General features: G+C 35.3%; 3 protein-coding genes and 1 pseudogene across 4 annotated transcripts in view; 3 read left to right on the top strand and 1 right to left on the bottom strand.

Moving 5' to 3' along the window:
- LOC120214799 (auxin-induced protein 15A-like) overlaps positions 1 to 434 on the top strand; it is a 528-nt gene extending 94 nt beyond the window's left edge. The window contains exon 1 of the mRNA XM_039212605.1: positions 1 to 434. This exon is cut by the window's left edge and continues 94 nt beyond it. Coding sequence (XP_039068536.1) covers positions 8 to 247 — 240 coding nt within the window. The 5' untranslated portion in view covers positions 1 to 7 and the 3' untranslated portion in view covers positions 248 to 434.
- A 29,506-nt stretch (positions 435 to 29,940) lies between these two features.
- LOC120214790 lies at positions 29,941 to 31,652 on the top strand. The gene is made up of 5 exons (XM_039212598.1): positions 29,941 to 30,238; positions 30,330 to 30,629; positions 30,709 to 30,930; positions 31,014 to 31,142; positions 31,282 to 31,652. The coding sequence occupies exons 1-5, from the start codon at positions 29,978 to 29,980 to the stop codon at positions 31,486 to 31,488; spliced, it is 1,119 nt and encodes a 372-aa protein (XP_039068529.1). The 5' UTR covers positions 29,941 to 29,977; the 3' UTR covers positions 31,489 to 31,652.
- A 1,365-nt stretch (positions 31,653 to 33,017) lies between these two features.
- On the top strand, positions 33,018 to 35,329 carry LOC120214791 (5'-methylthioadenosine/S-adenosylhomocysteine nucleosidase-like). Of its 2 annotated transcripts, XM_039212600.1 has the most exons (9): positions 33,018 to 33,111; positions 33,154 to 33,200; positions 33,299 to 33,362; positions 33,541 to 33,632; positions 33,873 to 33,979; positions 34,095 to 34,169; positions 34,382 to 34,456; positions 34,735 to 34,827; positions 34,986 to 35,329. In XM_039212600.1, exons 1-9 carry the CDS (start codon positions 33,107 to 33,109, stop codon positions 35,181 to 35,183), a joined length of 756 nt encoding a protein of 251 aa, XP_039068531.1. In that variant the 5' UTR covers positions 33,018 to 33,106; the 3' UTR covers positions 35,184 to 35,329. The 2 variants fall into 2 exon arrangements, with proteins under 2 accessions (XP_039068531.1, XP_039068530.1); XM_039212599.1 differs by having other exon boundaries at positions 33,031 to 33,200; positions 34,986 to 35,323.
- A 117-nt stretch (positions 35,330 to 35,446) lies between these two features.
- On the bottom strand, positions 35,447 to 38,183 carry LOC120214793 (annotated as a pseudogene).
- Between the last annotated feature and the right edge of the window lie 23,695 nt (positions 38,184 to 61,878).

Raw genomic sequence — 61,878 nt, 5'->3', positions numbered from 1 at the left:
AACAACAATGGCTATCCGCCTGCCTCGTATTGTGAGCTCTAAGAAAGTTCCCAAGGGATACTTTGTAGTTTACGTTGGAGAGAACCAGAAGAGATTTGTAATACCAGTATCGTTCTTGAACCAGCCTTTGTTTCAAGGTTTGCTAGGCATGTCAGAAGAAGAGTTCGGATATAGTCATCCTACTGGCGGTCTCAAAATTCCTTGCAACGAAGACATCTTTCTTGAAGTCACCTCTCGCTTGAATTGACTGCGAGAGAATTAGCACAAATCGGACAATGTAATTTTGTAAAACAAACATCACTAATACCATGTAAACATTTTTTTCCATCCTTGTTACCTTGGGGAGCATATATAGGTCTCCTTAAGTGGAAAACTAGAGATGGTGGTTACTGTAACTTTTATTAATCAACAAGGAAAAATGACAGTTAGAAGCACATCATTCTTACAGAATTTCCCATCTTTAATTTAACTGTAAATGATCTACCTTGTTCTAAAGATTACTCTATTCTGCTTGCTAAGCTTTTTTTGACTTTTCATTTTCTTTCGTATTCATGTATCCAAAACATAATCAAACATGAGAAACTAATTATGATCCTTCAAATATTAACAAACTAAATTAAATACAAACCTTGAATAAAATTAAATAATAAGTTCATAGATAATTCTAAAGATCATCCTACAAAATTATAAAATATTGATATAAAAAAGAAAAAAAAATTAAAATCTACATCATAATTTTAAAATTGTTCTAATGAGTCAGTCTTTAACAGACAAAAGCATAATTAAAAATTATGGTTATTTAATGAGTCAAAGTATTGAAAAATTATATTTTATGTTAATAATTTATTTAATGTCTATATAGATGTATTTGGGTGTTTATGTTACTTATTTATATTTATATTTTTAATAATTTATTTGCCCTACTCCACTAAAGAATAATTTATATATTAATGTAAATTTATTATATTTTTATGCTCGTATTGTTTTTTACGTATTTTAATTTGTTTTTTTATTCTATTTTTTTCACTTTGTTTTTTAATAATTATAATGCTCATTCTCTTGGAGATTGAGCTTGGAAGTTCTATTTGCTGCTACAGCATCATTATTTAACTTGGTGGTATCGTGAAAATTGTGGAATGTTGTTTTTGCTATAATAAAAATCTCATTAACAAATCTTTTGATGTTGTGTAATGTCATTAAAAACTAAACTTGAAATGCATTCAATATTATATGAATCGTGTCTAAGCACACTTGTCCAGACTCGGAACACAACAATTCCAAGCCAACTTTAACAAAGTCAACAACGAAGCTTTCCCTTTCAAATGATAGCATGCCTAGTGGAGCTCTCGACTCCAATCTAAAACCCTTCTCCGCAACAGACAAATCTACAGGATTTCTTCCACACAACCTTGAAAAAGCTACACTAGAAGACCAAATGGTCCCTCGTTTCCCGCTCATTCAAAAAAAAAATCACACAACCCATTAAGAAACATACCGAACAAAATGAGCCTGCTTTTAATAAATAGTTTGTCCAGAATTGCCATCCAAGTAATAAAAGAAACCTTGGGGGTATGACCTGAATGCAACACAAGTCTATCACAAGATGTTGACGAAAACGGGTAAAGAAAACAAAAGAACACGAGAATTTTACGAGGTTCGGCAATGTGCTTACGTCCTCGGTGCCTAGGCGGCGCTAGAAGTTTTTATTCAATGATATTTTAGGTCTAGGTTACATCTCTATTTATAATAGAAAACCCTGGTACATAATTACAAAATTAACCCTGTACCGTACCACGGGGGCTGCGCCCCCGCACCCCCAACCCACATAATTCGTAACCCCACAACGAGACTTTCTTTGTAAGGACAGGAGATGGAGCGGAGTGAGCGAAGCGAACGCAGCTCCATCTCCTGTCCTCTTTACTGGTATATTTATGAGCCATACCTAACAAATCTCCACCTTGGCGAATATCCTGCCTCTTGAAAATTCAATGTGGGTTGGGTTACCTTGATTCTTTAACAACTCGAAACATTCAACAAGTCCAAGCAATGCTTGAACTTGTCTGTCGTAACTGGCTTAGTGAACATATCAGCGGCATTTTCATCAGTATGTACCTTCTGAAACAAAACCTCTCCAGATGCAACCAACTCTTTGATCTTGTGGAACCTTACATCAATATGTTTAGTTCTAGCACGATACACCTGATTCTTAGCCAAGTGAATAGCACTTTGATTATCACAAAGCAACTGAACTCCACCTTGTTGAACACCCAACTCCTTCACTAAACCAGTAAGCCATAAAGCTTATTTTGCAGCTTCAGCCGCTGCCATGTACTCAGCTTCAGTTGTAGATAGAGCCACAATAGATTGAACAGTAGACTTCCAACAAATAGGCCCTCCACCAAGAGTAAAGACATACCCTGTCGTAGATCTTCTATTATCCAAGTCACCTGCATAGTCTGAATCCACATATCCTACAACCAAAGGATTATCCCGCTGACTCCCAAAAACAATTCCATGTCCCACAGTACCCTTTAAGTACCGAAAGATCCACTTGACTGCTTCCCAATGTTGCTTACCAGGTTTAGACATGTACTTACAAACTTGACTAACAACATGAGCTAAATCAGGACGAGTACATACCATCGCATACCTCAAGCAGCCAACAGCATTAGAATACGGAACCTTTGCCATATCTTCAGCTTCCTTATCTGTCTTGGGGCACTGTTCTGATGAGAGCTTAAAGTGATTCGCCAATGGAGTGCTAACTGGTTTTGCGCTGCTCATCGCAAACCTTTCTAGCATTTTCTCAACATAACCCCGTTGAGATAGCCGCAGTTTCCTTGAGTCTCTGTCCCTGCAAATTTCCATTCCAAGAATTTTCTTTGCAGCACCTAAATCTTTCATATCAAATTCCTGACTCAATAAAGTTTTCAAACCAATAACATCATCCATGTTCTTCGCAGCAATCAATATATCATCAACATACAGTAATAGAAAAATAAAAGAACCATCATCAAGGCTCTTAACATAGACACAACAATCATACTCACATCGGTTGTAGCCAATCTTGATCATATAGGAGTCAAACCGTTTATACCACTGTCTCGGAGACTGTTTCAACCCGTACAAAGATTTCTTCAATCTGCAAACTAAATGCTCATTTCCAGGTTGAGTGAAACCTTCAGGTTGCCGCATGTAGATCTGCTCCTCTAAATCACCATGCAAAAAAGCAGTTTTAACATCCATCTGCTCTAAATGCAAATCCCAACTAGCCACCAATACAAGTACTGCTCGGATTGAAGTGTGCCTGACCACAGGAGAAAAGATTTCATCATAATCAACTCCTTTCTGCTGTGAAAAACCCTTCGCTACCAAACGAGCCTTGAACTTCTCCCCCTCTTTTTCTGTTACTACTGGTTTCTTCTTATACACCCATTTGCAACCAATCGGCTTCTTACCCTCAGGAAGGGGAACTAACTCCCATGTGCGATTGTGATTCAAAGACTCCATCTCCTCAACCATGGCTGCCATCCACTTGTCGTTTTCCTGACTAGTAACGGCATCATGAAAAGTAACCGGATCATCACTGCTAACAATAAGTGCAAAAGATACCAAGTCTTCAAAACCCAATCTGTTCGGAGGCTTTATATTCGTCCGTCTCACCCTGTCTCTGGCGAGACTATAATCCTGCAAATCATCCGTAGTGGAACCACCAGAAGTCGGTTGAGAAGTTTCTGGTTTCTTAACTGGAAACTGCTCGAAATCCACCACTGTCGTGTCTTGCTTCTGCTGCAACATGGATTGTTCATCAAAAACGACATCTCTACTAATCACAACTTTCTTCGCAACTGGATCCCAGAACTTGAATCCTTTGACACCTTTCTTGTAACCCAGAAAAATGCACTCCTTCGATTTTGCATCAAGTTTGGATCTCTCATCAGCAGGTACATGCACATAAGCAGGACAACCAAAAATCTGTAAGTTATCAAAACTAACATCATGACCAGTCCATACCTCTTCTGCAACTTTCCCAGCCAACGATGCCCTTGGCGATCTGTTGATAAGGTAACACGCCATGTTAACAGCCTCAGCCCAGAAGTGTTTGGGAAGCCCCGCATTCAACCGCAAACATCTGGCTCTTTCATTCAACGACCTGTTCATTCGTTCCGCAACACCATTCTGTTGTGGTGTCTTGCGCACTGTAAAATGCCTCTGAATCCCATGCTCCTTACAGAATTGTAGGAACTGTGAATCTGTGTACTCCGTACCATTGTCAGACCGCAAACACTTGATTTTTCGTCCTGTTTGGTTTTCTACCTCAGCTTTCCACAGCTTGAACTTCTCAAAAACTTCAGATTTCTGTTTCAAAAAATACACCCAAACTTTCCGTGAAAAATCATCAATAAAAGTAACATAGTACCTAGATCCACCCAAAGACGATGTCGTAGAAGGCCCCCATACATCAGAATGCACATAATCAAGAATCCCTTGAGTTGTGTGCTTCGCAGTCTTGAAACGGACTTTAGTCTGTTTACCAAGAACACAATACTTGCAAAAGTCGAGCTTACAGCTTTTGACACCATGCAACAAGTTTCTCTTGTGTAATTCTGCCATACCACGTTCACTAAGATGAGCAAGGCGCATATGCCACAATTTTGTCGTATCATCACAGGACTCAACAGAGTGAACTCCACCTGCAACGGTACTCCCTAACAATCTGTAGATATTCCCTGCAGTCATCTTGCCTTTCATCACAGTCAATGCTCCTTTAACAATCCGAATGGTTTCCCTATCCTCGTCAGCCTTAGGGATAAAACCATTCTTGTGCAAAGTGCCCAAGGAAATCAAATTCTTCTTCAAGTCTGGGATATGTCGAACACCACTCAACGTCCGAACGGAGCCATCGTGCATCTTAATTCTGACATCACCAATACCAACAATATTGCAACATCGATCATCACCCAAATAAACCGAACCAGAATTAACCGGCCTGTATGTCGAAAACCATTCCCTATTTGGCGTGATGTGATAAGAACATCCAGAATCAAGAATCCAAGCATCCGTCAATTGTGTCGTTGAAATAGAAAGCATATCACCCTCACTGCAATCAGAATTATCATCCTCGACCACGTTCACAGACTTGGATGAGCCATCACGCTTCTCATCAGTCTGCTTTTTCAACTTCGGACAGTCTCGCTTCATATGTCCCGCCTCCTTGCACTTGTAACAGTGAATCGTCTTCTTATCCCTGGATTTGGATCTGGAATTCCGCTTCCCGGACCCTGCCTTCTCTGGCTTCCGTCCACGATCTCGATTACCCTTGACATATAAGCTAACGGCTTGAGAGCTTTCCCCTGCATTCTGCTTCCGCTGGTTGTGAGCCAACAAGGCTGCAGTAATCTCCTCAACATTGATAGTCTCTTTCCCATATGTAAGAGTAGTCACCATGTGTTCGTAAGAGGGAGGCAACGAACACAACAGAATCATCGCTATTTCTTCATCCTCAATTTTCACATCAAGCCGAGCCAGATCAGAAACAATTTGATTGAAGACATTCACGTGTTGCGCCAAATCGTGATCGTCCTGCATCTTCAGCCCATACAGCCGCTGCTTCAGATACAGTTTTGTCGTTAAGGATTTGGACATAAACTGACTTTCCAACTTCCTCCAAATTTCGTCTGGAGACGATAGATGCATGACGTGATACATGACCTCGTCCGCCAAGCATAATCGTATGGTTCCTGCCGCTCGCTGCTGCAATTCTTCCCAATCTTCCTCATCCATCGACGCCGGCTTTGTAGATCGCAAAGCCTTCAAGATCCCTTGCTGCGCCAATAGATCATTCACCCTCGTTTGCCATAATCCGAAGTTACCCTGACCATCGAATTTCGCGACTTCGAATTTTGCTCCTGACATCTGATACCAATTGTTGACGAAAACGGGTAAAGAAAACAAAAGAACACGAGAATTTTACGAGGTTCGGCAATGTGCTTACGTCCTCGGTGCCTAGGCGGCGCTAGAAGTTTTTATTCAATGATATTTTAGGTCTAGGTTACATCTCTATTTATAATAGAAAACCCTGGTACATAATTACAAAATTAACCCTGTACCGTACCGCGGGGGCTGCGCCCCCGCACCCCCAACCCACATAATTCGTAACCCCACAACGAGACTTTCTTTGTAAGGACAGGAGATGGAGCAGAGTGAGCCATACCTAATACAAGACATTTTATCACGTCTCACCCTTAACTCATTCCAGATCCCATGTAAAGGAACAAGATGCTCCCAATAGCCCCTAGGCTAGCACGGTCTTAGGACAAAGATGAAACAAATTCCTCAAAGTCCAACTTTGGGGACAAGAAAGATGCCAAAATGAATTGTTCTTTATAATGCAAGCGTGAACCCAAGCTATCCAAATAACGTCATCCTTAATCAATAACTTCTTAATCAAACCTATTATACACGCTTGATTTCATGTTTTTAGATCCTTGAGTCCAACCCTCCCTAGAATTTAGGAGTATAAGTCTGCGACCGACTAACCTTGGCTTCTTTAGCAACATTATCATCACCCTTCCAGAAAAATTTAAAATAAACTCCGTTCAAAAATTGAAAATTCTCAATGCTATAAATGAGACACGAATAAGTTGAAGCCTTCCAAGCATACAAAAAGAGATTAGCCTGCCACCCTTGAAGCCTAGCAACTATCTTCTCAACCAGAGGAAGACAGTCCCGAATTGAGAGCCTTTTACTAATGAGGGAAATACCAAGATATCTAACAGGGAGCTTGCCGCTACGAATACCAGTAGCCTCATAGATCTCATGCAAGACATCTTCCTCAATTCCAAAAAAAAAACTTAGATTTATCAAAATTCAATTGCAGCCCCGAGAAACCATGAAAGGGTTTTAGGACCTCCAAACACCTAAGATAAATTAACAGTGCCCTTAGAGAAAATAAACAAATCCTCAACGAAACAAAGATTGGTGAGCTGGACTCAATGACACTTTCGATGGAACTGAATAATTCCATATTCAGCCACTTTTTCTGGTAATTTTGACAATATATCCATAGTAATAACAAAGAGATAAGGGGAACAGACTTGTCTAACCTCTTTAAAGAAACCAACACAACCTCTATTAAAAGAGATATTGAACGAAGGAGTGGTAACGCATTAAGTAAAATTATCCCATCAACTAAATCAAAAGCATTTTATAGGTCCAATTTTAAGGCACACATTGAAGATAGAGAGGAACGATTATAACCCTTTACTAGTTCTTGGGCCATAAGAGCATTTGTTTGGGGAGGAGTTTTGAGTGTGTATTTTTTTTAAGTAAAACATCACTAGTGATTTCTCATAAAATGTTGGCTATGGGCTCCTCACTACAACCAATTTTTTTTAAGAAAGAAAGAAGGTAGAATAGATTTGTAGAATAAGAGAAATAAGACAATTTTCCTGATTCATTGCCTCTCAGGCTTACACACGCGTTTTATTTATAGCTAAAAATTCCCTTAGTAACAAAGAAAATCTGTTAGAGCCTGTGGGACCTTTGTCGCTTTCAAGATCATAAACAATATAATTATGTATTTGATTTTAGGCAAACTCAAAAACTATACTATCAAATTCAAGCAATGTAAATAAAGCAAGTAAACAAAGTGCACTTCTTCCAGTGATGCCCACAAGAAACAAGAACGATATTCAAAGAAGTAAACCTCTCAAAATAGTTATTTTCCAAAAAAATAGTACCTTCCATAAGCTGGTCATTGTCGGTCAAATCATATAGTGGCACAAGCATTTCCTCATCTTGTTGCTGAAAAAAAAGAGTAATCAAGAAAATTTCAAGAATAACTAAATCAAAATCAGACGATTATCCATAAAGAAATCAAAATTAAAGATTACGCTTCGTACTTTTCCTCAGTGAAAGAAACTTTTCACGAGCCTGCCAGATCATACAAAGTGGAACAATATAATTATGTATTTGATTTTAGGCCAACTCAAAAACTATACTATCAAATTCAAGCAATGTAAATAAAGCAAGTAAACAAAGTACACTGGCAAAACAAATTTAGCTTCTAAAGTACCTGGTCGTAAATGAGACTAACCTTGTCAAAACGTTTACGTGCTTTCTGCACTCATAGAAGATATTTTAAAACAAAAGGCTAAACAAATAAAACAGATATGATCCAGATTAATACACTGATTATTAGAAGTTGGATGAATCTATAGCAGAGAAATAAATAAAGAAATAACCAATGTTTCTCTTAATAAGACTGTTTCATATAGCAAAAGTTAATAAGGCGACCCAACTTTCAGCTAGTTCCAAATCCTCCCAACTTTATAGGATAGCTTAAATCTCATTTGTAAGATAGGTGGTTACCTTGACCTCAAGTAAATCAATATTGACAAACTGCAGTAATTTGTCATTTAGCTCGGTTTCAACCTCGAGAGACAAGAAAGCAGTTCATAACTTCTAATACTATTGATTGTCAACAGGATTGGACAATAAACTGTAGTCAAAGTTCATTATAGTTCTAACATTTACATGCTCACAATGTTTAAAAGTTTTAAAAATTCACACGAGGACAGTTCTAAAAAAACTTAGTGCATTGAGAAAACAACCAGCAAAAGATTATTTGCTACTGAAATTTCTGAAGGATTATCATTTTCTTTCAGTTAGAATTCTTACAGAAGAAGTAGGAAAATGCCAAAAGGTTGAATTTATCCAAAATAACTATCTTTGGTCCTCACTCCTCGATAATAAAATTTGATATTATTGCTCAAACAATATTTCAGAAATTTACTTGGGACCCAAGAACTTCCTTGTATGTCCCATTTTCTCTCAATGCTATGGTAAACTTAGCTATACCAAAATATAATCTGTATATAATGTCAGAACAGAAGAACAAAATGAGAAAGGGAGAAAAAAATGCTTTTGGACATCTTATAGAGATCAATCCAATAATTATTATAATAGGAAGAACACCAAAGCAAAAAATAAAAAATAAAAATAAGCCACTACCACTGAAGACTGTCAGTCTCTTCAAGGTACATACGTACCTACCAATGTTCAAGCAAGTGCAACAAAAAAATTGGCACTAATTTAGACAAATACATACCTCCAAAAGCCACACTAATAGGGTCATATGTCCTCCACCAAACATTTCAAGGGCACTTGCAAAAGCAATGTCCCCATCATATCCCTCTCCAAGTCCTTCACTGCAATCAGATAAAAATAAATATTTCCACAACTGAAGGCTCCAATAGCAAGCATTAGACACTCAATTGTTGTGATAATCAAAAAAAATATTAATAATGAAAGAATGATATGTATTGATTTACAGAACCAAATCACGGTAGGCACTCAATTGCTGTGATAAGTAAATCAGAAGCAATAAAAATGACAAAATGATTGACAGTAGCTATATGTCCTTGTAAACATGCTAACATACAAAAGCATGTAAAAGCTAGCTAAAATATTTTCAAGACTATAAAGGCAAAAACAGTATCTTTAGTATATGAGCAACATGTATTTGATGGATTTATCATGATTTTTTCAATTTCGGATGGAATGAAGATCAATAAAGAGGCTAATAAAGGCATTAAAGTGAAAAGGAAGCACACTCATTAATCAACCCTGCAGGTGAAACTTCTAGTAGCAGTTTTCTTGTATTTAGTTTTTTTTATAGCAATCATCTACACTTTTATATGCAAAATAAGCATAATGCTCACCAAGGGGAATAAAGGATGTAAAACCCCAGTCATTTTCTCTTGCATTAAATTGATGATGTGTGTGTGCAAGATGCAAGTCAAATATGTGCAAAATTAATCAGATATGTGTCGCAACCGTCTTTCGGTTGGGCCCCGGAATTGGGCTTCGACTTGAAAATTTTGGATTGGAGTCGCCACCGATCATTTATTTAAAGATAAATGGGTTGATCGGATACCCTATTTCTTACTTGATCTGCGTCTTACCAGAAATATGTCGGGCTCGGGAGTCGGTTACGGTCAAGGAAGGATTAGCACCCTTGAACCGCCCTTTCGGTACTACGTAATTTCCAGTTGTCTTAATTAAGAAAAATAACAAGTTAAATTAAAAGATAAAATAATGATCCAAAATTACTTACCTTTGACAGATTTACAAATATACCCTTTAAAAGTCAAAATATGTGTTAGAAGAGATGAATAAATGATAAATAAAATAAAACAAATAAAATAAGGAGATTAAGAAAGAAATAAAGTAAATATAAAATGAATAGAATATATAAAATAAAAAAACAATAACACTAATATATGCATAGCAAACAACTAAATAAAAATAAAATGATAATGTAAATAAATAAATAAAACAAGTAAAAGAATATAAAAACATAAAATATAAGATAAATATAAAAATAGATAAATAAATTAGTAAAATATAAAAAAAGTAAAAGCATATATATATATAAGTAAAATAATAATAATAAAAAAAGAAAATCAAAAGTAATATACATATATATACATGTAAAATAGGAAATATATAAATATATATATATATATAACACTAATAAAAAAACATATATACATATATAATAAAATTAATAGAAAGTAATATGTATATATAACAAGAATAATAAAGTAGGAAAAAAATGATTTAGGGGGGAGAATTAAATATTTTAAAAAAATGAACACGCCTCGGGGGTGGATATAGGTTCGAAACTTCGAAATCCCACCCCTTTTTAGTCATCGGCGCAACCCACGTTTTGGGTTATTCGAACCAAATCTCAAGAAAAATAACGTGCACATGCGAGAAATGAACGAACCAATGTAAAAAAAGATGCTACCTTTTATTTCCTTTTCGAATCGTTTACAACAACTTTGCCTTTGTATTTTTCGTGCTTTCCTCTGTGTTTTGTGTGTAAATCGTGTCTTACAATGGTGAGTTATAGTGCTTGTGGATCCTATCTTTAGGAGTTTAAATCATAAAATTATATCCTATTTTTTGAATCCTAGCAAAATTCTATCATATCTTTAGGAGTTTGAATCCTAAAATTCTATCCTATTTTTAGGAGTTTGAATCCTAGTAGGACGAAAAATGTGTGTTGACAGCTGCCCCTCTTTGCCCATATTCGTGAAACGGGGATAGGGCAAAGATTAAAAGACACACTTTTCGTTCAGTGGAGTTGAAAATTAACTCTGATGTTTTAATAACTCCCTGTCGAATTGAGTTACGGATGACTCCTCCATCGTGAAGTCGAGTTCATTTTGAAATGATATGAAATTAAAGCCGTAGTTCGGAATTTGAATCAGCATGTGGCTTCCCGTTACTCTTCGGTCTTCTTCTCGGTTTAAAGACCTTTGATCGGAATAGAACTGAGAAATCTTCATTGACAGATAGCTTTTTCTTGACTTAAGCTATGCTGTTTGAAAATGTTTGCTTGTCACTAAGGCACGGCTAACCCAGGTCCTCTCCTCGACTTGAAAACCTCGACTGCAACCGGAAAGTAGTGCGATTGATGTGTCATCGAGCTGAATGGAGTCGAACTCGACAATTTTGATGGCAGATAATCCTTCTTTGAGTTGGATATCCTTCGTCGTGAAGTTGAAATCCAAGTAAGTAGCATTGTTCCAAGTCCAATATCCTCCGTCGTGAAGTTGAAATTGGCTCTGGAACCGGGAAATTGTTTGTTGACAACCAGCCGTCCCTTCGTTGTGAAGTTGAACTTGTATTGTCTCGAGTCCAATATCCTTCGTTGTGAAGTTGAAATTGAATCTGAATGAAATTTTGTTGACAAGCAGCGGTCCCTTCGTCGTGAAGTTGAACTTGCGTTGTCTGGAGTCCAATATCCTTCGTTGTGAAGTTGAAATTGGCTCTGAGATTGGGAAGTTGTTGTTGACAAGCAGCGGTCCCTTCGTCGTGAAGTTGAACTTGCATTGTCTGGAGTCCAATATCCTTCGTTGTGAAGTTGAAATTGGCTCTGAGATTGGGAAGTTGTTGTTGACAAGCAGCGGTCCCTTCGTCGTGAAGTTGAACTTGCGTTGTCTGGAGTCCAATATCCTTCGTTGTGAAGTTGAAATTGGCTCTGAAATTGAGAAGTTGTTTGTTGACAACCAGCCGTCCCTTCATTGTGAAGTTGAACTTGTGTTGTCTCGAGTGCCACGATATCCTCCGTCGTGGAGTTGAAATCGCGGATGGCCCCTTCGCTGTGAAGTTGAGCCTTGACTTGAATATCCTTTGTCGTGAAGTTGAAATCCAAGTATTGTATGTTGCGGGTGGACACAATTCCCTTCATCGTGAAATTGAAACCGTGGAGACCCCTTTATTGTGAAGTTTGGCTTCGAGCTAGATATCCTTCGTCGTGAAGTTGAAATCCACTCTCGAGCAAATCGTGTCGCTTTGAGTTCAATATCCTTCGCCGCAAAGTTGAAATTGACTCTAGCTAAAACCTGAAAAAGTTATGCATATATGTGATACTATGGATGCAATGCTCTTAGGTGTGCCTAAAATGCATATGCAACATATGTTATCTTGGGGCTTTAGAGAGAAATCTCGATCTCCAGTTTCCTGTCTGGAATCTTGATTCTTGAATCTTCAAATTTTGATCCCTGATCTTGAATTCTTCAAATGTTCAAATCTGATGTGCACATTCTATTTTTGATTTGAGAAATGCTTCTCGACCATCTCAAGTATGTGCCTGAGCTGAGTGTAACGGTTCAGATGATGCTTCAAGAGAAATTGTCTCAAAAGAGACAGAACTCGTTTCAAGGGAAACGATCTCAAAGATATTTGTTGTTTCAAGGGAAACGGTCTTAAGGGAGACAAAATTTTGTTTTAAGAAAAACTGTCTCAAGAGAGACAAAACTTAGTTCCGAAAGAAATTGTCTCACGGGGAGATGAAATTAGTTCCAAGGAAAACATATTCAAAGATGATGCTTCAAGAGAAAACTGTCTCAAGGGAGACAAAATTTTGTTTCAAGAGAAACTGTCTCAAGAGAGACGAAATTCATTTCAAGGGAAATGTTTTCAATGTTTATGCTTCAAGAGAAACTATCTCAAGAGAGACGAAATTCATTTCAAGGGAAATGTTTTCAATATTTATGTTTCAAGAGAAACTGTCTCAAGGGAGACAAAATTTTGTTTCGAGGGAAACTATCTCAAGAGAGACAAAATTCATTTCAAGGGAAATGTTTTCAATGTTTATGTTTCAAGAGAAACTGTCTCAAGGGAGACAAAATTTTGTTTCAAGGGAAACTATCTTAAGAGAGACAAAATTCATTTCAAGGGAAATGTTTCCAATGTTTATGTTTCAAGAGAAACTGTCTCAATGGAGACGGAATTTTGTTTCAAGGGAAACTATCTCAAGAGAGACAAAACTCATTTCAAGGGAAATGTTTTCAATGTTTATGTTTCAAGAGAAACTGTCTCAAGGGAGACAAAATTTTGTTTCAAGGGAAACTGTCTCAAGAGAGACAAAGTTTGTTTCAAGGGAAACTGTCTCAAGAGAGACAATAGTGAGCACGATTCCCTTTGTCGTGAAGTTGAAATCGTGGGTGGCCCCTTCGTCGTGAAGTTGAGCCAGGAATTGGATATCATTCGTCATGAAGTTGAAATCCAACTTGAAAATGCGAACTGGATCGGTTCTGAATTATCTCTCGAACTCGTCTGAAGTTGATTCTAAGATCTGTCGATCTTTCAATATGTCAAATTGGTTGAAGTGTAGCTTCTTGCTGCTGAGTTAAGCAACCAACATCAATCTTTAAAGGTGCTTTTAATTCGAGTATCATTCGTCTTGAAGTCGAAACTTGACTCTAAAAGCTGCAAAAATTATGTATGTGGGAAAATATGATGCTCTAAAATGTATGCATAAGATGCATATAACATGAATTGGTTATATTTTATCTCTTGAAAAACGCCTGATAATTCGCATTAGGATGTTGAATCCCCAAAGATGCCCAAAAAAATGCTCCAATATTTCATGTTGAATCTTCAAAGATGCCCCAAATGTTCCTCATTTCTTGCTTCAGCATTGATTCTGAGCATGAGTTTTGTGTCTAAGAGTCACATGTCATTTACCAAGATCCACTCTAGAGAGACTGTCTTGTTTGAAAAAAAATGTTTTTCTTTCTCTTTTAATATCAATTAAAAGAGTTTCGAAAAATGTTTAATCCCAAGTTTTAAAAATATTGCCCCTTTCACGGTTTTACAATTGAGACGAATCATAAAACTAGAGTTCATTGGATATCAAAGAATTAATTACAATGTTAATCCTTCAATAAATTATAGCTATTTGACAAGTGTCAAGAATAAAGCTATCTTTGAGAGATGGTCAAGTAAGTAAAGGATAAAAAGTCTCAGGTCATTGTGTTTGGTCAAAAGTTTGGCATTTTTGTTCATTTGATGCTAAATGGTTTGACATTTGATGCTCAAAGGTTTGATGGGGTAGCTTGCATGCTCATCTACTAGAAGTGTTCTCCGACTCCCAGCTTTTATGGTCACACTCGGATTGTGTGATGCCTTATCGAGGAATTTGTGTGATCGCCTCAGTTGCACAATTTTTATATTCGAGCTGCCTTTTCAGGTTTTCAACTCGAACACTCCTTTGGTTTCAAGACGTTATTCAGGATTTACGTCTTGAACCCCCCTTTGTTATTTTTCTCTACCATACATTAATTACATTGTTTTTTTACAAACAAAGATTAATCCTGATGGGCGGGATGAAATCTGAAGATAGTCTCTTCTGTTTAGAAATCCATGTATGATTAGAAGGGACTTTTAAGGCACGTAATGTAGGCCAGGGTTCGTGGTTATGAAAGAAAAGGATAAATAGGCCCAAACAAGTGTTTCAGGGTATTGAACCAAGGATCAATTCATTTTGATGCCATCGATCTTGTCTTGCTCAAAATGTCTCTTTCTCTTGATGCTCTATGATCTTCGAGTGAAGGGATTCAGTGATTCGGGAATGATTGTGCTTGATCAATCTCATTAAAGCTTGATGCACCATTTGTCTTTAGGGAATCTTTGCATGTGCTTTTTGTCCCTTTTTCTTTTTGATTTTTGCTCTTTTTTCCTTTAGTTCTTGTTTCTCTTTTTCTTTGTTTTTTTTTCTTTTTTGCTTCTTTTTTTTTGTTCTTGATTGGATCTTCGCACTTGCCATTTGGTCCACCTTTTGGTGTCTCCTTTTGATTGATGTCTTCACTCATGTGAGCAGATTTCTTCCACCTTGCCCCCCAATGTGGAGGGTAATCCTTGGTTAGGGTTGAATCAGAAGAAAAATACTGCAGGCTCAAAAGGGGACACAAGGGATATATATTTTCTCCTGTTGTAAAGGGATAAAGAAAGAAAGCCGTTCATCATTTCATACATGGAAGTCCTCACAGAAGAGGTATCCCCAGGGGGATAGATTTTCAGGATTAATTTCATTCACATGAAAACAGTGTAGTTAATGCGTGATAGAATTATTTCGAATGAATTGTTTTTTTTCTCCTTGCTCCCAACATATCTCAATGTTCAGGCTCCTGGCGAGATGCCCCAAATTGTGTCTTAGAAGAATGCTCATGTTCAAATGAACAACTCAATGCCTTGGGTATTAAAATGTCAATTTTGAGTCTAAAAAGACAATGGTGTGACTTTATTTGACTCAAAGAAAGGTATGGGTGTATCAAAAAGATAAAGACAATGTTCAAGAATTTCAAAGGGAAGTTATGTCAAAATTTGGTCTTTTTGGTAATGATCAAGGTTTTTTATTTTGGGGTTTGAGACATGATAAAAAATGTCTAATCTTGTCATATGTCAAAAATCTATAATTCTTGAAGAGTTAAAAGAATCCTTAATTCATTTAATATTTGAAAAACTAAAGATTAAAACTCGTTCAATTACTCCACCTTAGAAAGTAGCATAAATTCAATCTTTTAAATGATTAAGCAAACATGAAATATCAAAGACGTGTTCAAACAAAACAATCCTCTAAGTGCAAATGGTATATGCCATGCCCCCTTCTTCGGCAAGCGTCTTACAGTTTTCAGAGGAATGTTTGGAGCATCTTATGTGGCAACTGCAAACAACTTCAACATCGTAGCCCTCATGATATGTGGACTCTTTTCTCAGATCATCCTGGCAAGCTTAGTCATATAACCAACTGATCAAGCTCCCACTATACTGATTTCAGTTTTTTCTTTAATTGTTAAAATCTTACTTTCATGTGGTGTCCACTTCATCTAATCATCCATGAAGAAATTTGTGAAAATGCTTAAAAATGTAGATGAAGATGCAAAAAATGCAAAATGCAAGAATGCATGAAATGTTCGAGGCATTGATCCCGAAAAGTGTCCATTATTATAAATAATCTTTACTTAGACAAAAATATTTTATCTTGTAAGAGACGTAAAAGTAATCAAAGGTACATTCGGACTAAATCCTCTAGACCCCGAACAACTTCTAGTAGGTTGACAAGTCTTCTGTCTTCATCTGTCACTAGTTGTATGCCTTGTCGGACCACTCCAGCTTCCCTTGCCAGGCCCTGAAGATGACGGGCTGCCTTATGTACTTGATCCAGGAAGTCTCGGATGACCGCGTCTCTAGCCTTCACCATTTGTTGTGATTGCTCCCAACGGTAGCGCCACTGTAAACCCTCGTCGAAGGGCATTATCTGAAGCTCACTCTCTTGCTTTTTGAACCCATCTACAACAACTTCTAACTCAGCTATGGTTTTTTCATCTCGCTCATGCTGCTTTTCCAGATCAGCCATCTGGATTCTTAAGCGTTGGTTTTGATGTTGATTATCTGCTAAGCGCCTCTGGGCAGTCTTCATCTGTTCCTTCCAAGCTCTCTCATCAGGCCCCTCGAACTTTCTTTTCAAGTTGTGAGCTTCATATTTCCAGTACTCAGAAGCCACTTTCAACTTGGAGTTATCCTTGACTTTATCTTGATACCCATTTATCAAGTCTTCGAGCTCAAAACGGACTTTTTCCTGTTCTTTTTCAAGTTTGTCTGCTCTATCTTTCTGAGAGTTGGCATCTAGCTTCCATTGATAACGTTCAGCTTCGAGTTCCTTAACTCTTTCCTTCAGCTCGTTATTCACAGCTTCAAACTCTGCCTTAGCTATCTCAAGTTCAGAAGGGACATGCTTGAGATGTTCTTCCATGGTCCGTGTGTCCTCACAGTCCGACACCGGGATGTTATCATTCTTTCTCAATCTTCGCCACTCCACATAGTCCGGAGTAAGCATGTTTCTGACAGCTACCACATCCATCCGGAATACTTTCTTCCATGACCCGACTGCTTCCTTGATCATATTCTTATAGTTGTCACCATGGTACACAAACTCTGATCTAGCTAGTCCGCATGTTGCTGGGACAAACTAACGTGCCCCATACTGTCTAAGTGCTAACAATGGAGCATACCCAACTGCACCCCAAAGTCCAAGTAAGGTCATAGTGTCAGAGTCCCTACATCAGAAAAGAACGTCACTGAGGAACAACCAAGGGGCTCTCCAGACAATATCTCGGTCCTGAAGATGAGTGAACACTTTCGTCCACTTCTCTTTTGAAGCGCCTTCATGCCATTTCATGGTGATGAACTCTCCCAAAGGAGAATATGTAGTGTTAAATCGGCGGTAAGCAACCCCGTTAGTCTTCCAAAAGTGGCTGTGTATCCAGACTTGAAGGAGCTGAACACATCCAATGAATCTACCTCCGCCAGCTCTTCGGCAATGGTTGAGAGACCGAAAGGTCTCGGCTAGGATGGTCGGTGCTGGGTTGACTCGTTTCGGAAGTTGCTCAAACAATTTTACTACAGCTGCGTCAATGCATCCCAAAACCTTCGGAAAGATGATCAAGCCATACAGACATAGTGCAAAAAGGTCTATAATCTTCCATTCATCATGGTGGTCCTTCATTAGTTGCCTTATATGGATCCACTCAATTCCTTGCCCGTTACCTTTGTGTCGGAGATGTCTCGAAGTTCTTGCACATTGTTCTGTTTTAGGCTGATAGAGGCGTAACTAACCAGCTCTGACACATAGTTTCCTTGAAGATTGTCTCCCTTTTCCTTCTGAGTCTTCTCGGACCATAGTCGTACCTCGGGGTTTTTAATCTCTTGTATTACAACACCTTTGTCCATGGATTCAGATTATTCGAGTTTTAACAAACACGTTTTAGTGGATCAATACCTCTTTTAAATGATGCAAGTGATGAAAATAAAAGAAAAGAAAAAAAAGATGAAAAGAGTTAGTGAGGTGACAAATAATAAAAAACGATCATGAAAATGAAAAATCCTACCCCACATGATATCTACCCCACATGCTTATTATTCCTACCCGGACATGATCTCTATCCCGCATGCTAATCTCAAACAAATCCTAATCGCATATTTGTCTAGTTCGCATGCTTTGAACAGAAAGTAAGGCAGGAAATATAACAGCCTAGGGTTTGAAGTGAGGTTTTGGGGTGGGCTCTAATTCTCCATAGTCTCTCGGTTTAGGTTCTAAAAAAACGGTACCCGAGTTCTCCTTGCTGGTGCCCCTTTGGGCTTGCCAGACCCTTAGTCCTAAACCCATCACAGGTTTGTGTGGACTAAGTTAAACTCGAGAGGACACATTCCCTTATGTCTATGCGGAGAATAAATTCACACGAAGACATAAGGTATATGAATCCCGAAGGCTACTTGCTAGGCATATGCGGTGAATAAATTCACACGAATGCGTCGCTTTCACCCCCACTTAAAACGGGTTCGGAGCTCGGGTTTAGAGCCTTAGATGAAAAAAGACTTTAAGGGCTGAAATCATTGAGAAAACGGTTAGTACAACTAATTACTCGAAAATATAATCAAAAGTAAGTAATAAGGATCGAAATGTTACCTTAAAATTTAAACTTACCATTTTCATTAAAAAGACAACTGGAAATTACTTTAGCTTGACTCACTTACCTGTGTCCCCAGCGGAGTCGCCAAGCTGTCGTAACCATCTTTCGGTTCTGAATGAAATTTGGATTGGAGTCGCCACCGATCATTTATTTAAAGATAAATGGGTTGATCGGATACCCTATTTCTTACTTGATCTGCGTCTTACCAGAAATATGTCGGGCTCGGGAGTCGGTTACGGTCAAGGAAGGATTAGCACCCTTGAACCGCCCTTTCGGTACTACGTAATTTCCAGTTGTCTTAATTAAGAAAAATAACAAGTTAAATTAAAAGATAAAATAATGATCCAAAATTACTTACCTTTGACAGATTTACAAATATACCCTTTAAAAGTCAAAATATGTGTTAGAAGAGATGAATAAATGATAAATAAAATAAAACAAATAAAATAAGGAGATTAAGAAAGAAATAAAGTAAATATAAAATGAATAGAATATATAAAATAAAAAAACAATAACACTAATATATGCATAGCAAACAACTAAATAAAAATAAAATGATAATGTAAATAAATAAATAAAACAAGTAAAAGATAAAAACATAAATATAAGATAAATATAAAAATAGATAAATAAATGAGTAAAATATAAAAAAGTAAAAGCTATATATATATAAGTAAAATAATAATAATAAAAAGAAAATCAAAGTAATATACATATATATACATGTAAAATAGGAAAATATAAATATATATATATATAATAACACTAATAAAAAAACATATATACATATATAATAAAATTAATAGAAAGTAATATGTATATATAACAAGAATAATAAAGTAGGAAAAAAATGATTTAGGGGGGAGAATTAAATATTTTAAAAAAATGAACACGCCTCGGGGGTGGATATAGGTTCGAAACTTCGAAATCCCACCCCTTTTTAGTCATCGGCGCAACCCACGTTTTGGGTTATTCGAACCAAATCTCAAGAAAAATAACGTGCACATGCGAGAAATGAACGAACCAATGTAAAAAAAGATGCTACCTTTTATTTCCTTTTCGAATCGTTTACAACAACTTTGCCTTTGTATTTTTCGTGCTTTCCTCTGTGTTTTGTGTGTAAATCGTGTCTTACAATGGTGAGTTATAGTGCTTGTGGATCCTATCTTTAGGAGTTTAAATCATAAAATTATATCCTATTTTTTGAATCCTAGCAAAATTCTATCATATCTTTAGGAGTTTGAATCCTAAAATTCTATCCTATTTTTAGGAGTTTGAATCCTAGTAGGACGAAAAATGTGTGTTGACAATATGACCTGCCTTCAGTTGCATAAAGTCCATATTAATCTGTTCAATAGAGGGTAACAAAAGCATACTCTTTGACATGATAGAACAAGGTGAAATCGTTCTTTTTTCATCAACCATTTTATAAACTATCTAAACCCAGAAACAGACTCGGTTTGCTTTAATATCCAAAAAATTACTTAAACGGTAAGTGTATGGACAGGAAGGTAAAAGGTGATACATTTTCTTATTAAATATTTATTATGAATTTGATCAGTTACTGCCAAAGCGAACTCATATCTACTCCATCCGTAGGGTAAACTTTCTGAATCAGCAATATCTAAGTACATAGATAAATGATTCATGTTGTTACCCTTTGAAAATATCAATATTCGCCTATGAAATCCAAAACCGAGAATATGAATAATCAACTACTACCGACAAAAAAATCAAAGGGAAAAAAAGGTAAGTACTATCAACAAGGGAATAAGCAATGTACCATTTAAAACCATCAACGATAAAATCATCTGAACAGTGTTTCCTTGTGTGTAACCTAGAGAAGTTTTCAATCTTCCAAGTGAATCTTGATGAAGGATGAACATCCGGTGGTTGATTTTCTACAGTATTTACAGTCTCGGTTTGAGATACAACTAATAAATTGAGACGTAAAATCACAGCAATCGAAAAAAATCAAACACTTCTTCCAGTGATGCCCACCGCAAGAAACAAGAACAATATTTTGGGAACGTGCATTGACGTAAGGTATTCAAAGAAGTAAACCTCTCAATAACTATTTTCCAAGAAAAGAGTACCTTCCACAAGCTGTCGATTGTCGGTCAAATCATATAGTGGCACAAGTATTTCCTCATCTTTTTGTTGCTGAAAAAAAAGAGTAATCAAGAAAATTTCAAGAATAATTAAATCAGAAGCAGACGAATCCATAAAGAAATGAAAATTAAAGAGAAAGTAAAGAAACCTTAAAGAAACTCTAAATGCATCAAATTAATAAAAAAGAAAACAATTGAAAAGAAAAGAGAAAGAGAGTAGAACGACGGATGAAGGAGTAAATTGAGAAGATATGAAAATAAGAGCGAAGCTTTCTTTTTCTCGTTTTGGAGGGATTCTAATTGTATGGGATGATTTTATACTACTAGAGAGATCAGCTCCAAGTACGATTTTTTTACCGTTATAACATTAATTGAAGACTCGATATGAAGAAAGAAACGTATGGGTGGGTATTTCCGGAATTTCATTTTTTGTACTTTTCAGTTCTTTGATTCTTACTTTGCAAGTAAAATTTTGTACCGTTATAATACATTAATACTTGGATTTGAAAATATAAAATTGATCTTCTTTTAGGGGTAAAACAAAGAGATTGATTTTACTTTATTTTTTAATAATTAAATATTTTGTTTTAATTTATTAATAAATTTTATAAATATAAATAAAATAAAATATTTTTATTATTATTAGCATAAAATTTATTGATCCACTCATTTAAATTAGATATTATAAAATTTAATTTTCCATTGTAAATTAATTTATTTATATTGTTAAAAATTAAATTGTTAAATTTATTAGGAAAAATTTATATATCGATATTGGATGAATAATATCGATACTAGATGAACAAAGATAAATAAGTAACTTTTCAAGGATAGTATGAATACTTCATACGATTGGTATTTTTGAAGTCTTTCGAGGTTGTTTTCGTTATTGATACTTAGGGAGATTATTGATACTCTAAGATAGACATCGATACCTATGTAAATGTATCGATACTAATAATGTTGGTTGATTAGTGAAATTAAATATATTAAATAGACTCGATACTAAAGAGTTTAATAATGGTTGAAATCAAACATTTAGTGAGTATAGGAAATTACTAAAATATCTTTATGAGGCCAAAAATAAATTTTACAATAACTTTTGTTTTCAAGAACATGTATAAAAATAAATTATTAATAATATATATATATATATATATATATATATATCTAAATTATATAAGAGTTTAATTTTTTTTTAAAAAAAAAGTTGACCGTTCTCGCCGATCTTCCTCCAATCCATCCCTATTTACAACTATTTTCTTCGGCCATATTTCATAAAACATGAGACACAAATCGACTGAAACTTGTCCGAGCTCAACGTGAAAGCAAGTGAGGTTTTTGTTTTTTCTCGAGAACCAATAGAGCCTTATATTGATCAGGATTTAGGTATGTATAGATTCCAATAAGGGTGCGTTTGGTTCACGGAATGTAAGATTATCAGTGGAAATAAAAGATTATCAGGGAATAAGATTACTGTGAATGTTGTATTTTGTGTTTGTTTGGTTGGTTTAGCAGGAATGTAAGATTATCGTGTTTTAGTTAAAGGAATGAAAGATTATTGGAATGTATATTTGACCAAATTGTCTTTATTATATATTTGTTTTTTAACAAGTTGGAAAATATTTATATATTTTCTTTAAACAATTTAAATTCATAAAATATATATATATATTTTTTACAAAATTAAAAATATAAAAAGGTTTAATGAAAGGGTAAAATTTTATTTTAACCCCTGAACTTCATATAAAATTTTAATTATAGACTTTTTTTTTGTAAATCTAAAATAGTTTAAGAATAAATTTATAATTTAACATTCGTATAATTTTTATTATTCAATGACAGAATAAATATATTTTTTAAAGAAAAAAAAATTAAGGGCATTTTAGTCCAAAACTCCGGTAATCTAACAATACCTAAAGAAAGGGAGGTAATGACATTCCCAATAATATACCCCAAAAAATCAACTATTGGTAATGTAAGATTACCAGGAATGACATTCCCGGCCAACCAAACGAGGAAATGTGGATTCCATTCCTATGAGAATCTCACATTCCTCCAACTAAAACACACCCTAAGTGTTACCAAACACACATTGTTAGGTAGGGTTTGTTCTTAGGCTGTGACTTTCTTTGTAAGATAAAAGAAAATATCAAATTTGGCTTTGGTCCTTGAACTATGTTCATGTTAAGGATTTAATCCTTATAATTTTACATAATTTGATTCTCATATTTTATAATAACATTAGTTAATCGAATTTCATGTTGATATAGATTTTTCTAAAAAATAACCCTTCCAATTTAGTTTAATTAATTGTTAGATTTCTATTAGTTTTGAAATTCAGTAAATTAAGCTTTAGTCTCTTGATTTGTTACTGTAATAACTTCTTAAATCTTTGTCAATTTCAAAATTAAAGAAATTAAATCTTATCCTTATGTTTGTTTACGTACCTATTAATTTCGAAATTAGATAAATCATATCCTAACCTTGATTTTAAAGTTTTAAATTAATAGTTTAACAATCAGACTCTAACTCTTTATTTTATCAATGTTGACGACAACAATATTATCTCGTTGGCCCAGAACAATTCATTGCTTTTGATTTAGACAAAAAAATCATAATCAATGAGATGATGATCGTCAATCGATGTTGTGATATAGCAAAGAGTTGATCACGAAAAAAGAACATGAAGAGATTATAAAAGGTGTCAACTCGAATTTTATTCATATTGATGAGTATTTATATGGATCATTAGTGCACATGCAAGTAGTAAGGTTATTATAACTAGTAAGTTGTGAAATTATGAAATTATGATATTATAGTGTTACAAAATATATCTTCATAATTTAAGGTACATAATTAATTGTGAACATTAAATTAATATATATTTTTATATTTATAAATTTTTATTCTATAAATATATTCAAATTTTTTATTAAATTAATAATTGAGATGGATAAAGTAAATACAAAATAATTTTTCAAAATGTATAACAAATTATTAATTGAAATTATTAAATTATTAAACTTGATTTTTATACTAATTATGATTATTATATGAAAATTTAATTATAACCATTAAATTAATTTTATTAAATGATTATTAATTTTATTAAATTGAAAATTAGATTTAATTGGTGGATTTCTTATTTGTAGGTTAGAAAGGGAGGAATGAAAGGCAACCAAATTTTTTTTGGGAGGATTTCATTTTCCAGTTTAGATTTAATATATCAAAATAAATGTTTTTGGTAAACTGTATAAATGGTCATTAAAGTTTGAGTAAAATTTTGTTTTCTCTACTAAAGTTTCAAAAATAATGATTTGGTTACTAATATTATAGATTTATAACAAATTAGTCATTAACGTTATTGATTTATAATAAATCAGTTACTCATCGTTAACAACCGTTAACATGAGTGGCGAAATACTGACGTGACACGTTAAACAGATTTGTTTAGCACAGTTTCATTATGTTGGACGAAAAATCGACCAACTTTTTGACTCATTATTTATTGTCTTTTTACATTTGTCTTTTCTCTTTCTTTCTCTTTCTTTTTCCAGACGTTGGAAACTAACGATCAAATAATATAAGTGCAACTCTAATAATGATATTGAATATGAATTTGTATGAGAAATGTTAACATTTTTTCGATTATAATTTCATATTTATTTAATTTAGTCCTAAATTATATTATTTTGAATGTTATTAACTATAATTTTAATGTTTTAAAGATAAATAACGATAAATTTAGTTTTTTTAATGATTATTATTTTTATTATTTTGACTAATTTTTTTAAAAAATTAATTTGATTTTTATGTAATATATGTATGTATGTATGCATGCATGTATGTATGATATATATGTATGTATAATTTATTAATGCATGCATGCATGCATGTATGTATGGTATGTATGTATTTTCGATCTAATGTACGTATGTTAGATCTAATGTATGATATGTACTATGTATGTATGTATGCACTGTGCAGTATGTATCTATGTATGTTTGTATAATGTATTAACATATGCATATATGTATGTGTGATATTTATGCATGTATAATTTATTAATGCATGTATATGTATGTATAATTTATTAATGCATGTATGATGCATGTGCGATATGTTATATGTATGTATGTAAGTATACTTTATTAATGCATGTATCATGCATGTATGTATAATTTATTAATGCATGTATCATATATGTAGTATGCATGCATTTTTGTTTGATATATATATATATATATATAATTTATTAATGCATGTCTCATAACTCATATGATCGGTACGTATTAATGTGTGATATGTCTGTATGGTGTATGCATATATGTATGCATATATCATGTTGTATTTATATATCTATGTAATATATTAATATGTATGTATGTATGTATAAGTTATTTCTTTAATGCATGTATCATGTATTTGTTACTTATTAGTCCTTAAAATTATATTTTTATTCGAAATTGACACAAAAATATTTATATTTTTGTAATTTACTCCGAACCCTATAAATCGCATCATAAACTTTATTTCAAATCCTATAAATTATATCATAATCTCCAACCCATATAAATTATATCATAATCTCTGAACTCTATAAACTTTTGTTCACCAAATTTTTAAAAGAATGCAATTTAGTCTATTTTAATATTAATTTTAGTTTTACATTTTACAATTGTTTCAATTTGGTCCCTTCATGTTCTTTAATTTATTTAAATTTCACTTTGTAATTTCATGTTTGATCAATTTAATCCTTAAAAGTATATTTTTTATATGAAATTATCCCATAATTATTTCTATTTTTGTATTTTACTCCAAACCCCGAAAATCACATCATAAACTTCATTTCAAACCTTATAAATTATATCACAATCTCTAAACCCTATAAACATTTCTTCACCAACTTTTAAAATTAAAGCAATTTAGTCCAATTTGATATTAATTTCATCTTTACATTTAACAATTGTTTCAATTTAATCCCTGCGCGTTGTTTAATTTATTTAAATTTCAGTTTGTAATTTCATGTTTGTTCAATTATTCTTTAAAATTATATTTCTATCAAAATAAACCCATAATTATTTTTATTTTTTGTAATTTACTCTAAATCATATAAAATTACAAATTACAATTCGATATTCATGAAAGGCGAAAAATAATTAACCCAAAAATGACTCGACCTGAAGTCAATCCGTATCCGGTAAGATTCGACTTGAATTTTGTCTATCAATGATGTGACCTGATCTAAACAATATCCAACTAAAGTACATCCGAACCTGAATTAACATGGTATTTAACTGCTTCGGACCTGAACTGTTTTAACCTGAAATGACATCGATCCAAACTGCAATTAACCCGACCTGAATATGATGTCAAATCAATCTAAAAAATGACCCGAATTGATTTGACATGAATCCGACGTGATTCGAGTCAAACTAATAAATTGATATGACTAAACATATATCCGATTAGGCTTGGCTTGACTTGACCGGATTTAACTAAAACCTGAACGATTACGTGATTTTACAACCATATTCCATGTATAACTTAGACCGAAAGGCTTGTAGAGACATGTCTCCTAAAACATAATAATCACTATTTATATCTCCTAAAACATAATAATCACTATTTATATTTAATTTTTTAATGTTTCATCCTATATCCGTTTCTATTTTATTTTCTAAATAATTCCAATTCCTATAGTTTGAAAATGTATCACGATGAATTGACAACTTTTTTAACTAACTTTTTTTTGGATTTGCGAAAAATGACCAACAAATTCACAACGAGAACTCCAATTTCGCAACACAGGTTTCAAAATCAGAACGCAAATATGTAAATCGCAACGCGGGTTTCCAAAATCGCAACGCCATTTTTCAAATTCGTAACGCGATTTTCCAAATTCGTAACGCGAATATGTAAATCGCAATGCTGTTTACCGATGTAGGTAACCAGTACTATCTCAACGCGATTTTCAAATTCACAACGAGATTTTCAAATTCGTAACGCTATTTACTGATATAGGTAAACAGTACTATCGCAACGCGATTTACAAATTCGCAACGAGATTTTCAAATTCGCAACGCTACTTACCGATATAGGTAAACAGTATTATCGCAACGCGATTTACAAATTCGCAACGCGATTTTCAAATTCGCTACGCTAATTACTTATATCGCAACGCGATTTACAAATTCGCAACGCTAATTACCGATATAGGTAAACAATACTATCACAACGCGATTTACAAATTTGCAACGAGATTTTCAAATTCGCAACGCTAATTACCGATATAGGTAAATAGTACTATCACAACGCGATTTACAAATTCGCAACGTGATTTTCAAATTCGCTACGCTAATTACCGATATAGGTAAACAGTGTTGCGAAAATTTGTTGCGAAAATAAACGCGCTTTACGAATTTGACTTTCGCGTTGCGAATTTGACTTTTGTGTTGCGAATTTGAAATTCAGTGTTGCGAATTTGACTATCGCGTTGCGAATTTGACTTCTGTGTTGCGATTTACAGATTCGCGTTGCGAATTTGACTTTTGTGTTGTGAATTTGACTTCTGTGTTGCGATTTACAAATTCGCGTTGCGAATTTAGAAACTGGGTTACGAAATTGGAGTTCCCGTTGCGAATTTGTTGGTCATTTTTGTAAATCTAAAAAAATTGATTAAAATTGTATATTATAAGGCATTTTCGATCACTAAGATTATTTTCTCTTTTATTTTTTCTTTTTCTTTAAACTGAGGCCTTACTATTTGACGAATCACTTGCGGCAACAACGTGAGAATATGATAAAGCATCTCTTACCGAACCAAGCACAGTCGAAACAGCATCTTCCAGTTTCTTCCAGCTTGTCCGTGTTCGAGGAGCAGTTGATGCAGCAGATTATTTACCGACATATTCAACAGCATCCGTAGGTAAAGAGGACTCAAATCCATGCCAAAAACTACTAACTTCTTAGGAGTGATCTGTGTCCAAAAGATAACAAAGACAAAGGTGAGAATATCGAGTCTGCTTCTAGGCTTGTCCAGAGGTTAAGCAGTTACAAATGTCAAATCACAAGAACAACCAGAAACTGACGAAACTGTAAAGCCGAAAAGGTGGTCGATTGTGCGTTGGGGTCGCCGGTTAATGATTATCTAACGTAAGCTCTCCTTTTATTCTTGGAGGCTCCCTAATCACCCCACGTGTCCTATCCATAAATTTATTGGGGTTTATATGAGGAAAATAATTTAATTTGAGTTCGATAAATTTTACTTTGATATAATTTGATACCATCGTTTAAAAAAATATTTATTTATTATTATTTTTAATATATTTGGGATAAATATAATGTAACATCGATTTAAATACTCTAAATCAATTAACTATGAACGTTCATATCCATGTCAATACACGAATTTATGACCTCTAGGGAAAATAATAAGTCCCTTAACTATCGATGTCAATTAGTTCCTGCTAAAAAATATATATTAGGTTGAGTCAGGTAAGATTTTGTAGAGATTGAGATTGAGTTCAAGTTTAAGATAATTTTTTTATTTGACTTAACTCGAAGTAATAATATAATTTTTCTATAAATTTAAGAATAATTACTATAACTCTTTTTATATATAGTTTTTCTTTTAATTAGATCTTATTTTAATGAATAGAAATGTTTTCTATATATTTATGTTGAGTTAAATCATATGTGGATTTTTATCTCAAAATTTAGGGGTCGTTTGTTTACTGCTGAATGGAACCATTCAACGCTGAATGGAGCCATTCAACGCTGAATGATGAACGGTTCAATATTCAACGTGTTTGATTCTCACATCTGAATGAATACTATGCTGAATGATTCAGCATTAAAATACATTCTGAATCATTAAGCACCCGATATTTTACCATAATACCTATTTTTCACATGTTGTCTTATTAAACAATCATATCTTATAATATAATAAATCATTATGAAGGTAAAAATGAAAATATTCATAATTCAGACTGTACATTCAGAACCATTATCAAACATCATGTCACATTCAGAGTCAATTCATACAGAGCCTTTGAATCATTCAAGCCATTGAGTTATTCAACACTTAATCATTTTATTTTATCAAACAACCCCTTAGATTCTAGTGAAGGGAATATACTTCTTGGATCGAGTAGGATTGAGTCAAATTTATATGGAATGAGTATGCTTCTCAAGTCTGATCGGGTTGATGAAAAACTCAACCTGTTATTATATGTCATTTTGCCCTTTTACTCTTGTTAGATTATGTTTGATGATAAGATCAAATATTATTACTATTACGATCACGTTCATAAAATATAAATCATATTATAAAAGTATAAAAAAAAATATTTTATACGAATTAATTTAGACCGAATTCAATCTCATATAAAATTGACTTGACTACTAAATTAATTTTTTATTAATCTATGATACATAAAAGATAATATTTATTTAAAGATAACTCTTGACCTTTTTTTACATTGAAAACTCACACTTTTAATATTCATAGTCTTCGAATTTGAGATCTCAAATAATAATAATAATTCTTTTATTATCATTGTTGCTTAATTGATGCGATCACTCAACTAATTAATGGATAAAATATGCACATATGATATAAAGCAACCACTAAAAAGTTGTATCCATGAAAATGAAACCAAACATGCCTGTAGCTCTCGTCTTCACTTCGATTAAAGAAAGAAAACGACGTTACCAAACACGAAGTAAAACGAACACTTCCCCTCAATCTGTGTCGTGTAAAACAGGCGTAGCCCAAAGATACACTAGCACAGAAAACAATCAAACAGAAAACAATCAAAGAGCAACTCACCCAAAAGCTCAAAGGCCAAAGCCTAAACCTCTCTCATCACTTCTAACTCGTGTTTAACTCACGGGACTCGCAACAAAAAACCCGGGGGGGGGGGGAGCTCCCTTGTAAACTCATTTGTCTTCCATGTATCACATGACTCACAAAAAAACCAGTGGCTTTTGATCCGAAAAGGAAGAGAAAAAGGGCAAAAGAAATAAATGGAGACAAGCACGTCAACAGCAGGAACCCTTCCAAAGAAGAAAAGTGAAAAGATTCTAGACGGTTCGGATATAATGGAGTTGGTTGAGAACAAGGAGGTGTTTACCAGTTTCGTGGATCATAAGTTCAATGAGCTCGATAAGGATAGCGATGGTCAGCTCTCTGTGAAAGAGTTACAGCCTGCCGTTGCTGATATTGGTGCTGCTCTTGGCTTGCCTGCTCAGGGTTCTTCTCCTGATTCTGACCATATTTACTCAGAGGTTTCTCTCTCTTTTACCTACAAGCTAAAGCATGTTAACATGTTACATGTTCAGGGTTCAGGGTTTTTAAAGAAAATATGTTTTCTTTCAGGTTTTGAATGAATTCACTCGAGGAAAGCAAGAAAGAGTGAGCAAGTCGGTGTTCAAAGAGGTTCTTTCGGATATTTTACTAGGCATGGCCGCTGGTTTGAAGCGGGACCCTATCGTTATCCTCCGCATCGATGGCGAAGACCTGTCGGAGTTCATTAATGGCCCGAGTTATGAAGCAGAGATGGTGTCCATATTTCAACAGATTGTGTCGGATGATGCCATATCGCTGCAGGATTGCATCGTTAACGCTTTCGAGAAACTTACTGTCGATCACGGCGTGCCTCCCTGTTCGGATTCTTGGGTAATTTACTTTCCACATGGATATATAGTTCAATCTTCAATCTGTAATGTTAAGAAATGGCTTGTGTTTGCTTGTGTAGGTTATCAGCAACATTATAGAACCGGCTCTGCAATCATGGTCGGATGACAATGATGTCGAGAAACTTGTCTCGCAAGAAACATTCCTCGAAGCATTTAAGAAAGTCGCAGAGCGTGTGGCCAAAAATCTCAAAGAGAAACCGGTAATCGTCGCCCATAGCGAAAGCACCTTCGATGGAAGTGGCATTAAAAGACTACTATCCAACAAGTTTGAACTAGACAAGGTATATGCTCCATTGCTCCTCTTGTAGTCTCCCCTGTACTGTGTATGTTGGACTTATCAAGGAATGCATTTTTGCAATTTCAGTCACTGAATATAGCTTTGAACAACGTTCCAAAAGATCGCAACAGCAAAATGTCGAAAGAGTATTTACGAGCGGTGCTCGAAGTAGTTGCTCCATCGGCCGGTTTACCTCCAATCGGTGCAGTCGAACAGGTAATGCAACAACATATATATTGGCACATACAGGATACATCTCCAAGTTGATTAACATAGGCTGTTATACAAACATGCAAAATTGCAACTATAGGCCTATGTCATTCCTCTTAAACCAAAGTTGTTGAAATTTCTCCAGATCGACAAGGTTGTTGCTGATGCTTTCGACATGGTAAATGCGAACCACTGGAAGATGGTTAAAGAAGACGAGTTCAAGAAACTATTGACAGAGATCTTGGGGAGCATCATGCTGCAGTTAGAGGGCAATCCCATCTCGATATCTTCGAATTCCGTTGTTCATGAACCCCTTGCATCGTCATCGTCGCTGCTGCAGCCATCATCCTAGTTGCATACCGGAGACATCTCTCTCTATATATGTATCAGGGGTGACAAAATAAGGAGGGACAATAAATTTTGGTTAATTTTAAGTGAACTTCCAGTAGATTAAGTTGATTTATGTGCAGTTCAGTGGTGTGTGTTGTGCTAATGATGTGTATTACCATAACTTATGCATGCAAACACAGAGAAAGCAAGACTTTTCACAGCCTTTTTCAGCCCCAAAGTCAAAATTAAATTGGTTTTGGGTTCGGATTTTGTCAAATTCGATTCTTTTCGGAATTTAAATTATTTAAAACGATAAAGAAACAGAAAAAAAGGATACCAGAAACATGACCACGTGTGAAATATTGGAGGGTCCTAGATTGTTGGAGTTAAGCCGAAATCTGCAGATTAAGACAATGTTTTGAGTTTAAAGTAAAAGTTTTGTATTTTTTTTCACTTTTGATAAAGCGTGAAAATTTTGTTATTCTACAAATAAAAACCATTTTAAAATTAAAAGAAATTTTGAAATCTTTTTTTATTCATTAATGTTTGGTATTTTTTTTAAAATCCGAACAATAAAAAAGTTGAGAAGGACGAAAATAATATTTTTAAATTTTTTGATGATTGAATAATAAAGATTATAGATTAGACCAGCGAAAGATCGATTTTAATATTAATTACATTGTAAACAATAATTTAATGGAAGAAAAGAATTTCAGCCATGAAAAAAACATTAAAATATTAAATTAATTTCATATATAAAGCTACCCAACATACAACGTTTTGATATTTTCATTACACAGATAATGGAAGAGTGATCCAAAAAATAAGGGTGTAGTACATAAATAGTTCATCGATTATATGATATTATTTTATTGAGTTTCTTAATTATTAAAAGTTATAAAATGATCTCCTAATTATAGGGAGTTGACTTGTTGAATACCTCGACTATTAAAAGTTATAAAATTATCACCCGACTATTCATTATGCTTTAAAGTAATCATTTTCCTTTAAGAATTTGATGGTAGTCTCAGTTAGATGTTAACTTGCTGATTGAGATATGGTAAAATCCGATCTCATAATCTCAAAAGACTATCATATCTCAACCAGCATGTTAACATCAAGCTCATATGATCGTCAAATTCTTAATGTAAAAGGACTAGTTTGGAACATAATGAATGGTCATTTTATAACTTTTATTAATCAAGGACTCAACAAAGCAACTCCTATTAATATAGGGATTATTTTGTAACTTTTAATAGTTAATGGACTCAATATAACAGTCTCCTATAGTTGGAGGACCATTTGTATACTTTATCCAAAAAATAAATATAGAAAGTTAGATGACAAAATAAAAAAAAATAAAGTTGGATAATCAAAATGGAATCACAGTAAAATTTGAGCGGACTAAATGCGTAATTTAGGCTTAATAAAACCTAATGATTAAATAAAATATCAACACACATGTGTGGCCATCAGATTAAGAAACACTCGCGGACCCCATTCGAGCAACGGCTGAAAATTTTCCAGTGGTGTTGCATCGTCAACAAAATACCAGGAATCCCATGGTGAGGGCAAAGGCAACGGCGAAGGCAAAGCAAGGGAGATAAAGAGATAAAGGAAAGGGTTTCAAAGGAACAACTATGGCTCCTCATGGTGAGGGATCGGATGCTTCAGTGGATCCCATGGTTGCTCAAGTCGAAAAACATCCAATTTCATCCATCCTTATCATCATTGGTAAAAAAACCCTCTTTCTATCTTTCTTTAGTTTTCCATATTTACGTTTAATTTATATTTTGATGCTTATTGGGTTTTGGTTTATGTTTTCAATTCAGCTATGCAAACAGAAGCTTTGCCGGTGGTGAATAAGTTCCAGCTGGTTGAAAACCCTCACTCTCCGTGAGTTCCTCTTCCTCTTTTGCTATTTACATTAATTTTTTGTTAAAGTTTGTTTCTTGGAAGCCCTTAAAGTCTATTAATTTGATATTGGGTTAATCTTTTAATCATCGATATTTTCGATACTTTAGTGTGTGTGTATTTGGTGTTTGGTTTAGATTCAATATTGGCAATGTTGCAGGTTTCCAGAAGGGGTCCCTTGGGTCCATTATCATGGTACATACAAGGACATTACGATAAATCTAGTTTGGCCTGGAAAAGATTTGACCTTGGGTATGTACTTTCTTTCGAATAACACTGTAAAAAGAGATTGCTATGAAACTTTGCATCTTATTCATAGACTCCAAATGTAGCATCAGTTACAGGAAAATGCTTAACTTTATTGGCAAGTAACTGAGTCAGTTGCGCGAGACATGCTTACATCTACCATGTAGGTAGTGGAGATGTCAACAATCAGAAGCTTCTTCCATTCGCTATTCCATTTTGTTAAAGTGTGTGATTAATTCTTTACAGGGGTTGATAGTGTTGGCACAGTTTCTGCCTCTCTTGTGACCTATGCATCAATCCAGGCATTGCAGCCGGACCTGATCATAAATGCAGGCACTGCCGGTGGTTTTAAGGTCACAGTACCAATGATTCTTAGCTATATTTCTGTTAGATAGACGTTGCTTACATCGATTTTGTTTTGTATCTCTATGCTAAATATTTTGTGTATTTATTCTTGGATTCTTCCAGGCAAGGGGAGCAGGGATTGGTGATGTTTTTCTCGCATCTCATGTTGCATTTCACGATAGAAGAATACCGATCCCAGTGAGTAATATCAGCCCTTACTCTTCGATGATTTCTTACTCTTCGATGAATTTACTTCTCATTCAATGATTTGTGAAGGCTGACAACACCGGATCACACATTTTCTAATGTCATCATGAACCTAGTTTGTGCATTGCTGAGCAGTTTTATTTCCAGTTCTTGTTCGTGATATTTAATGATTTATCAGTAACTAATTTTTGTTTCTTCCATAGGTTTTTGATCTATTTGGCATTGGTTCGCGGCAGACCTTCTCAACACCGAATCTCTTGAAAGCACTTAATTTGAAGGTAAAATTATTTTGTTTGTTTTCCTCTTTGTCCGGCGAGTGAGCTGGTTTGTCGTCCATGTTTTGAACTTCTGTATTTTCTGCTAACATTGAGCTTCTAAAATCCCTTTTCATTTCTTTCAATCTACATATCTTTCCCTTAGAATTGCTTGTTGGTCGGTCAAGACTATTGTTTATCATTCCTAGATGCCTCATTAGCGAATGAAATGTTTGCACCTACATTTTCTTTGTTAAGGGACACAACAAGGGCAATTTCCATTATACTTTTCTCTGTTTCAGGCCGGCAAATTATCCACGGGCGATTCATTGGATATGACCCCTCGGGATGAAGAGTCAATCGCAGCAAATGATGCTACCGTCAAAGATATGGAGGTAATTACCGGAACACCCCATCTGTTAATAGAGAAATCTCAAAAATGGATCACATCACCCTTGTGAAACCGCACATGCTAACTCGAAAGAGACGCTTTTTGTACTTCAAAACGGCGAAGTTTGCTGCCTCATTTTTTTCTCCTGTTATTTTGTTTCAGGGAGCAGCTGTAGCTTATGTTGCAGATCTTTTGAAAGTTCCTGCAATATTTGTTAAAGCGGTGACGGATATAGTCGACGGTGAAAAACCGACTGCTGAGGAATTCCTGCAGAATTTGGCTGCAGTGACCGCTGCCCTCAATGAAGCAGTTGCTCAAATTGTCGATTTCATCTGCGGAAAGTGCTTGCCTGAACTTTGATTAATTTTGTCCTGTTATCAGTCTCTCAGTCTGAAATATATACGTGTGACAATAGAACTTATAATCCTTACATCCATAGGATGCGAACATGGATGAGATGAGTGTTATTTAAAGATCAAAACAACAACAATTTATAGTTTGGTCAGTACGGTGTTTTGAATAAAATTATAATATTTTATTAAATCAAACAGAGATTAATAAAAATTTATATACATATCCACCTATGATTATGCGTTTTATAGAATTTTACAATTTATTTTTACATAAAATGATTTTTTTTTTCTACATAATCTAAAGCCTGAATAGGTAAAATGCTTAGATTCTAACATGGGTGGCCTGAATTCATCTGTCCCAGCTTATTCTAATAATTTAAGCATTTCACACAAAAAATTAACTCTTCTATGAAATCTCTTACATATAAATAACAATCCAAAAGTTTCAGCCATCAAAGTATACAATCCACTGATATCGAGTCGAAAGAAATGTGTCGAGAGCCGAAAAACAAGAACTTAAACAAGGACAACTTGACACTTTTTGTAACCAATTTATACTTCTTTCAGTCAGCAAGCTCGTCGACAACCAGAAAATGGGAACTTAGCTTATACCACTCCAGAGGGAAGACGGAGGACAAGCTGGCCTCCGAATACACTGCCCACAAATGATTCTATAAGTAAACATTAATGATGTTTAGCTTGTACCATATACTATAAAGGTTGTAACAGACCTCTTGATATAATAGTAACAGAAGTCTGCTAAAATGAAAGTTTGGACGATTTCGGATATAAGAACCATAGAAGGCCACAATCCATAGCCTAGGGCTACCAGCAAGCGTCCGCTGCTGTCTAAAACCTGTTGAAAGTCGTAGAGAAATGAATTAATATCTTAATGCAATCAATCACCGTTATAATAAATCAAAATAACACTTCCCACAACCACCGTCATCATACAAAGGTTTCACCCCAACATGCTTATGTTCAATGTTGCCTGGATTCTTCATTTTTTCTAGAAGTACCTGTGTCAAATGCATAACCGTATCCGACACGAGCACTCTAGAGTTCGAGTAACATAGCTTATGCTAACACCCAATATCATTGATTGACATTTAGAAGCAATAAGCTGACAGACAAAATGGCATCCAGTTCGAACTTCAGGACCATACATCAAGCATGCTCAAGCTGCCTATTATTTCCTAAGTGGATAAATTTTACAAAAAAAGTACTCAAAGTGGGTCTAGATTTCGCATTGCTAAACATCAATAACAATTTAACCAAAACCAGCCACGTACGACTTCTCATCAAAAGATCTAACCTGGAGAACCCAGTGGGCACAGCTGAGGAACCTTGCAACACCCAATGCAAATACATAATGAGCAGTGAAAGGCTCAACAATCTGCATGCACAAGAAGACGAGTTACAGAAGGACTCGTATAAACCTTCTAAATTGAATCTATTATTTAAGTAAATCCATACCTTAGTATTTTGCATCACTTGCAACTGAGGTAAAACTGAGATCGCTTCCAGATATACACAGAATGCCCAGAGAATCCGGTTCACAAGATTATGAGAAGTTGATGGATGAATACACAGAGCTAGTACAGCACAAGGCATAACCTGCGTCCAAATTCCAGGTTATGACTTCTAGAATGTGTTCAGAAGAAGAATCCATTTGAGCAACAAAGTTGATAATTCTGCAGTTTATTCGAGTCCATGTGTAACAACACAAAAGGTAACACCTTTAATTGTGTTGGCTCAACTGATTATATGATGCTATCTATTGAATCAAACCGGGAAAGTTGAAGCAAAACACGACTTTCACAACCATATTTGAAGCAAACAGCATGAAGAACGGTTGAAGACAAATGAAAGCTCATAACAGATATAGATTTCTAGCGGGAAGCAAAAAAGTAGAAAATGAAGAAAAGAAAATATGACCGATGGAGACATACAACATAGGAATTAGCGAAGTTGTCCTTGTCTTCCATGTAGCTGGACTTCAGTTTGAAACGGATCATGTAAATAACCACAGGGTCGTAGCCAATGTCGATAAATCGAGTACGGTGTGTATATCATATTCCATGACAAAGCTACAGTACAGCCTAACAGCTAAAAATATAGCTGTTAATTCTTGGGATTTCAGTGATAGTCCTGACAACGTTCAAAACATTTCCGAATCAAGTAAGTCCGGTATCTTCGCCGATAAAGAATTTCGACACTTCAGTGAAAACATAAGAAAATAATCAAGAATATATCATACCATCATTAATTGATATAATCACATGAAAAAGATTAAAACAGATACCGCATATTTCATTCATTAATCGAAGTATCAAACATTCTGGTCATACATGCAATTGGCAAAACCGTAAAAATAGCATATTTAATTCAAACATAAGAATTAGCAAAGTACCAAACTCATAAAATCATCGAACTGGCGAAACAATCAATAAAGGGAATAAGGGATCCCTTTCCCTTTGCATCGAAAAGAAATCCTTCATTGTAAATTGATATGATGCCATACTAGAAACATTTTATCCATGTTAATGGATATAATTAGATTTTTTCCCAAATCTTTTCATAAATTTAGAGGATCCTTCTTGTTCGTATCCATATGTGTTTCAATAATAATGAAGAGACATCCATGCATCATGTATTAAATCTGAAACTTTCTTATCAAACGATGAAAATTAAAGCATTTTGTGTGTGTGTGGGGGGGTACCAGCACAAGTCTTCTCTTTTGTGAGTTTAAAGACGAGGACAGAAATTCCGAGGGAGTGAACAGACTCGGCGGCGACGAAGAGATTGTCGTGGTCATGCACGATAAATCGGAGAAAAATGAGCGCCGACAACCCCGATACCACCGCTAAGAGAGCCTTCACCTTGGGCGGTTGTCGTCTCACCCACATTGTTACGGCCTGGATCAGCTTCTTCTCTGCCCTCATGTTGTCTTGTTTGTTTCTTGTTTTCCCGGGAAAGAAAGAGAAAGTGTGGGAAAATCGTGTGTGATGAGAGAAATTGCGTATGTACCAATCAGGAAATGTTAGTATTTACGTTAATGGAAATCTTTGCGCTTTGGTATTTGATTTTATAGCTTTTGTGTTTAATTAAGGAAATCCTTTATTAAGTTTGGGCTTATTTCCTCCGTTCTAATTATTTATTTATATTTGGAAAATAAATTAGTATCTAAATTTAAAAATACACTGAGTGGATTAATTTTAATCTAAAAATTAAACATAAAAAAATTCAATTGAGATTCAGAAATTATCTCGTGTATTATCCACCCACAAAAATATTTGTTTTCCCGATAAAATATAACCATTTGCTTCATCTTTTAATTATATTTATGAACATTTAATTACAGAAATTTAAACTTGATCGTGGATTTTTTAATTTTTTTTAATTAAATCATTTAATTATTTAAATTTTGTTAATTAAATCTTATACAATTAATATTTAATAATGAGTGACATGTTATATTAAGAAAAGCTCCGCAAAGTCCGGATTCTCTCGCAAAACTTAGGGTTTGCATGGATACTCTCACGCTGCTGGAGACGGTAGTCACCATCTCTGAAGAACCGCCTGATACAAGTTGGCGGAATCCGCCCTTGATGGAGATGTCACAAGGAAGACCAGCGGAGGAACCAATTTCAGATTATCTCAAGAATTCTAAAACTGACCTTGTCTACTCGTTATCGAGCGAACAAACAAATACGGTAATACCCAGAGTAGGAGAAGCACGCAAGGAGACAACAGAGACCATGCACAAAACCGGTGAAGTGGTGGTGCAAAGAACTTATGCGGCAACGCTAAGGACGAACTCTAACCACCTAACGGAATTAATGGAAGAGGACGTAACCATCCAGGAAGGTGATGTAGAAATCGATAGAAGCGGACCATATCCTGTAATCAAGTTCTCAAACAGAATCCACGATTCAATCGATCAAAACATGAGGCAAACTATAATTATTCGTTTGCTAGGCAAAACCATAGGATACAGAGCACTATGGAACAAGATCCAAGTCTTATGGCAACCCCAAGGATGTATTCAACTAGTAGACCTGGATAACGATTACTTCCTAATAAAATTCGAGACTGACAACGACTATGAGAAAGTCCTGACAGAAGAACCGTGGGTAATTTTTGGTAGTTACCTAACAGTTCAGCCATGGAGCCGTAGTTTTACAACATCAGAATCTCATCCATCTCAAGTCATGGTTTGGATCAGACTCCCAGGCCTCCCATACAGATATTATCCTAAGGTATTTTTTGGATTGATAGCTTATGAAATCGGCAAGGTAATCAAAGTGGACTATAAAACCAAAGCAGGCGAACGAGGGAAGTTTGCAAGATTAGCTGTTGCTGTTGATCTAAATTAACCTCAATTGCCATGCATAGGTATCGATGGATTTGTCCAAAAGCTGGAATATGAAGGCCTAAAAACATCTGCTACCATTATGGTATTTATGGCTACTCCAAGGAGATGTGTGGATACCAATCCAACACCAAAGAAAATCTTGAAGTAATGCATACTCAAGAATGAAACAACCCGAACAAACATGAAGATGAACTCTACAAACCTTGGATGGTAGTGACGGACCAACTTCGAATGAACCGGAAGAGTCAGGAGACTAGACGTGAACCGAGGGGGAAAACAATCCAGAATTCCTCATCCCGCTTTGCAATCCTATCCGACGTGTTAGAGGCGGAGAACCCTCATCTAAAGGACCAACCAACGTAGAAGAACCAAGTAACAAAAAGGTAATGGCAAAGGCACACCAATCTATAAAGATAACTGGAATGAACAAGGACAAAACACATGGAAAAGACCATCATAAAAATAAGGATGTATTCACCCAGAACCACCATACAAATGAAGTGTAAGTGACTACTTACCGATGGAAGTAGAATCGTCGAGAACAAATGTGAACACAGATATGGTACATGCCGAGGAATTGGGATGCAAATTCCAAGTTGAACCTCTTGTTGCTGGTCAAGTACCATGAGTAGTAATCCAAAAGTCAAACATAAAAGGAGACTCACACCTAGCGATAACCATCCAAGAAGAGCAACATAGGAAATCAACCACTAAGAGAACGCATTATTTCAGGGAAACCAAGACAGTCGAAAGCATGGAAAAACAATAACTCAGAGGGTGTCCAAGTGAAAAAACAACCCCAGTACAAAGCCCCCCACAAAACCACTACTCAATTAATGAGTGAAATCAGCTTCAAACAAATTATGCCAAATTGGAGCCGACATGGGGAATAACTTGAATGAGACTACTACTCTACCCACAGCATCACCGATCACAAAAGAACAAGCAGAAATAATCCAGCAAAACGCACGGCAGTTGATACAGAGCTCTCAAGTTTCTGAAGGAACACCGGAGTGTTCTCTACCAAACCACAATTTAAGTCACGTTTAAGTGCTTATTTTGAAATTGTCAGGGTGTCGATAGCCCTTCATATCATAGATTTTTCAAGAAACTTATAGCAGACTACAACCCGATAATGGCAGCTTTATTTGAGAGCTGACAGCATCATTAAAATATTGGGATTCCCAAACTCATTCAGAGTTGAAGCGCAAGGATTTAGCGTAGGACTCTGGATCCTCTGGCGAAGCTAAATATCAATAGAGATCCTAAAGGTTTCAGATCAATTCATCCACATGTTGGTTAAAGGTCCCGAAACTACCGATTGATACTTATGTCACGGCAACCTATGCTAGTCCAAAAATATCGATCCGCAAACACCTATGGAACCAGCAAGAAAGGTTAGATCCTGGTATACCATGGTTATTCGGAGGCAATTTCAACGTCCGGATGAACGCAATGGTGGAGTAGCCGGCAGAACAGGAACTAGTAACGGATTCATCAATTTCGTATTTGATACTAGATTAATCGACTTGGGTTTTTGCGGTTCACGTTTCACTTGGGCCAGAGGATCCGTACGACAACGTCTAGATCGATGCTTAGTAAATTCTTATTGGTTGGAAGCCTACCCAAACTCCCTAGTCTACCACCTAGACCGACTTGGATCGGACCATTGTCTATTACTCATGCAAACATCAATGGAACTACAGACTAAGAGAACCAAACCATTCAGATTTGTGTTTGCATGGCAAGAGCATCCAAATTTCAAGGAATTCCTCTAAGCACATTGGGACAACGACAAAGATATAGCATAAAATACCAAAAATCTAATGCCTAAACTAGAGGAATGGAACCAATCAGTTTTTGGATCGATAGGGAAAAGAAAACGAGAGTTGCTGGCTAGGATTCGGGTAATAGACAGAGTACTACAATATAGATCCTCAGCCTATTTATCAGATCTGGAAATTTGACTAACTAGAATCAGTCCTAGAATACGAAGAAAACATCTGGTGGCAAAAATCACGACGCAACTGGACTACATTCGGAGACCGCTATACACGCTATTTCCATGCATGCGCAAAAAGCAGGAAAAGGACATTCAATTTTAGCACTGCAAACGGACAATAAGGAGTGGATCATCACAGACCAAAATACTCTCCAACAAATGGCAGTGGACTTTTACTCACAACTTTTCACAAGCGAGAGGAGTACAGGGAATTTATACAATTTGGATGAATAATTGTAGAAGCCAGATGACATCTCGCTAAGAGAATTACCAGCAAAGATAACCGATGAGGAAATCAGATCAGCAATATTTGGAATGAACCCAGCAAAATCACCAGGTGCGGAAGGATATCAGGCATATTTCTATAAAAAAAAATTGGGATATAGTTGGTAGAGTGTTTGCAGACTTATTCATGAATGCTTCGAACAAGGTAAAATACGAGAGGACTTAAACCGAACCCTCCTTATTCTTATCCCGGAAATCACAACACCAGAAAATTTATCCCAATTCCGGCCAATAAGCCTCTGCACAGTGCTTTACAAAACGGTCTCAAAAATCATCTCCAATCGTCTAAAGCCTTTCCTTAACAAATGGATTTCCGAGGGCCAATCAAGTTTCGTTCCAGGATGAAATATTACAGACAACATTATAATTGCACAAGAAGTGATCCACCCAAATCATATGGAATGGAGCGAAAACAGACTCGTTCAAACTCACACGTGGTATATGACAAGGTTGTCCGCTATCCCCATACTTATTTGTGCTCTGCATGGAGAGACTTGCACAGTCAGTCCATCGAGCTATATCAAAGAGAGAATGGAACCTAATAAAGTTATCCAGAGATGGTCCGAAACTATCACATTTATTCTTTGCGGACGACCTATTACTTCTAGCCGAGGCATCCTTAAAACAAGTAGAAGTGATCCAAAACATCCTAAATGAGTTTTGTCTAAGTTCTGGCCATAAGGTTAGTGTCGTAACCGGTTTTCGTCCGGGCACGAAATATTTATTTGGCGGAAAAATTGATGTGAATAAATGGTTTTTGAAAATAATTTGGGAGTCGCCATCGGCCTTTTGGGTCAGGTAGGTCGAATACCTAAAAATTATTATTTTTTTTAAAAGAGATTTAAGAAAACATCAATTAAAAAAATGAACTGATCTGCGTTTATAACCAAAAATTCGTTCTTTTTAATAATAAAAAGGGATTCGTGGTCGGTTACGTTTAGGGAAAGATTAGCACCCCTACAACGCCCAAAATTGGTACTTTTTAATTATAAATTGTCTCTATTATTAAAAATTCAAAATATATTTAATTTATAATCCTATTATTTCAAAATTATATAAAAAAAATATTTAAAAATATCGGAAAAGGACTTCTAGGTGCCTTAAGACAGCTCTTTTCTTTGATATTAATAAATATTAATTTGAATAAAATTAAATAATAATTTTTTATAATATTTAATTTTAAAATACCAGAATATGACATCCAGTTGTATTAAGACTGCCCTTTTCTTCGATATTGAAAAATAAATGTTAAAAATAATTTATTTAAAAAAAATATTTATTTATTATATATATATTAATGACTACATAATAATAATAAAAATATTTAAAATATAAACAAGTAAAATTAAAATAATAAAAATACAATTAGAACTATATATTTAAAAGCAATAAAATAAATAAAAATACTTAAAATATGACTAAATTATATTAAATTAAAATTAAAACCTAATTCAATATTAATCAAAATTATAGGGATTAAACATGCTATTTTCTTATCTATTAATTTAGTGACTAAAATAAAAACTATATAAAATTCGGATATTAGAATAAAATAAATTAAAACATACTATTCAGATTAAAATATTAATTATTAAAATTATAGGACTAAATCTGTTATTTACCCTATATATTATTTTAATATAAAGGACTAAAATAAATAAAATTGAAATTAAAGAACCGAATTAAAAGGATTATAAACTCGATTTAGTGACTAAAATGGAAAGTTTATAAACTAGGATGACTGCGGAAAGGATTTAACTATTAATAATTACACAAATAGCCCTCCCCGAAACGACGTCGTTCGGGAAGGGCTATTTAAAGCCAGAAACGGCTGGCCCTTCGGGCCAGCTCTCTCATTCTCCATTTTTCATTCTCTCTCTAACTAAGAGAGAATGAAAACGCTCTCCCTTCTCTCTAGCTTCCCTCACCGGAGGGAAGCCGGTCACGGACGGCAACCATCTGCCGCCGTGACCCTCACCGCCGGCCACCGCATAAGGTGGCCGAAAAATTTTATTTTTACACCATTAGATAGAGATGTTGAATAAATTCTTCTCTTTCTTCAGATGAATTCTTCTCATTATGAACTTTCTGCTGGGGATGATGTTGACCTATTTTCTTCTGTGATAGAGTCATTCAAAAGATTAAATAAGCTCTTCTCATTATGAGCTTTTTCTTTCTTTTTCAGATGAGTTTTTCTCATTATGAGCTTTCTCTGGAAAGGTTGATGCTAATCTATCTACTTCTGTGATAGAATTATGCAAAAGGTTGAACAAGCTCTTCTCATTGTGAACTTCTTCTTCTTCAGATGAGTTCTTCTCATTATGAACTTCTTTTTCTTCAGATGAGTTTTTCTCATTATGAACTCTACCTGGCAATGTTAATACATCAAATGATGAATTTAAACAAAAGGTTGAACAAATTCTTCTCATTATGAACTTATTCTTCATTCTTCAGATGACGAATTCTTCTAATTATGAACTCTTCTTCTTCAGATGACGAGTTCTTCTGATTATGAACTCTATCTGGCAATGTTAATCCATCAATTGATGAATTTAAACAAAAGGTTGAACAAATTCTTCTCATTATGAACTTCTTCTTCCTTCTTCAGATGAGTTCTTCTCATTATGAACTTTTTCTGGAAAGGCTGATCCATCAATTGATGAATTCAGGCAAAAGGTTGAACAAGTTCTTCTCATTATGAACTTCTTCTTCCTTCTTCAGATGAGTTCTTCTCATTATGAACTTTCTCTGGAAAAGCTGATCCACCAAGTGATGAATTCAGGCAAAAGGTTGAACAAATTCTTCTCATTATGAACTTCTTCTTCCTTCTTCAGATGAGTTCTTCTCATTATGAACTTTCTCTGGAAATGTTGATCCATTGTTATGGATTTAAAATCTTTGCTAAAATCTTTGAAATTCCTGTTAAAAATTCAACATGGATAAAAATGAATGAAAATGCACCTATTTTTGCAAATACTTAAATATGATGCATGAATGTTAAGTTATTTGATTTCAGATTGGTGAACTGAGTGTTTCTTCAGTTGTAGAAACCTAATAGATCTTTCTTCTACAAATCAGATAATCTATCATTTTTGACAAATGTAGATATAATGTCACAAAACCTCTTGAGAATAAAACTCACTAGTATAGGCTCTTGAAAAGCTTGCATTCATGCAACATGTTGATTCTGATAACAACTCATCTGATTATGAAGTGACCTTTTCAGATGATTTCACAGATATCGATAGTTCTTTTAATATCGAGAAATCTTGAATTCTGATTCTGATGAGGAGAATAAACTGTTATACTTGACAAAAATGGAATTCTCAGAGGTTGAAGCTTCAATAGCCCTGGAGAAATGTGGTCCAGATTCATCAATTGCAGAATTGATAAATTTTATATGTACTGCTCAAATGGCTAGGGTTACTGACACATTTCTTCCGGTAAAAGATGGGAAGCCATTATGCGATGATCCCCATTACAAGAAAAGGCGAAATTCGGGCTATGATTTTTGGAAAAGAATAAACAGAAGAAGCTTGAAAAGAAGCTTCTTAATGAAGACGATCATGCAGTTCATCTTTTAATTCCAATGATTGGTTCTGTAGTTCCTACCAAACCAGATCAGATAACTCAAAGAACACTTCCAGAAGATGCTATTGAGTCTCCTTATTTCTACTATGAGCAAATTCATCTTTCAAATCCAATGATTGATTCTGTGGTTTCATACCAAACCAGATCAGATAACTCAAAGAACACTTCCAGAAGATGCTATTGAGTCTCCTTATTTCTACTATGAGCAAATTCATCTTTCAAATTTGATGATTGGTTCTGTGGTTTCATATCAAACCAGATCAGATAACTCAAAGAACACTTCCAGAAGATGCTATTAGCACATTTATCTTTCAAATTCAATGATTGGTTTTACCAAACCAGATCAGATAACTCAAAGAACACTTCCAGAAGATGCTATGAGCACATTCCTCTTCCAAATTCAATGATTGGTTTTACCAAACCAGATCAGATAACTCAAAGACCACTTCTAGAAGATGCTATGAGCACATTATTCTTCCAAATTCAATGATTGATTTTACCAAACCAGATCATATAACTCAAAGAACACTTCCAGAAGATGCTATGAGCACATGGCATTTGTTCCAGTTAATGTTTGGACTGGGATATCACAGTACTTATTCGATGTAAAGCCAGAATTTGTAGATTCGAAGCATTTTCATGCTACTACACTGAAAAGGGCTATATTCATAATTCTGCCAATTAAGAACATATTTTCTCTTATTCTGCTTCCTCCATGTGCTGATGCTTTTCCATTGACAAAGAAATGATGGCCTTCTTGGAATCCAAGAACAAAGTTGAACTGTTTATAAACATGTACAGGAAGTGCCAAATTGACAGAAAGGATTTGTAAGGCTCTTGAAGCTTATGACAAAGAGCCACATTCGAGAGTCCAGAAGTATGTTCTTGATGAGTGCTGAAAATGGAATCTAGTATGGGTTGGAAGGAATAAAGTTGCTCCACTTGGATCTGATGAGGTGGAAATGCTTCTAGGTTTCTCTAAAAACCATACACAATAATCTGTATAGAGACATGTTCCATGGTGGTATCAATGTCTTGTTTCTTTTTGCTGGAATCAGTGCTGCAGAGGTCGCCTTCTACTGTCTTAGTATATCTTTGAAAACAGATGTGCAAGAACTGAATGATGATCGGTTGGAGCAATTGATGAATAGATTTGGCGGATTCGACCTTGTTGTCGGTGTCATCCAGCGTAACAACCTTACTGGAAGAAATAAACATCATCATGATGAACTAGAAGATTTTTGTTAGTGCATTTTCTTGCAATGACTGCCACGACAGCTGTCTCTTCTGCTGTTCCAATACATCCCATTCTTTTCAAATCATGGAACGATTTAGTTAACAGTAAAACTGGTCATCTTCAACTTTTGAAATACTGTAACCAATGTTACCCTTTATATCCATAGTGCAAATAATGACTTGTTCATGGATTTATGATGATGATGATTGGTTTACTTTGTATTCCATGCATTTAAAAGTATTAACATAAAGTGATATTCAGAAATCTTTAACTTATTTCAAAATTATGTTAATTCATAGAAGAATAAATTGAATTTTCGAAAATAAATTTGAATCTCAAATAAATTGAACTTGAAATAGATAGAATTGTATTCAAAGTTATGGCAAGCATAAGAATGATAAAAATTCAAATGTCTCAACAAATTATTAGCATAAGTATTTCTAAATTAATCAAGTTGACACAATTTAGAGAAATGATGTAAGCTTTTGTCTGGAGGATCTCAAACGTTGTCAAAATGCTTGTAGATGTGAAGTTTCTCCCAAACTGTCAAAATCTTAAGAGGGTTCAATTGCCAGATGCCTAATATCAACCTGCATTTGAGCCGCCTTTTCAGGTTTTCAACTCAAATCCTTCCTTTGGTTACAAGATGCCCTTTGCGGGTTTTCACCTTGACCCCCCTTTTTCTTTTTTTTTCTTTCTTCTTTTTGTTTTCTTTTTTTTTCTTCAAGCATAATATTTCTTGACAGAATCCGAGTTTATTGGATTTCTCAGAATTTTTCCATCCATTTCTGCCAAGATCAATGCTCCTCCGGAAAAGGCCTTTTTTACAACGTATGGCCCTTCCCAATTAGGCATCCATTTCCCACGGAAATCTTTATGTATAGGCAAGATCTTTTTTAATACTAGATCACCCTCTTGGAACTCTCTTGGATGTACTTTTTTTGTCATGAGACTTCATCATCCGTTTTTTGATACATCTGTCCATGACAAATAGCTTTCAATCTTTTCTCCTCAACCAGGTTCAATTGATGAACTCTAGCTTGGATCCATTCAGATTCATCCAATTTTGTTTCTCTCAATATTCGAAGCGATGGAATCTCAACTTCAATTGGTAAGACTGCTTCCATCCCGTAGACTAAAGAAAACGGTGTTGCCCCAGTAGATGTTCGAACAGTAGTTCGGTATGCATATAAAGCAAAAGGTAACTTCTCGTGCCAATCTTTGTAAGTTTCAGTGGTCTTTGTAATGATTCTCTTGATGTTCTTATTTGCTGCTTCAACTGCCCCATTCATCTTTGGACGATATGCCACTGAGTTTGCATGTTTGATCTTAAACTGTGCACAAAGTTCGGTCATCATTTTATTGTTCAGGTTCAGAGCATTATCTGTAATGATCCTTTCTGGTGGGCTATACCGGCAAACTATCTCTTTCTTTATGAATTTGCAGACTGTGGATCTCTTAATATTGGTATATGAAGCAACTTCAACCCATTTGGTAAAATAATCAATTGCCACAAGGATGAAGCAATGTCCATTCGATGCTTTTGGTGTGATTGCTCCAATGACATCTATTCCCCACATAGAAAATGGCCAGGGTGCTGTCATTACATGTAAAGGAGATGGGGGTACATGAATCTTGTCTGCATATATCTGGCATTTATGACATTTCCTTGCATAATCAATGCAATCTGTGTACATGGTAGCCCAATAGTATCCATATCTCATTATTTTTCTGGCCATGGAAAGACCATTTGCATGTGTTCCACATATTCCACTGTGTACTTCTTCAATGATGCTTCGAGCTTCGTTGGTATTTAAACATCTCAATAGCATTTGATCATTGCTTCTTCTATACATAATCTCTCCATCAAGAAAATATCCAGCAACCATTCTTCTCAAGGTTCTTTTATCAATTTTCGATGCATTTGGTGGATAACTTTGATTTTTGATATATTGCAGGATATCATGATACCAGGGTTTACCATCTACCTCTTCTTCCACACTATAACAATGTGCAGGAATTTCATATACTTGCATTTTGATTGGCATCATATCAACTTTCTTAGTTGCTTGAAACATAGCAGCTAATGTAGCCAAAGCATCTGCCATTTGGTTTTCTTCTCGAGGGAGATAATTGAAGGTGACTTTCTCAAATTCTTTCACTAATTCGAGGGTAAAATTTCGGTATTCCAACAATTTGGGATCTTTTGTTTCCCATTCTCCTCGTAATTGATACACCACTAAAGATGAATCTCCATATATTTTGAGACATTTGATTTTTCTTTCTATAGCTGCTTTCAATCCCATAGCACAAGCTTCGTATTCCGCCATGTTATTGGTGCAAAAGAACTCTAGTCTACTTGTAAAGGGATAATAAACATTTTCTGGAGAAATTAACACTGCCCCGATTCCTCGTCCCAAAGCATTGGATGCTCCGTCAAAGTAAAGCTTCCAAGATGCAGATGCATCATTTGTTTTGACTTCTTCATTCATGGATATGAACAACAAATCTTCATCGGGAAAATTGAAACTCAAAGGTTGATAATCATTTGATACACGACTGGCCAGAAAATCAGCTATGACACTTCCTTTTATCGCTTTTTGGTTGACATATACAATATCAAATTCAGATAATAACATTTGCCATCTAGCCATTCTGCCTGTCAAAGCTGGTGATTCCATTAAGAATTTTAAAGGATCAAGTTTGGATATCAACCAAGTAGTATGGTATAACATATATTGTCTGAGTCTTCGAGTAGCCCACACCAAGGCACAACATAATTTTTGTATTGGTGGATATCAAATTTCACAATCAGTAAATTTCTTGCTCAGATAATAAATAGCTTTTTCTTTCCTTCCAGATTCATCATGCTGTCCTAGTACACATCCCATCGAATTTTCGAAGACCGTCAAGTAGAGAATTAACGGTTTATCAGGCATTGGTGATACTAAAATGGGGGCATTGGATAAATATTTCTTAATAATATCCAAAGTTTCTTTACATTCTTCATTCCAGACTTCAGGATTATTCTTTCAAAGTAATTTAAACACTGGATCACATTTGTCAGTTAATTGAGAAATGAACCGAGATATATAATTTAATCTTCCCAAAAAGCCTCGAACTTCTTTTTTTGTATTGGGTGGTGGAAGATCTTGAATTGCTTTTACTTTATCTGGATCAATCTCGATTCATTTTTTACTGACCACAAATCCCAAAAGTTTTCCAGAAGTTACCCCGAAAGTGCATTTTGCGGGGTTGAGCTTTAATTGATATTTCCTCAATCTCTGGAAAAGCTTTCTCAGATTTTGAATATGTTCTTCTTCAGTTCGGGATTTGGCAATCATGTCATCTACATATACTTCAATCTCTTTGTGCATCATGTCATGAAACAAAGTTACCATGGCTCTTTGATACGTTGCCCCTGCATTTTTCAATCCAAATGGAATCACTTTATAACAGAATTTGCCCCACATGGTTACAAATGTTGTTTTTTCCATGTCTTCAGGATTCATTTTTATCTGATTATATCCTGAAAAGCCATCCATAAATGAAAACCATGCGTGTCCTGCAGTATTATCTACCAATGTGTCTATGTGGGGTAATGGAAAGCTATCTTTCGGACTAGCTTTGTTGAGATCTCTGTAATCCACACACATTCGAACTTTCCCATTTTTCTTTGGTACGGGAACAATGTTGGCTACCCATTCTGGGTATTTGGCTGCATGTAGGAAACCTGCATTGATCTGTTTCATCACTTCCTCTTTGATCTGCAACAACATTTCTGGTCTCATTCGCCTGAGCTTTTGTTGGACCGGTTTATATTCTGGATTGATTGGAAGCTTATGCATCACTATATCTGTACTCAAGCCAGGCATATCTTGATAAGACCAAGTGAAGATATCTTTGAACTCTTGAAGGAGATTTATCAATTCTTGTTTTATCTGGATTGTCAGAGTAGTACCAATTTTCACCTCTTTCATTTCTTCATCTGTTCCCAAATTCACAGTCTCAATCTCTTCTTTGTGGGATAGAATTTGTTTGTCTTCTTTTTCTACCAATCTTAATAGTTCAGTAGGAACATCACATTCTAGTTCATCCTCACACCCATTGATTTCTTCCAGACATATGGGTTGCTCTAAATTAATCTCTTGATTAAATTTAGGAATAAACATGCTATTAACATGGTGACACCTACAAATTTAAGTCGGACATATTTCCGAAAGAATATAGTAAATTTATGAAATAAATAAATGTAAAAATGTAAGAAAATATAAAGAATGATTGCCATCTGAAAATTTTAAAGAAAATTTCTTATATTTAACATAATTTCCTTTACAAGATAACAAAAAGTTTTCATATTTTTGAGCTAAACATAAAGATTAGTTCTGAATATTACTCTGCGTTAATATTAAAAACTATAGGAAGATCTTCAGTGGTCCAATTATTGAGTGTTTCTCCAGGAAAACATGGGCGAATCCTATCCAAGTATTTGCCAGTCTTGTTGTCATTCATGATCATGTTGATAAATAATCCATTCATAGCTTCTTCAACTATGTTTTGATCTTTCGTCAACTTTTCTTCTTTAAAGACTTCAACAAGCTGTTGTTCTACATTAATTGTTCCCTCTGATCTGAATGTGGTCTTCAACTGTGGGAAAAACATGTGTTCCCAAAGGATTTCTTTCCCTTTCAACCTTGCCTTTCTGTCTTCACATCTTCTTTTCATCTCTTTGTTCTTTTGCTGAAAATTGGGCTTAAATCCAAGCCCAAAACGATCTTTCTTCATCTGTATATTTATAGGAACTGAAATCCCTTGAATATTCTTTCCTAAACATTTCCCAGCTTTAGCTCCGATGCCTAAAGTTTGTCGTACCGTCATCCTGGTACAATCAGATAATCTGGGATATGGAATTTTATTTCCTTCTGCAATAAAGGTTGTATTTACAAATTCAAGAGCTCGGAAAGAGCATTCAAGAGCATCATCATTGGTTTCGATATATGGAACATCACTTGTTACAGACGCAATGATTTCTTCTTTAGCTCCGACGCATATTAGTTGTCCATCAACAACAAATTTTAATTTCTGATGTAATGAAGAAGGAACGGCTCCTGCTGAATGAATCCATGGCCTCCCTAATAAACAATTATATGTAGGGTGGATGTCCATCACCACAAAGTCAATATTGTACATGACTGGTCCAATTAACAACGGTATTTCCATTTTCCCGAGCACCTCTTTTTGAGTACCATCAAAGGCTCGCACTACATTCTGATAGCTCTTCATGTGTGATTGATCCACATGCATTCTTTGAAGTGTGACTAGAGGCATCAAGTTGAGAGCGGATCCATTGTCAATCAATACTCCTGGCAACACATGACCATGACAATGTGTCGTGACGTTCAAAGCTTTTACTGACCCCATTCCGCCCTCCGGTATTTCATCATCCGTGAACGTTATGTAATTGTCAGCGGCTATATGTCCCACAATTCTGTCAAGTTTATTGAGGGATATATCCTCAGGGATAAATGTTTGATTGAGCATTTTCATCAAAGCATTTCTATGTGCTTCTGAATTCATCAATAGATCAAGAATAGAAATTCTCGCTTGTTGTTTGTGTAGTTGTTCAACCATACTATACTCACTATGTTTCAGGAATTTCAAAAATTCTTGGGCTTGTTTTTCTGTCACATGCTCATTGAATGTTGGAGGGGATTCATCATCAAATACCTTCTGAGGTATTGCCATGGCTTTTTCTTTTGCTTTCACTTGTTCTGAAGCATTGGATGTTTCGGGAGAGTAACATCTCCCACTTCTTGTAAAGAATCCGACTTCGCTTACTGCTTCAGACGTTGATGTTGTACCCAAACTCTGTATTTTCTCTTCTGTTTTTTCTAGAGAAACAGATCCTCCTACCATTGAAACATTGGTAGTATAATTCCAAGGTACCCTGCGGGTATCTTTGTATGGAAATGGTAGAGGAGTGGTGATAACTACTTTCGGATTTATTGGTGCAGGAATCACCGTAGATGATTTCACATTAATGATCACAGGATCATTTATTCTTTGACTAGGTTTAGAATCCTCTGATGAGCAAACATCATCTTCTTTTTTCCCTGGTTCTTCTTCAAAGAATTTTATTTCTCTGTTGTTCATCAATTTTTGCACCAAATCCCTAAACTCAGGACATAGTTGAATTTTATGCCCCTTCTCTTGATGATATTCACAATAATTCTTGCCTTCATTCTGCTTTGGCCTGAATTGTTGTGGAATTATACCGGCTAAAGAGAGTTGTTGGAATACCCAAACAAAAGGAGATTTAATTTCAGAAATGTCAGTTTTTGCTTTCTTTCTGTTCTCTTCCTGAATTGCATTCACGTTTTTATCTCCATGATTTGGTAATGGATGATTTGATGCAGATGGTGTATTGAATTCCAACTTTCCAGTGTTGATCAAATTTTGAACCACCCTTTTGAATGCCAAACAGTTTTCAATAGAATGACCCATAATTCCTTCATGGTAAACACAGTGTGCCTTTGTATCATACCAAAGAGGGAATGGTGGTTGCATGGGAACCAAAGGATAGGGCCGTATGACATCTGCTTTTAACAGCGAATCATAGATCTCAGCATATGGTACCGGTAAAGGTGTAAAAGACAACCTTTCATTTTCCTTTCGAGATCCTCTGGACTCTGCTCGATTAATGTTTGTTTCTTATTTCTTAACCCTTGGCTGGGTTATTGTAACACTTTTCGATGAATCCTTGTTGTAAGAATTTGCATTGTTGACTTCATTCTCTTTTTTCCGGTACATAGGTCTTTTGGAACTAGACCCCTCATTTGATTCAATTTTACCACTTTTCAAGACATTTTCAATGAGTTCTCCAGAAATGACCAAATCTGCAAAATTTCTGGTTGCATTCCCCATTAGATGATTTAAATAAGGAGCTTTCAATGTATGGACAAATATTACTGTGGCCTCTTTTTCTGACAAAGGTGGTTGAACTTGGGCTGCTGTGTCACGCCATCTCTGAGCATACTGTCTGAACGTTTCGTTATTCTTTTTCTCCAAATTTTGGAGAGTCCATCTATCAGGGACCATGTCTGTTACATGGCGGTATTGCTCTAGGAATGCTTTAGCCAGATCTTTCCAAGATCTAATGTTGGATTTGGTCAATTGAGTATACCATTTTAAGGCTGGTCCTGTCAAACTATCCTGAAAGCAGTGAATTAACAATTTCTCGTCCTTCACATATCCTGCCATTCTTCGACAAAACATAGTAATGTGGGATGAAGGGCATGTAGTACCGTCATATTTATCAAATTCGGGAGCTTTGAACTTGATGGGGAGGATTAAGTCTGGAACCAAACTCAACTCACTGGCGTCAAACCCATAGAATGATTCAGTTATTTCCACGGATTTCATTCGTTCTTCTAAGCTCTTGATCTGTCTGGTCAATTCTTCATTTACTTTTTTTTTCTCATTCAGTTCATTCAAATCTGGGATTAGATGCTCAGTATTAAAATCCCCTATTTTCACATCTGATATAAGTGGATTTTTGCTTGAAGATGCAGGATCTTCTTGTCAATTTTCCTGTGGTTTGGCTTCTTGAAATGCTGATGTACGAGCATTAATTTGTATAGGTGTAGTACCAGAGTGATAAATTGGTTCTGGTGGAAAACCTAGAGGATACATAGGTTCTTGGTCGAAAGATACAGGATTTTCATGCATTTTTCCAATGATAGCCTGTCTTTTAAACATGTATTCTATTTTCTGCATCATGCTGTCTTGTGAATTTGCAATACTTTCTTCAATTTTTTCCAGCTTCATTCTCATTTCTGCTTGTTCTTTATTATGTTGTTCCTCAATACGTTGTATTTTATCCTCCATAATTCTCTTAGTAGCTTGTCTAGTACTGTAGTGACGTTGTATTTCTCTTTTGGCCAGAATAACTGCGATTGAAAAATCTTTTAATATTATTTTTTTCAAATTTTAATTAATGAATTTTATCTTAATAAAAAAATATTCATAAAGAAAATCATGAAATGAATGATGAATGTATGCAAAATGTATGTATGCAAAAAGGTATTGATCCCAAAAAGTTAACTGTCATAGAACAACTTTCATCGGGATACAAAAGTTTCTTTATAATAGTTCATAACTACAGATAAGGCGTAGCTTTCCTATTAAGCTCTATAATTTCTTTCATTAACCATGACACATTCTTTCCGAACTTAGAAACTGGATTAACGTGATGCTCAATTATTTTGGCTTCAACAGCTAGTTCCCCAATATATCTAGCAACTTCGCTCATTTGTACCATGGCCTCGAACACCATATTACTTATTTCTTCACTTCTTTCAACATAGAAATCAGTTGACTTTTGCCATTGTTCATTCGTTCCTTCAAGAGTTTGCTCTAACTCAGTGATTCTGACTTGACAATTGTGCAGAATTTTTTCAAGATCTCTAATGCGTCTTCGCAGTGAAGCACTTTCCTCAGTACTTTCTTTGAGATCATTAGGTCCTAGACGAACCTTTTCTTGAAATAATGATTCTTCAAGTTGAAAAATGTAAGCGTTAAACTCTGAGTTTTTGTTTCTAGACTGATCCAGATCTTCTTCAAGTTTTGTTCGTGCTTCTTGCGTTCTTTGATTAATCTTCTGGATTTGAACATTCTTGTTTCTACATCTTTGCATCCAATTACTAGCCACTTCTTGCTCTATCTCAAGTTTGGTGTTGAAATTCTTTCTTTCCAGCTCCCATTTTTCTTTTTCAATATTGAACTCTTCAATCTTTTGGCCCCTGACTTCAAGTTCAGCAATCAGCTGGTTCATTTCAGATTCAAATCCCTTGAACATGATATTTTTCTCACCTTCAAATTTATCAAAGATGTCATTCTTCATTTCTTCTAAATCTTTGGCTCGATCCCTTTCTCTTTGCATTTCATTCATGATCTCGCGGTGTTCAGCCTTGTGTTTTATAATTCGCTCTCTTCTGTCGACCTCAAAATTTTCCATTTTTTGCTTTCCTTTCTCAAGGCTTTTGAGTAGACGGCTATTCTTTCCTTTCATATCTTCAACTCGACTTTTCTCGATGTTCAATTCTCTGGTCATCTGTACCGTTGATTGGCTTGGTCCTGATGCTTTCCGGGATTTATATAACTTTTGGTAATTTTTCTTTAATGCTCTAAATTCACCATCAACTTTTTCTTTGTTTTCTTTCAACATTGCACATTGTGATGAATGGAAATCAATATCAACACCCAACATAGCTTTATCTCGTCTTATTTGCTCTAATTCTCTTGACCATCCTTCTTTTTCTGCTTCAAACTCAGCTCTCAGGATTTCAATCTCTGATGGAACCACCTTAATGCGATCTTCCATAGAGATATCCTCATTTTGATCTGGTACAGGAATATTTTCATTTTTCCTGACATATCTCCATTCTTCATAATCAGGAGTTAGCATTTCTTTTGCTGCTTTAGCTCGGATACAAAAAGTTGTTTTCCAAGCTGTAACGGCCTCCATGATATTTCTTTTATAATTTTTGTTGTGGAATGCGAACTCAGATGAATGTAATCCAGCGATGACAGGTACAAATTGACGACCTTCATACTACCTTATGACCAGAAGTGGTGCGTATCCAATTCCTCCCCATAATCCGAGTAGCATTATCCAATTGTAATCTCCACATTTGTAAAAGAATTCCCTTTGGATTTGCCACGGGGCTCGCCAAACAATGTCATTGCTTTGCAGATTTCGAAAGGCATTAATCCACATATCTTTCTTAATTTCTTTCGGCCATTCCTGCTCCAGAAATTCTTTTAATGGTGAGTAATCCGTATTAAAGCGTCGGTATGAAATCTTTTCTGTCCTCCAGAAATGACTACGGACCCAAACATATAACAACTGGGTACACCCTGAGAATCGTCCACCTCCTAACTTTCTACAAGCATTTAACGATCTGAAGGTCTCTGATAGAATTGCAGAAGCAGGATTAATCTTTTTCGGTAGCTGTTCAAACAAATCTACCACTGTAGCTTCAACATATCCCAATACTTTTGGGAAGATGACCATACCATACATACCCAGAGCAAATAAATCGAATCGTACTTTAATATCTGGATGGCTCTGAATAAGTTCTTTAATGTTGGTCCAAGCAATGCCTTCGCTTTCGCCTTTTTGTTTTGTACGGGATGCCACCCATTCTTCTCGTACACTGGAAATCTTTGCTAATTTAACTCGAAAGGGTTGAGTTTTAATTGACTTTGAATAGATTCGATTCTCCAAAGCCCCTTCGATATGTAACAAAGTTGTGTACTCTTCAATAGTAGGGACCAAGTCCTCTTTATTGAGAGTGAAGCAATGGTACCCTGGATTCCAGAATTAAATTAGGGCTCTGAGTAATTCATCATCAACTTCTACATAGAGCAAATATGGGATGTCTCCGTAAGTCTGATAAAACTGCAATTTTTTGTTTGAATCCCAACTTTCCCAAATACTTCGCAAGTCTTGCATATCATTTCTTTTTAGCGAAACTGGAGCATAACTGGCCAAGTCAGATACATAATCATCCTGCAGACTGTCTCCTTCTTGTCTTTGTAAGTCCTCAGCCCACTGTCTTACTTCTGAGTTTAGAATTATTTGATTTGAACACTTTTTATCCATGGATGAAGGCTTTCCAATGAGACAATTAACACGAGGATCAATGCCTTTTATCCTGTATGATGCTATGCAAACAAAAGAAATAAAGAACACACAAAAAGAAATGAATTAGTTTACATAATAAAGAAATTTAATAATAACATTTACCTAAATATTTTTATTTAAACACGCTTTTTCATAATTTAAATAATTTAAATATACATGTAATTTAATCAATAAAATAAATAAATTAACAGGAAAGTTAGAATTCATTTCTCCTGTGTGTACACCTATGACTTCGGATTGGAAGAGTTTCTAGGGTTTATTATATGCAGGGTTTCAGATCTAAGAGTAAAGGTACTCGAATTGTCCTTGTTATTGCCCCCTTGGGTTGCTAACCCTCAATCCTAGTCCATTACAGACTAAAATGGATCGAGTTCAATTCGAGGGGATACATTTCTCTATGCCTGACACGAAGAATAAATTCTCACGAAGACATAGAGCATATGAACCCCGAAAGTTACTTGCTAGGTCTGACACGGAGAATAAATTCTCACGAAGACGTCGCTTTCACTCCCACTTAAAAAGGACAACTCAATTATAGAGCTTTATGTTATGCAATGCAATGTTGTGTGTGAGGAGAAATGTTCAAACCTCTGACAGAAAAATAAATTATGAAATAAAATACTTACAAGTAAAATGAAACATATAAATATTATGAAAATAATAAGTAAATATAAAAATTTTTAAAAGAAAGAATTAAAAATTAAATATATTAACTTTTAATTTTTAATTAATAGAGACAATTTATAATTGATTTTAAAGTTTGACCAGTCCCCAGCGGAGTCGCCAAGCTGTCGTAACCAGTTTTCGTCCGGGCACGAAATATTTATTTGGCGGAAAAATTGATGTGAATAAATGGTTTTTGAAAATAATTTGGGAGTCGCCATCGGCCTTTTGGGTCAGGTAGGTCGAATACCTAAAAAATTATTATTTTTTTTAAAAGAGTTTTAAGAAAACATCAATTAAAAAAATGAATTGATCTGCGTTTATAACCAAAAATTCGTTCTTTTTAATAATAAAAAGGGATTCGTGGTCGGATACGTTTAGGGAAGGATTAGCACCCCTACAACGCCCAAAATTGGTACTTTTTAATTATAAATTGTCTCTATTATTAAAAATTCAAAATATATTTAATTTATAATCCTATTATTTCAAAATTATATAAAAAAATATTTAAAAATATCGGAAAAGGACTTCTAGGTGCCTTAAGACAGCTCTTTTCTTTGATATTAATAAATATTAATTTGAATAAAATTAAATAATAATTTTTTATAATATTTAATTTTAAAATACCAGAATATGACATCCAGTTGTATTAAGACTGTCATTTTCTTCGATATTGAAAAATAAATGTTAAAAATAATTTATTTTTTAAAAAAAATAAATATTTATTTATTATATATATATTAATGACTACATAATAATAATAAAAATATTTAAATATATAAACAAGTAAAATTAAAATAATAAAAAATACAATTAGAACTATATATTTAAAAGCAATAAAATAAATAAAAATACTTAAAATTATTGACTAAATTATATTAAATTAAAATTAAAAACCTAATTCAATATTAATCAAAATTATAGGGATTAAACATGCTATTTTCTTATCTATTAATTTAGTGACTAAAATAAAACTATATAAAATTCGGATATTAGAATAAAATAAATTAAAACATACTATTCAGATTAAAATATTAATTATTAAAATTATAGGACTAAATCTATTATTTACCCTATATATATTATTTTAATATAAAGGACTAAAATAAATAAAATTAAAATTAAAGAACCGAATTAAAAGGATTATAAACTCGATTTAGTGACTAAAATGGAAAGTTCATAAACTAGGATGACTGCGGAAAGGATTTAACTATTAATAATTACACAAATAGCCCTCCCCGAAACGACGTCGTTCGGGAAGGGCTATTTAAAGCCAGAAACGGCTGGCCCTTCGGGCCAGCTCTCTCATTCTCCATTTTTCATTCTCTCTCTAACTAAGAGAGAATGAAAACGCTCTCCCTTCTCTCTAGCTTCCCTCACCGGAGGGAAGCCGGTCACCGGACGGCAACCATCTGCCGCCGTGACCCTCACCGCCGGCCACCGCATAAGGTGGCCGAAAAATTTTATTTTTACACCATTAGATAGATCGGATCGTCCTAAGGACGGTTCTGGTGCTCTTTTCTCCTAAATAGCTCCTGATCGGAGCGAATCTAAAGAAGTACCTTCGGTTTCCGAAGGTTTTGGTGATGTTTGAAGGGGTCCGGTGGCTTCCTCGGTAAGCTCCTTTCTTTTCTTTTCCTTTCTGTTTTGGTTTTTGCTGGTTGTGGGATGTTGCTCTCTGTTTTCTGTCTCTCTCTGTCTCTATTGTGGTCCTTCTTTTTCTTTTCCCTCATTCTTCTTTGCAGGTTGGGTGATGGCTTTATAGCCATCACCGGCGCTCGTCTCGGACCGGTCCGAAGGATAGAGTTCGGTGAGTCACCGGACTTCCAGTGGTGACTCACCATTTGGGAAAGACGTGTGCGGCTACGGCCGACCTTCTGGAGCCTTCGGTGAGACGTGGCAGCGGTGGAGATGGCGGGAGCAGCTGCGGCGGCCGCGTGGCCCTAGGGTTAGGAAACCCTAAGGCTTCATTTGCTGGAACCATCTGAGCCGTTGGATCAAAGACAGATCCAACGGCTATGAGTTGAGGCGGCTGTTGGGATGATACAAACCCTAAATTAGGTTTAGGGTTTACTGTAGGCTTTTGGATCCGGGCCACTGTATGGGGCCTTCAATTTGGGCTTGTAATTATTAATATATATATATATATTTAATAATAATAATAATAATAATTGTAATATTTATAATAATAATACTAATAATAATGATAATAATAATAATAATAAATAAATCAAAATGGGTAAAAAAAATTAGTATCTTCAGTTAGTCTAGCAAAAACAACAATCACTTTCTCTAAGAATGTCTCTCTCCAGACCCAAAACAATATCAGCAATGGCTTCCGATTCAAACAAGTGGATGAACTCGGACGGTATCTCGGAGTCCCATTACTCCACAAGCGAGTAACACATGACACCTACAAATACCTTGTGCATAACATACGGGACCGACTATCAGGATGGAAGGCCAAACAGCTTTCAATGGCCGATAGAATAACATTGATTAAAGCTGTTCTGAATGCATTACTTACATACGCTATGCAAACATGCTTCCAACCTAAAGGGATCTATGCCGAGATCGAACGACTGATACGTAATTTCTTCTGGGGTAATACAGAGAAAAAACGAGGTACTAATCTGGTTCGTTGGGAGGGCATAAGCTTGTCAATAGATTTAGTAGGACTTGGAATTAGACATATGCAAACACAAAATGAAGCATTGATAATGAAACTAGCCTTCGACTTAATATCCAAAACGGAGCAACTTTGGGTCAAAGTACTTAGAACAAAATACAAGATGAAGGAGCTTGTGCCGGATTCCATCATAAGAAAAGGGTGCTCTCGAACATGGAGAGGAATATCTGTAGTTTGGGACAAGACTCGGAAGGGCCTGATTTGGAATGTCGGGAATGGGAAATCGGTCGATTTTTGGAGAGATAAATGGCTTGGAGACTTAGGTCCGCTGTACCTATGGCGTGCTGAAGGAAACGGACCACCGCAGCAACCAATACGAGTAGCTGACATGGTCGATACCCATGGAGAATGGAAATGGAATGTCTTATCCCCAATCCTCCAAACAGATGCGTTACTATGTCTATCAGCGTTCAAACCACCACTTCCCACTATTGGAACAGACAAAGTCGGATGGTGTTGGGAGGAAAACCGGGAATTTTCAACAAAAAGTGCATATTTGAAACGAGCAGATATAACACGCATTGAACCTGAACCACACTGGAAACTGATCTCAAAACATAGAGGTCTACCCCGGGTGAAAACTTTGTTATGGTTACTCTATCGAAACAAACTAATGACAAACAATGAAAGGGTACGTCGGCACCTATCAAACGACCCAAGTTGCACAATCTGCGGAGCAGCAGCGGAGACTTCTTCACATGTCTTTCGGGAATGTATAGCGGCAAGGATATTATGGCAAACGATAATCAGACCAGAAGTACTCGAGAAGTTTATGGGCATGGACATGACAATGTGGATAATTCACAACCTACAGAATCCAAACTATTTTCCTTTAAATAGCGAGAATTGGGATCTGCTCTTCGGATCAATCGTATGGTGCCTATGGAATCAGCGAAATCGAAATGCATTTGAACCAAATAATCAAGAAACAGAAAGTGTTCTTGAAAAGGCTAAAAGACCACATATGGAGGCGACATATGCCATTACCTTCAAACAATCGTTCCTGAACTCCAATGCGACCAGAACTAATCGAACAGGATCATGGAACCCCCCACCAGCGGGGTACATCAAGCTTAATACGGACGGCTCCTGAAATAATACTTCCGGGTTAGCAACATGCGGTGGAGTTCTTCGAGACAGCTCAGGCAG

This window comes from Hibiscus syriacus, unplaced genomic scaffold (genome assembly GCF_006381635.1).
Source record: "Hibiscus syriacus cultivar Baekdansim isolate YM2019G1 unplaced genomic scaffold, ASM638163v2 tig00110108_pilon, whole genome shotgun sequence".
Lineage (NCBI taxonomy): Eukaryota > Viridiplantae > Streptophyta > Magnoliopsida > Malvales > Malvaceae > Hibiscus > Hibiscus syriacus.
This window is presented reverse-complemented; position numbering and strand designations above follow the sequence as displayed.

Coding starts and splice junctions, on each gene's coding strand:
- LOC120214790 (XM_039212598.1), top strand. CDS start 29,978: ATGGAGACAAGCACGTCAACAGCAGGAACCCTTCCAAAGAAGAAAAGT. Junction 30,239..30,329: donor CTGACCATATTTACTCAGAG/GTTTCTCTCTCT, acceptor GTTTTCTTTCAG/GTTTTGAATGAATTCACTCG. Junction 30,931..31,013: donor ACAAGTTTGAACTAGACAAG/GTATATGCTCCA, acceptor TTGCAATTTCAG/TCACTGAATATAGCTTTGAA.
- LOC120214791 (XM_039212599.1), top strand. CDS start 33,107: ATGGCTCCTCATGGTGAGGGATCGGATGCTTCAGTGGATCCCATGGTT. Junction 33,980..34,094: donor GCACTGCCGGTGGTTTTAAG/GTCACAGTACCA, acceptor GGATTCTTCCAG/GCAAGGGGAGCAGGGATTGG. Junction 34,170..34,381: donor ATAGAAGAATACCGATCCCA/GTGAGTAATATC, acceptor TTTCTTCCATAG/GTTTTTGATCTATTTGGCAT.